Source organism: Dendronephthya gigantea, unplaced genomic scaffold (genome assembly GCF_004324835.1).
Source record: "Dendronephthya gigantea isolate DGI-Jeju-01 unplaced genomic scaffold, DenGig_1.0 000112F, whole genome shotgun sequence".
Taxonomy (NCBI): domain Eukaryota; kingdom Metazoa; phylum Cnidaria; class Anthozoa; order Malacalcyonacea; family Nephtheidae; genus Dendronephthya; species Dendronephthya gigantea.
This window is the reverse complement of record NW_021163122.1, coordinates 669,477-741,565: the sequence shown is the minus strand read 5'-3', so window position 1 is coordinate 741,565 and position 72,089 is coordinate 669,477. Positions and strand designations below refer to the sequence as shown.

Genomic DNA, 72,089 nt, shown 5'->3' with positions numbered 1-72,089 from the left:
TTGAAAAGCTCTTTTGAACTATACGTATAAAGATGTTAACTTACCGCATTTGTAATCATTTTCAACGAGGAACTGGCCCTTTGGACAAAACAAAGACATTCCTATTATCCCCAGAGAATTTTTCGGGGAGAAAAAACTGGAATTATCCAATGAGAATGAAATATCGCCAGCATTGGTATAATTTCCTAGTTTACCGATCTGTCCTTTAAGCCTGGAAGTTGAGCTGACGATTTTTTTAATCTGTTGTGGTGGTGCAATGTGTTCTGCGCTTGAGGTAACGTTATCACCAATTATGCTAAATGTCCAATCACACGTATCTGTGCGACCAAATTCGTCTTCACGGTGCAAAATATGTCTACAACTTGTTGGAATTAGGTCTTTAATAATTTTTTCAGGCAGCAGAGTTTTATTAGGGGTTGCCAAACGAAAAGCGAGTGCCTTAGCCAGTGCATCTTTATATAAAATTGAAAAATTGTTCGAAGACTCAGATATGATTGTCAATGAGAGCTTAGCAATTGGTACTGGAAGACTGTACTTCAACACTTTGACAAAACTCTTCTGCGTAATGGCGTTGCCGAATGGATTTGAGACGTTGCAAAAGTACCATCCTTCATGAAAGGATTTTACTGGAGCAAAACTTAAATGAGAAAATGTTTCATTTGGTAATGGCACGAAAGAACCGGACTTCGACTGACTAAACCACCATTGATAAGAGATGTTGCGGGAATCCATTTTCGCCTCACAAATGAGTGTGCCATATCCGGATAGAATAACGTTGAGACGACGGACAGGATAACGAACAATCAACGGCGGAGCACCAATAACAACCACCGTGGGGATTGAAGATGCCTTCGCTACGTGATTCGAAACATCACAAGAATAATTCCCAGAATTTAATGGACTCACATTCTTTATTCGCAATATATTTGCAGTTTGATGTTTTAAATTTTCACCGTTAAGCTGCCATTGGTAAGCGAGAGAATCTCCAGTAGCATTGCACGTTAAAACAAGTGTCTTATTCATACTTAGCTGGATAAATGGCGTTGGATGTTTTGTTATATTTGGCGATCGTGCGCAAACGTCTTCTTCACCAGTCATGTTTTTCAAGGTCTGCAAAATATCCCATGACATTAGCACTGCATCACTGACACTCACATTCGATTGTCGCGTCAAGTTGTTATACATTTCCTCGACATTTCTTATTTCTCGTCGTAGTTTTTCCGATTCAGGCCTATTTGTGTCCGAAACAAGTTCCAATAAACTGTCTATGGTATATTTCAGACAATCATTAAAACCACTGCACTCGTCAGATAATTCTTTAAAAATGTTTTCCATCGTTACCAGCCAATTCTTAAAGAGCAAAGTAGAGCTGAGATGGACAACATCAAACTCGTTCTTGAGAGCTTCCTGTTGAAAATGTTTTGCCACAGATAGTTCTGGATCATTTGCAAGCACGTTCGAGTAGGAATTGTAGTTTACTACGAGGCCTAGTTCCGACGCTTTCGTATGGTTTACTTTAAAATTTTCAAAAATAGCAGTGTCGTTTATAAAAAAATCCCTTTCTCTTTGCCTTTCCTCTTCAAGAAGTTGCTGATTCTCATAGGACAAATTATAAAGAGACATCGCAGCTTGATACAAGGTTTGCTTGTGGTTTCGAAACTCTGAACATAATCGGTGAAAAGTTTGCAATGTGAAGAATTTCGAGTCATTTGTCGAATTTGCAGTATCCGTTGAGCGTTTCATCCTCGACACACGAGTCACATCTCCAAAATACACACCTAGAATCTCCTTCGCAATGCTCCGCAAAGATCGGTTGAAGTTTGTAAAATCCAGCACAGTGGACACTTGTTTCTCTTGGTTTCCATCAAGAGTCACCATAATATTTAGTGGAAGCAAGGTAGTATTGCGTTCAGGAATTACTTTCACTGAAAATTTGATTTCCTCTATCCTAATACGCAGTTCCCCAAATTTGTTGACGAGATTTCTCAACATCATTGGCTTTTCCAAAATTCTCAATGTCTTTTTTCGATTTTCCACTGTGACATTGAAAGCTTTCTCGAGGCTACGCACCTGGCACGGCATCCTGGTATGCTTTCATAACACGTGACCCTGAACGAACTTTATTAAACAATATTTCTCTCTTCATTTTCCAGTAAGATAGATTTTTTCTTGCATCGTCCAAGTTTCCTAGAATTTTCGCGACATTTGTTTCGACCTTCGAAATCTTTTCAAGTGCTTTATTTCTTGCCGTTTCACAAAACTTATTTTCAGTTATGCAAGTGCGATTGGCCTCAAATGATGCACACGAAACGGTGGAGCAGCATGATTTTTTTACGCTACTTTTAACTTGCCGTTTTTCACAAGACGATTCGCAATCGTAAGGCGAAAGAACGAACTTGAACTCGTAAACTTCCTTATAGCAGAGTTCATATACGATTTTACATTTCCAGTAACCACGTCTTCTGCCCCCAAATAACACAGTGTGACTGTACGAACCTAAAGTTAAACCTGTTCTGCATGGTAGTTCGGGTAAATCGTGCGGTACTTCCATGAGCCACAAAGGAAACTGAAGGAGGCAGTCTTAGAGACGTGCCAAAGATAGCTCCGATTAAATAACCTAAGTACATAAATGGGGAATAAACCCACTTGCAATATTGTTTTGGGCAGATTGCGATCCTCAAAGATACAAATTCCAGTCTCAGCTGCCTATAATTACACGTTGCAGGACACTTTCCCATCTTTTTAACAAATACATATTTCCAACAAATTTCACAACTCTCTCCTTTCCGACATATTTTAGGACACTGTTTTAACTCGCATAGCTCGTCTAACTCCTGCTTTAACCGCTCGATTTCTTCAGAGTAGTCCTCGGTTAGCTGGAGGAGCTCGTCTAAACGCTTTTTAGCCAAATCCAAGCTTTCATTTACTCTTCTATACTCCTTCGTCATTTCCACCATCTTCATAACTGAGTCTTCTCGAAGGCTCTGAACATCATTAAGTCGAAATTTCGCTTGTTGCTCAGTTCGCAAAGAAAGATCAAGTCTGGCTTCTAGTTTTGTTAAAAGTTCTGTGCTATATATTTTGAGTTCTTTCTCTAAAATAACGTCAATGTTATCATCCGTTTCCCTTAATTCAAAAACTCCTGCAGCTGTGAACCGTTGGTCTTTCCATTCCGTCAACTGTGACTTAAATACGGCAGACGCATCGAACCATCCATGTATTTTGCCTCTAGTACGAAAACGTAGCCCATCTTGCGAGATATTCACATTTACACGTCTTTTAAAACCAAGAACGTCAACTCTGGCCGAAAATGAACCCCCAGAAGCAGAAGCTCTTTTCTGTCCAATGTGTAGGTTAACAACTGGATCAGAATCAATTTCAAACATCCCAAGTCTCTTCTGCATTCCCTCTGCATGCCAATAACTTCCACTCAATTCAGCGACAACATCCGATCGAGTACCTTTCGCTGTGTTGATTGAGCAGCGTTTGTTTTTTATCCACAAGTTTGTATCCAAATTGTCGAATCGAAGAGCGCCAAACTTGAGATTGCCATAAAACCTTAAAAAGACGCCATCACTTTTCTCACGATAGCTGGAGTCATTGCCTTGTTTTTCGGTGTACAATAATGTGCTCAGGAAACATGACATGTCTTTATTCTGATCAAGTTCAACAAATCTCTTTAGTTCTGTGTTAACAAACGGATCTTCTTTCAGAATTCTTGTTAGGAATAGTCCGTTAGGATTATTTTTCGTTTCACGCAAGCAACTTACTTCATCACCCCCTGGAAGGACAATTAAATAACAGTTACCTTTTTGCAGATTAGATAAAAGGGCGTATTTGCTGCCCGTGGACCGTAAAATTTAGCGATAAAGCGTAGTATGGGTTAGGTTCTGCCTTCAAATGTTAAGAAATAAATTATATTAACTTTGGCAGGGCATTGCAGCGTATTTTGCAGGCTGAAATGATAAATTTGCCGGGCTGAAATATATTTTTGCCCACTGATCTAAACCAATCCGAAGAATGACTAAGTGTTTAGCTATATTGCATAATTTTTTGTACAAAAATTGCCGTTTAAAGTTAATAGTAATACAGTTGATATTCCTGGGCATGAGTTCGGAGTCGGGACAAAAACACATTTTACACACGCGAACATAAACTCTATCATCATATTAACTACATTATGTAACCTGTATATTTCATATTTTACAATTTGTGATACTAGAAACACCTGAATCGTAAAGCTATAGTCACCCACATACAACCAAATAAAATCCTGCATAACTAGCTAATTAATATCCCCAAAATATCTCTCGTTTGATGTGGCTAAAGATAAGACCAAGATGGTATATATAGAAACCGAATAATTAATAAAAACATACAGAATAATGGTACCTACATTATTGTACAAAACCTTACCTCCAAATGTTGCATTACTCCTTGTTTGCGGCATATTCAGAGATAACTTTGTAAACTTGCCATGTACTTCCAATTCCAAGGTCAATATAATATTGCCATTAAGCTCGACCACCCACTTTTCGTCTAATGGGGATTCTAGAATCTATAAAAGAATCGCATCATAATATAATCCTGTTTCTTTGAAATTTTGAAACTAAGGCCGCTTAATACATTATCGGTAATAGTAATACGTGTTAGGATTGTGGCATTTCACAATTCACACCAAGTCGACAAAACTGTCATTTTGGGTTACTTTGATTAAAGAATTCGGGGATCGGCGATTTGAGACTATAATATAGACACATTTTCTCGCACACAATGCTTTGTATGATATATTAACTCCATGAACTCCGAGACTGAATATGAAAGCCTGAACTCTTCATATCGCTCAAAAACTATGTTCATTATGCGATATGCTGGTTCTAGCTCCTCACACGTAGTTTGAAGGTTGGTTTTTTGTTATGCTATTTTACATTAGCGAACATCTGGTTCAATGTTGAAGCTTATCATGCATGGTTACTGATTGAGCAGACACAATGGATTCAGTATAGCTTTAAAATATAATTTTAATCTATCAGATGATAGTGTAAACAAATTACATTCCAGTCGAATGCAGTCGAAAATTGCTGCTGCATCATGAAAATGTCTCAATAGCTCAGAGGGTTTTCGAGAACATTTTTTATATGTCCTTTTTAAGGAAAAGCAAGCTGTTACTTACCCTTTCCAAGTTGTCAACGTTAGCTACAACTGTGCCCTGAAAATCCACACGAGATGTTACGGACCTGGATATGGTCAAGTTCTTAGTCAATTTTGCAACCATAGTCAAGCCTTTTTTGCCAGAGGACATTCCAATCTGTAGAGAGAAAATTTTGAAATTCCAACCAGTATCACGTAGTTTTTTCATTACTGAGAGTTGGTTAATCACATCCAAATTGCTTGGCGACGGTTGCAATAGAACGTTGTTAGGTGGTGGACTACAAAGCTCTATGGCTAGAGGGAAACGTGCGTTTCGATCATTTAATCCAAACGAAATACGATCGCCATTAACAACCAGGTCAATGTCAGGTGAAAGTAGCAAAGAGAAGAAAGTATCATCAGACAACGGTTGTCCCTCGATGAATTCTTCACGGAGACGTCTTCCAGTTAGGTAGAACGCGTGAAGATCGGTCTCGACTAATGATGTTGACGAATGATTTCCACGTAATTTGATATCAAGCCACTTGGGAAGACTTCGACGAAAGACTTTCAAAAAGGACTTGGTTAAAATACGGTGCTGCACTAGTTCTTTCAAGGAGTGCTCTACTGAGGGATTAGCAGCACAATCCTTATCCAAACTCGAAGGACTCTTCGGAATAAAACTATAACCCGTCACTGAATAAGGGATTTCCAAATTGCCATTACTCAAACTTACTTGGCCCTCTGTTGTTGCTGGAAAGCCCACAAGCAAGGTAAGCCAAGATGACGTTGAATATGCACTAATTGTTACATTTGAGCGAGGACACTTGTCAATTTCTAGTTTGTAGCAACCAGATGGAAATTCCATGTTATCGTATGCTGTGAAAACTTCGGGATCCGTTTTCTTGACAGTTTCGACAAATAACGCGTTCGGCTGCGGAATCTCATACCCGGCTGCACTAGGACCTGATAAATAATAACGCACGTAGTGGAGACCAGGATATCGAACTGTCATTGTTAGTGACTGTGTTGTGTTAGAATTTTGCTGGAAACGTAAATAATTAGGATTGAACTCAACCCCAAACCCCTGAGGTGTGAGGATGACGTAATTGTCTGGTGGTGAAGATCGAAATTCGAGCGACTCAACTGGTACACCTGCGACTAATGTTGGATAATCAGGTATATCTATGACACCAATTTCGCAATTTGCTCCTTCGTATCCTGTTTTCGAGCAATTACAAGAGAACTGACGGGGATTTAAGGTAGTACATTTTCCTCCATGTTTACAAGGATTGGGTTCACACACCTTAATTTCTAGAAAATCACAATCACAGAATCAAAACTAGTTCCAAAGATGCACAGCTTTGATTTTAGCAATTATATCGTCGGAGAAGTGTATATTCACAAACGATTTCCAGAAGGTGGTTTCCGTTCAAATGAAAAAATATCCTTACTTCTTACCTTCACATGTTATTTGTGAGGGCTCCCATTTACCTTCCACTGTACAAACTAGTTTAGAAGTATCGTTAATATAGAAACCATTGTTGCAGCCCCCGCGACATTCCGAATTAAATCGAGTGTTGCACGGAGAATAAATGAATCCGTCCTTCGGTTCTCTGGGTGCCGGGCAGTGGATAGCTGGAATAGAAAGTGCAATATTTGTTTTATTAAAATATTCTGTAAAAATTATGTACCGAATTTATAACATTCCTTGCGGAATATGTGAATGAATGTTTTTGTGCAAACAAAAAGATGTACCATCTTCCTTGACAGGTACAAGATATTTCGCCTTTTCTATGCATGGCGCCAACTTAAGAGATGCATATTTTTCCTTTAAACAGTTGTCAGAAGCTAAATTGAACCCTTATTATTCCACACATTTCAACGCAATGTTAATTAGGTAGTACATATGTATATCTGGTGTCAGGAACATGGGCGATAGTATCTTGCTGGCAAGTTATGTAAAACGTCCTAATTAAATAGCTCAACTAATATAAAGCAAAATTTAAAGATTATAGTTGCGAAGATTATTTAGCCTTATAGCATTGTGGAAGATTGGTTACGGGTAAGTGGGTTGTGATTGTATTTTTTCATGCATTAATCTACGGTAACTTACACCAGCCCGTTTTGCTACACTATATTTATAAAGCGCGTAGCAAAATATATAGAAGAAATATATCAATCATGCAATTACCTTTGCATTTCATCTCTTTTCCACTCCAAAGTTTTGAGGCAGTACATCTTCGTGTATGTGAACCAACTTCTTTATAGCCAATAGAGCACGAAAATGAGCATGTATGATCCGTTGTATAACCTGAGCAGTTCTTCTTACCATTCACTGGCGTGTAAATAGGTAGACATGGTTTACCTGGTATGCAAATAAAGATTTAAATCGTCTTGTGGATACACTTAGTGATACAATAAAATTATGATAAATATTCACGCCTGAAATGTGTTTTGATCAGTGAACTAAAATAAGACTAGGACGTTAGCTCTGTGAAAAGTTTGAAGTCAAAAAGTTTGAAGTCAAGATGATTCAGGCCTTGACGCGGAAATTTCGTAGGTAAAATGGCGGTAATTATGATTTTATCTTTGATATTTCCGCGCCGGGGGCCTGGATCAAACCTACAAGAATGGCTTCATGATCCGCCATCTTGGCTTCACTCATCAAAAGCTAGCGTTCCAGTCTTATTTTACCTCACTGGTTTTGATTTGCAACATTACCGGTACAGTTTTTACCATCGCTGAACAACTCAAAACCTGTTCTGCATCTGCATTTGTATGATCCCAAAGAATTCTCACAAGAATGTTGACACCCATGTTCATTGCCCTTGCATTCATCAATATCTTAATTTAAGGATATCAAAAAGAACAAAAAGAGCGATGTGAAGATAAATACGTTAATGCAAGTAAAAAATACAGTGCATTGAACATCACTGAATGATCATGAATTTGAGCGTGATATGGAGAATTATCAATAAAGGCCCGCGACGTTTGTATTATCCACCGAAGACTAGGGATGATTTCAAATTCAAGTTTTGCGGGGTTTTCTTAGTATTAACAGTATAAATGTTTTCGAGCATTTTTGCTATCAAAATTTTAGTAATGCTTGGGCAATTTCGAGATAAACCAAATTGTAGAAAGATGCTTATAACTCTATTTCGCACACTGTTGCCATGGTGACATAATTTAAGTGTGAAGTAATTGTTCCAAAAACTTCAGATTAATATGTGATGTTTTTTGGTGAACATTTCTCCCCTTTTCTTTGGGAATCTTGTTTATGCATCAGTATTGACTTTGGCAAAAACCCTAGAGAGCCATATTAAAAAGTGGGGAAATTTTCAGACAGTGGAAAGCTTTTTATCATTCTGCATCTACGAAGGCTTCGAATACTGACACTTTGAATGGCTTGGTACTGAACAAAGGCGAAAGAAAATACTTGTCATTGTATTATTGAATAACACAGTAAGTATTAATAAGTATTATTGAATAAAATTACCATTACAAATTTTTTGGTCCCAGCCAAGATAATATCCCGGATTACAACTGCATCTAAAACCACCAATAGTGTTGGTGCATATTTGAGTACATCCTGCCAATTTTTCAGAACATTCGTCAATATCTAAAACAATAAAGCAGAGAATATTATTAGAAGTTATTTTTACAAATCGTAAGCGGGCGGGATCATGGCTTTTCCGTGATATATATCTGAGGCTCACTGGCTAGCAGTACAAGTTATATAGGCCACCCACCAATGCAGCGTTTGTTGTCATTTGTGTTAGCTCGATACCCATTATTGCAAGAGCAGGTATATCCACCAGGGTAATTTATACAGTTGTGATGACAGTCACTGTTGTCACATTCATTGATGTCTGTACAAGGGAAATAATGTAGTGTTTATGAATATAAATACCTAAAGCGCGCCTGATTATGAAAATTGTACAATTTTGAAAACAAAAACATGCCTATTAGTTGATAAGTAACGAACAAGCGCCAAAATATACCACACGGGTAGACAATAGCTGCTAAACAATAGGCCGAAGCGGCCTAGCTAACTTTCGAAGTGTAGAGTAAATAGAAATTCGTTTGAAAATACTCCTTTTAGCACGGGTGACTTCAGAAAATTTAGAAATCGTTTAGAACAAAGTCAAGTTCAAACTCAAATAGTTAAGAGGCTGTTTAAAGTATTCCCTTTAAGGTGACTTCCGTTTTTGATGATTTGGTTTAAATTGGCAAGGGGGTACTGAATGCATGTATTTTTAGCAACCCCTATAGCAATAATTATCATTTTGAAAATCTTTTTCCTAATTATACGTTTTGTCTCCAGGAGACTGTGATTTAGGTAGCCTTGTGAAAGTTTTGGTTCAGCGAATATGATATAGTTTTACTTCCCATGCATATGGCATATGCACAATTTTTGTGTTACCTCGACATGTTCTTCTGTCACCATCAAGATAATATCCATGTGGACATGTACATAAATAACTTCCAACTGTATTCTGACAGCCAGCTTTGTAACTACAGCCGTTTTGATATGTAGTGCATTCATTGATATCTGAATATAACAGAATCATCAAGGAACTCGTATTCACTTTGAAAATAGATTTAAATCGTAATAAATTCAGATATATTAATATCAAACTTTCTTTGGTTACCTTTACAAGTTCGTTGATCACTACCCAGTAAATATCCACTCCCACAAGTACATCTGTAACTGCCTCGAGTATTTTGGCAACTTGCAGGGTGTCTGCAGCCGTGCGTGTGTTGGCGGCACTCGTTAATATCTATATTATATCAAAATTCCACATCAAATTAAATTTTCCATGGAAATACGAAAGAAAACCTTTTTAAGCAGGTTATACATATATACATTGTCATCGCTACAGGGTGTTGACAATATTTTATATACCATATATTTTTTTTAGCGATGAGAATATTTTTCGATTAAACATTTATTTATTTAATCATTTTGCTCTATTTATTGATATTGAGCACTCTTTGTTCAAGTACGGACAGTATCATGGCAAGCGGAAAATTCTACTTGACCACAGCAGGATTTGAACCCGCGGCCTTTGGTATACTAGTCCGATGCTCTGCCAACTGAGCTACATGGCCAACACGGGTTTTTGATATTTCAAAACAATACTAGTTTCTTCGATATCAAGAGCTTATCAGCTCAATAGGTGGTTATTGGAGGCTCAACAGGTTGCCACTCGGTGTCATATCCTACTACAAATCATTCCCTTACCCGAGTACCATCGGCAAGATGTGCAAAGATATGGTTTAAAGTTTTTATATTTACCATTGCATCTTCTCCTGTCAGAACCCAAGCGAAAACCGTTTGCACATGTGCATCTGTAACTTCCATCAGTGTTAATGCAGCCAGGTTTATAACTACAACTGTTTTTCCAGGTTTGAGAACATTCGTTAATATCTATAGATATAATACATGGTTACACAATTTGAAAGTCTACACTGATACAATCCTAGGCAATTAATATATGTATATATATATATATATATATAATAATATATATATATATATATACATATATATATTAATATATATATATATAATTATATATATATGTATATATATGTGTTGATATATTTGATATATTCCGAATTCCATGTCATAGAATTTTTAATGCCATTTTAGTCGAGACAGAATTGGATACAAAAAATACAAATGCAACTTTACATCTTTGAAAATAACTAGTTCATGGCCAGTGGCGTAGACAGCATCGATAATTGGGGGCTCATACTGATGTATTTGTGGTAAAAAAAACTATAAAAACAAGTTTAAAAGGAATTGATCGTACAAAATACAAATATGTTTGAATATACACCTCCCCCCCCTATTATCGATGCTGGCCACACCATTGTCCATAACAGTTTCGTATCAAAGAGAATCAGCTTTTGTCTTCAAAGCAAGGTTTTAATGCTCGACATTACCACTTCGACATCGTGAACCTGTCCATCCCGAGTTGCAAGAACACGTCCAAGGACGATTACAATGCCCATGACCATAACAGCCGTAGAATAAAAACATGTTTTCGACGATGAGACTTTTTTCAGGTGAATTTACCTACCCGGATTTTTTCTATTGAGGGTAATTTTGTTTGTGGCATTAAAGGCTCTTTTAGAGGTATCAGTATAATTATTTCAATTTATGATATAATATGCAGTGCTTTATTGGCAAATCAGCCATTGTAAAAAGCGATAATAACACATGTGCGATTATTCATGATAACTGTTATATAACACATGTGGCAAGCATGTGCATGCGATTATCGTGTCTGATACACCAATCAGGAATCAGGTATACGCTCTACGGGGGATAAAAAAAACTTTTCAAAAACCCAGTTTCTTATAATATAATAAAAACAACACTCGAAATAAATTAATCCATTATTTCCGCACATCCATGTATCATTCACTATTTAAATTATTTTGGGTGTTAACTTAACACTTGGAAGGATGTTTGAGCATATTTATTTCTATACTTACGTATTGTGCAACTAGATCCACTTTGCTTCCAGCCGTAGCTGCATCTGTAAATTTTCCTGGTTCTTCTCACATATGTGTAAACAGTTTTCCATTTGCTTTTCTGCCGATTACTACAGAATTAGTTAGTTAAGTACATGGCTCAAATTCGTTGCACAAAACACATAGTTATTCCATAGTTAACTAAGTTAAGGCCATGTTACACGGTGCAACTTTTCTTGCATCTTGCAATGCAATTCTACTATTAAGCGGTCTAAAATTTCAGGACATTTTTCTTTTGAAAATTAGTCAAACATGGCTTTGAAACGCTAATTATCACTGAAAGCAGAAATGCAAATTTATCGGAACTTCTTCTTGTGCAAAACAAGCGCTTTGTTCATTGAATTAATTTTCCATTACACACAACCACTGAAAAACTAATTTTGTTCTTCCATTGGGTTAGGTTTAGGTTTTCACTTACAAAAAGACATTTGAAATATTTCTAGGTTCCTATACTGCTATAGTGTTTATGCATAACTTACCTACATACCCGTCTTCTCCCCCAACAAAAAAAAGTGCATGTCGTAGTGCACGTTCTGACATAATAATATATTTTATAAGATCTTCCTTCAGGCACATAATATGCTGTATATAATGTCCGAACATTTCGCCTAAAATTGAAGAAATATTTTTTAGAGAATAGACCTTATGCATAATGACGTAACAAGCCGTGACACCTTCATGGAATTCTGGTCTTATTAGTCATGGCGGGAAATTTTGAAGTTTTAATTTTTCGCCGTGACTACTAAAACCAGAATTCCCTTCCGGCGTCAAGTCTTGATACGTGATTATGCATAAGGTCTATGTTGGTTTCGAAACGGAAGAGACTAACCAACGGATGTTTTCTATAATATTGTATTGGCAAAAACAACCTTGTTATTTTCCGCAGCCACAACCGCTAAACCAAAATGCGTAAGTTTAGTCAGCAAATGCGCAATGCGGTTTCCCAGCCTAACCTAGCAATGTCCGTTGCGCAAAACAACATTTCTAGATCCATTGCACGTTCCGGTATCGCTCTGCATAAATATAGGAGACTCAAGCAAACTTAAGTCAGTTTTTAACGTGGACCTGCTTGTGAGTAAGCAACTGTCGTTGGTGCCTTTATAAAATAATTGGCGCGTCAATATCTATTCACGTTGGTACTCTAGAAATCTACATACTCTACGCTATTTTTCTATAAAGGTTTGGTGCGTGCGCAAACCAAAGTAAGTAAATTTGTTCAATATAATTGTTATTCTATGCGCTATGTTCACATTTTGCGCCATTTGTTTATTTAGTAATCTGCGCATAATTCTTTGCTATAATGTGTTAGTTTGCATGCCGCACGTTCTAGTTAAGTATCGCTATTCCAAAACGCTAAATTCGCTGATTATTTCGCATGCCTAATTCAGTGTGTTTTGTTATATCATTGATAGCCACATATATATCGGCAATAGTAATTGTAGTGTTAAGGCATGTTATTCTCAGTATAAGTACTCGTTAATTGTCATATCATATGTATATCCTAATTAGCTTTCTGTGTTATATAGTCGTTTATAGTTAGTTTGTTTAATTGTTATATTCTAGTTCGAACCGATATCCAGTCGATTCTCAATCGATTTCCAGTCGATTCTCAATCGATCTTCAGTCCGTTTCCAGTCGTATTATCTACGGACAATCGTTTCTAGCTCGACTGTGTTATCCCAACGACGAGTTCGTGTTTGTCAGTCTATACCTGTAGTATCGTTGATTTATATTAAATCCTCAGAACATTGTTATCAGAATCGTCTGTCGAGTTCGTTTTGTTATCCACGCACCCGTCTATTTAGTAGTTTCGTTTGGATTATCGTTGCTATTCAAATTCTGTTCAGACGAAAGCTACAGTCTATTCGGACAAAATGAACATTCTACTTCAATTCCGCCGAAATTTGCATACGGTGTCAAACTATGGCTGCGTGAGTTCATAGAAAACTGTATAACACAAAGTAATAAAACGTAATAAAATATAACTTTCCATACAAAACGTGTGCAGAAATTTTTGGATTCTTGGCGTGGCACAACGTTTGAAGTAATATAGAGATGACAATTATTTCTCAGAATTTTTAATGTATTTGTGTAAGTGTATATTATTTTTTGAATGCTCAAAATTTTGAGTACATGGTATGGGAATTGCATGACAAAGCTAGATAAGGGAGCGTTTAATTATGGCGTCTGGTAAAAGATGGAACACAGAACACCAAAAATAGATAAAACACAGAACACAAAGATTGAAAACAAGTGTTGAAGCGCAAGATTAGTTATTCATATATTGAGACTTTCTTTTCTTTTTTAATTACTAAGTCCAGACAACACAAAAAATACAAGAAAACTACATAGTATAATTAATAGTTTGAGCTAATTATGTGACGCACATCGAAAGTTTGGTTTAAAGTTTTTTCCATATTGTTCGTGTGAATCCACGAATCGGATGATAAATATAGAATTATGCGTTTGGATCAGTGGTTTGAATCTATGTGATATGTTCAGGAACTGGATACTACCATTTGCGCGAAGCTTGCGACGAGCAGTTTTAAAACGTACGTTTACGTTTTAAAAATTATATACGTTTGATCTTTTAAAACGTGCGTTTGACCCATCAAAACGTACGTTTTACCACACCCACATTTTAATTATGTTTTCGCTAATACATAAATTCACACGCTTTGGAGCTTTTCAACCTCATGTTTCACTTTACATGCGCTAGAAAGTTTTTTACATATTAGTACTGCGACTCTATATGCTTACTTTTCCCATAGAATGAAAATAATTTTCTTGAAAGCTAAAAATCGTTTCCGTACGTGACATAACATGGCATTCAATTTCATTGCCGAAATATGAAAAGAGGATTGGCCAAACTTACGCTTCAAAACAACACGCCGCAAGCTTGACCACGCCCATGTATAGGCTACGCCCATTTGACCTTAAAAATAAGCGTTCCTCCACTTCCAAAATTTGCAAAACATCACTGCATATATCATTTGGATTTACACGCAATTCTATAATAATTTTATTATTGGATTCGGGGATTCGAACACAATATGGAAAAAACTTTATACCAAACTTTCGATGTGTGTTACATAATTAGCTCAAACTATTAAATACTATGTAGTTTTCTTGAAATTTTGGTGTTCCTCCTTTAGTTATATATTTACCGATAATTAAGGCGTGCATGCCGTATTCTCTGATTAATTGAAGGTATTTGGGGACTTGAACTTAATATCTTAAGGTGCTACACCGTACTCTATATATATCATACATTTTTTCCAATGAGTCCTCAATTTTAAGTTGATAAAAAATTTGTTAGATGAACTACTGTAAAATTTTTTTAAAAAATTGTTTAACGTGAGCAAACTCTTTTAAATCAGGCACAAACTTTTACTTTTTTATATAAATGAGCTCTCGCATATGCTGCCCAGTTTATTAATTTAATTACAAATGAAAATTAGCTGAATTATCTAATAAAGTTTTAAAGGAATGAACATTTTTGCCACGTTCTGGAAAGCTTAAAATAAGTAAGTTTTCTGAATCTTTTAACACAAATACTGTATCAAAGATTTTATACATGATACAGCCGGTCTTGATTAACCGCGTGATGTAAGAATAAAGAATTGTCGGTCGCGACCATTGTCTTTCACACAGCACGTCTTTCACTTCTGCTGAGTTTCGTGCGACAGTGTGTCTAATATAAGGTGCCAGTTGTTAGAGGGTACCTTTACAGGTTCCAAAAATATTAGTGTTAGTCATGAGCGAGGCAGTAGCGTAGCCAGCATCGATAATTGGGTGGGCCAATATTCATATATTCAGGTTAAGAGAGTGTAAAAGCAATTAATTTGAAAGGAAATTAATCATGCGTGTCACGAATATATGAATGTACCCCCCACCCAAGTTGTCGTGCTGGCTACGCCACTGGGGCGAAGACAAGCACGAAGGATATTCACATCACGTTCCCTTCGATCGCCGACTACGTCTCTATCTCTACCGATTCGCGGGAGGGATCAATGAATAGTAGGTTATTATAGTACTAATCCCTAAACTGATGCATGTTGTGCATCTTGTGAAATTAATTAGCTTTTTAATCTGATTGTCTAGTGACCTAAAGGTCATTAATTCCAGGTGTATCTAATTTGGATACATCATAACATCATTATTACCACAGGGTGTATAAAAAAACCTGCAAATAACATAATTTGTATGCACGAGATGATAATTAGAATTTCAATAGCTGTGCAGCTAATTACGCTTCTGGGATTTGAAAATACGTTTGCACGTGCAGTACTATAAAAAAAGCACACAAAGTGAATTAAAATTGGTTCGATGGCGAATGGCTTACATAACTCAGTAACAACAGATTTAACAACGATTTAGTCGGAGGCTGAGTTTGCTCGTATATACGTTTAAAACAAGAAATTAATTCTCTCAGTTCTGTCAGTCTTAACTGAGCCATTCGTAATCGAACTCACAAGTTTAATTGGCTATGTGTGCTTGTTTTGTATTCACTTGAAATCCCAGAAACGTAATTAGTTGCACAGCCATTGGAATTCTAATGTCAGGGTGTCCCCAAAAAATCCGCTCTATTGAAATCAAGCCTTTGTTAGAATCTGATTGCCTTAATATTATGATAAACCCAATCGAAGGCAAGACGCTTCATTTGAATTCCTCAACCTAATAACTATGCTATTTACACACTACTTCGTTGATCATGCATTCAAATTGAAACAAAAGCTTCATTTCATTAGGGGGGGGGGGACTTTTTTGGGGGGCACCTGTGCATATGATCTCGTGCATACAATTTATGGTATACAGGGTGTCTCAAAAAAACGAAAGCCTTTGAAATCACGCATAACAATGTAATTGTTACAGTTTGAATGCCTAAGCACTCTGTTGGGACCCACAGGTGTGTAAATGTTTGCCATAAGCATTTTTATGCATGAATATGATGCAGTAAAATTTGCTCGTACGCGAAAATGATATTTATTAACAATATTTAAATGTGCATCTCAATCACCATGACCTTCGACATGTCCCCTTTCTCTAGCAACACAAAGCATTTAGCATTTTACTGAGTTGCATTAAATCCGGCTAAAATTCGTGCACACGGCATTCAAATTTTAACAATGAGTGATTTCAATAGTTTTCGTTTTTTCTGAGACACCCTGTAGTGCAGTTTTTTGATGCATCCTGTAGTATTAACTTTGTTTGTAAAGTAACATCTATAAAACCTTTGACCTTTGGGATATACAACAATAAAAATTAGTGAAATCTGGAATTAATAATGTTAAAGTCGCCAGAAAAACAAATTTAAAAGGTTGAAACGCAAAAATTAACTTAATCACTCGCCTAATCACTTAATGCATACCTTATTTTTTTAACCTGCACCGTAGAACGAGCACGAACGAATATGCAAGTATGGTAATGTGTTCATTGAAATTATGAAAAGCTGATTGGTTTGCATGCATATTTAAACATGTACGAATCGCTCGCCAGTACTAAACAACCGTAATGCTTGTTGTATATTGATGTGTGTCGTTGCGCTGATAGAAGAATACATTTCAGCTCATTCAGTCAGGGATGGCAGCAGATAGTCTTAAGGCCGTATAATAAAGAAGATATGCACAGATAATTATTAGCATTGAACTGGGTATTAGACGTGTATATGCGCGGAATATCAATATGCAATACACATAAAATCTCACTTCTTGTGAAAAAGTTGTGATCGCAACAAGCTTGTAGCAAGTTTGCCAACAAGTTGTAGCAATGCATTTGTTTTGTCAAGTTTTAGCAAGCTTGTTACTAATAAATTGTTGTCAAGTACTATTTCATGATCTGCAGCTTGATAGCAAGTTGTTGGAACAACCGTTGAAGCAGAACTAACATAGCCGTAGAAGTCATCAAGCTTGTAGCACATCTGCTGCAGGTTTATAGCAACTTGACAACAAGTCAACAAGATGGGACAAGCCGTGCGAACAAATCTTGCAACAAGCTTGTTCCAACAACCTGGCTACAAATCTGTTGCAGATTGTTACAAGTTGTGCGTTTTTGCGTGTGTACATGATAGCGCTAAGTGAGTTCTCATTGCTATATTTGCATCAGTTGCGTAGCCAGCCCGGCAAAAAGACATTTAATATATTATTAATTAGCATTAAATTTAACTCGACTTCGTGTGGTTATTCGAAATTTCCATAATATGCGGGGTAAAACGTAGTTTTAAATTCCAGGAGCATAGTAAGTTCCACGGCCACAATAATTGAAATGCAAATCAGCAGTAACTGCTATGCAAATTACGGTTATTTCAGAAACTACCATTACAGTTCAGCAATCATCGTCACCCTGTTACATGCATGGTAATATTTATAACCTTATACACGATATCATGCACAGCACAAAATTACATAACAAAAATATTCATGTTATGGCTTAAATTTACAAACGAATATGATAATTAAACTTGTTTTAGCCAATAGAAACCGTGAACCGTACTCTCGTTCAGTTAATGAGGCTACTCGTTCGTTCTCGTTCTACGGTGCAGGTTAACTAATAGCAGAATACATGCAATTGCCTTTGCAGACGGTAAGGAATCTTCCCTTTCGTAAAGGGTCTTTTCTATGCCATTTCCAACAAGTTCTTCGCTTTGCAAAAGCAAATAGATTTTAACCTATCATAATATTCTTGTAGATTACTTATTGCCATGATACATTTTAACTCCTCTGACGTCTATAGATTACAAATTTTGCTTCCAAAATATAATTCATTTGCTTCTAAAAACTTAAAATTCGAGTCGCGTTGCCACTTCGTGTCCCTTTTGTGTCGACCTTTAAGCTCATTTTCCATGCACTAGACGAATCTATTCGCGGGAACTGATGAAAAGTAGAAAAACGGTTTTTCCTTCTCCCGGCGGATTTTTCGCAACACAATCACCTGTATTATATGAGTTCGTGAAAAGCGCATCATTCCATTTATGCTACAGGCCAAATTATTATTTATTGAATCATATTTGTTTGTTGAGAGCGGGTTGGCGGTATTATCAAGATACCTAATATTAAATTTATATAATTTTCATATCTTAAACATAGCTATAGCTCGGCTAACATACCCATATGGACTTAAAGAACCTCCTCGCGACTGATGTATATTCACCAGGATTACCACAGAAGCCAACAATAACAAACCAGTGCTGACCATTGTCTGATAAGGTAAAAGTGGAATAGGAGACAAAGTTTTTTAATAAACTGTGATAGTGAAAAATATCCTCGGTTCACCAAATCTCGCGAATGCCAACTAAAACATATAATAGTATGGATCCCGTTTTTAAGTAGCTAATATCGTATTGGATGGATTTATATCCGCATAACATGTTAAAAGACGTGCATGTTTGAAAACAAAGTCATCAATGTTTCTTGGAAGAACTGCAGTAATCTGAAACATTTGTGTGTACATACATAATAATTTATATGTCTTTCAATACAGCCTTAATTGCTTGTGTTCTCTGTCAGTGGCGTAGCCAGCCTGACGATTTAGTCATGCTATGCAAATTTTATGATATTATCATGATTATTCATTTCTTTAGAAATTCATTGTTTTCACAGTCAATGATCACCAAAATATTAGCATAGCATGACTAAACTTCAAAGTTTAAGGGCTTTTATTACTGAGTAGAGATAACAGCCGTAACACTATGATGCCTCTTATGGACTATTGTGGTGCGCTATATGGAGGTACTTTCGAGTCCTTAAATTCGTATAAACAAGGTAGCTAATAACTACAGTATTGCACAATCTCTGCTGAAGTCACATCAAGATCGCTCAATCACAATTAGCGTTTATGTCGCAAATGTTATACGAAAAGTATGTAAAATAGTTATTGCCATTAAAATAGTTGTTGTATCGAAGACGTTTACAATATAGCTAGATTAAAGCCCGTTTTCCAATAAGTGAATTTGAGATCGCACACGCATGCAGGATTTGGTCGACCGACTAAAATCGTACGACAAAAATTGCGTCTTGTGCGTCCGGCTTTACTCTGTCTTTATACTTGTTTTATAATATTGAATATATCATATGTCTATATATATATAAATATGTCTATCTTCGGAATTTGTTTTATATTGTATTTTTGGAAATTGTCTGCTTGCCGCGATTAAAGCGGCTGGTTACTTCTTGAAAATTGAAGCATTTAAGATGCCACAGGCTATTTTCAAAGCCGAACTAACTTTGTTAGTTCACATATTGTTATGTCACACCCCCGAACCCCAATTTAGGAATTTTGTTTATATTTATCATAATACATTCATGTTGCAGCACGCCTGTTATGCACTGATAGATTTAATCAACAAGCATAAGTGGCTACCAATACCAATATACCAATACCAAAATATAGCATACTCAATTAAACGGCCGACTTTGAAGAGATTATTTAGATGACCTTATGTGATCTCATTACTGTATAGCATACAGTGTATCGACGGGGTATATTGTCCGTGTCTGTCACCGATAGCTGTATATACGCAGTGAATATAATAGAAAGTCCCACCAAAGCATGAAAGTCAATGCTTACGTACATCAACATATGGTGACCTTAAGCGAATAAGACCTGTTCTTTATATAGCATGCTGGATTTCTCCAACAAAAGCAGCAATAATTCAGCCATAATAAAGAAATTACAATTGATGTGACAATATTTCCTCGCGCTTGAAAAAACGTAGAGCAAAGTTAACGTTAAATCAGTAGTTCGTAAGTATAGTTTAGAATAGGCTCATAAGATTTTACTGTGAATTAACGAAGAATGATTGATTGATAGTTCATTAGCATTCGTGAAAACGTGTACCGGATGCCATGAATCAAGACGTTGACAGTTTTTATTACTACTTATCTACTTCAAGGCCAAAGGCCGCAATTTGAGCAATAATCGTGGTGTTGACATTCATATCATTCATGTTCTCTTGCATGTCTTGCAGTGTTGAATCTAAAAGTATAATTGAGGGGAATGGGATCCGAGTGTTTATTCATATATGGAAAAATTCATCATCCATATAATTATGGATTCACCGTTTAGTATATATATATTCACACTATATAAAACTATATAGTAGGGTTCCGCCATATAATAGGGTTCCGCCAGGCGCCAGCGCATGAATGGTGGCGCTGACAGTGACACAACAACAATTTATTGAAACTAAGGATAAACTAATTGAATCAGTAATTGAAGCGAAGTTAGCGAACCATGGTGGAAACTTTTAAAAATCATCTCCAAATTATCGGTGCACTTAAAAGAATAAAACCTGCGTGCATGTATATAGTAATAGAGCTAGATATCGCCAACAAAATTTAGAAAGCAACAATCAGTCTTATGCACATTGGCTATTTGCTTTATATTATTGCCGGACATTTTTATGAGAATTGCAGGCCTCTGATTTACCTCTGATTTACCTATCATACATTTGTTTACGTATTATTTACATTGATTGATGTGCATTCCGTAAGTAACTGAACCCTTTTAATTTTTGTTTGTCAAACAACCTGATGGCATATTTTGCTTTTTTCCGCGTGCATATCAGTAAGATTTATCATACTTCATGAAACGCGCTGAGACAAATTACTAATCGGTGTCAGGAGAACTTTTAACGTTTTTGACATCTCTAAGCCCATGATATAATGTGTCGATCAAAATATAAATGACAACAAGAATGAGACATATGTAGAATTATAGCGATATCGTCTGTGTACATGAACTTTTTTAGGATCTAGCTTTCCTGCTGCATATATACAGACTACTACAGTAAAGATTCAACAAGTTTGGGTAGGAAAATTTAAGGTTGTTTTATACCTCTTAACGGCTCAGACAAGCACTGTGAATATAACCTGTTGTTCGCGCAAACTGCTTAATTAAGATTGCGAATTTTTGTGGCTTAATCCCATAGCACAGGCAGCCGGTGATTGCTATAACACACCAAGAAGCTATAATAACCGGACTGCTAATCGTGCACAAATTATACATTTCTAAAAGAAGTCAAGTTCGTTCGGCGCATCGGTTCTGCTCATAACAACGTGCGAGCTTCTGATGCGAAAATTGCCGAAAATTCAACATATTTTAAATTTTTCTGAACTCTATAATCCATTATATTCATTTAGTGAAATTTAAGCAATGTTTGAACTTTGACAGCACATCGCGCGTAGTTTAAAAAGTAGTGCCAGTATATATATATATATATATATATATATATATATATATATATATATATATATATATATATATATATATATATATATATATACACCCATTTGCTAAAACGTTGGCCGCACTCCGCAGATAGATAGATAGATAGATACTCGAAGTCTAATTAGAATTGCATATGATTACATTTGCATGGGATTTCAATCACATTACACAACATATGTCATATGCAATTCTAATTAGATTTCGAGTATCTATCTATCTATCTATCTGCGGCCAACGTTTTTGCAAATGGTTATATATATATATATATATATATATATATATATATATATTATATATATATATATAAATTATATATATATTATATATATATATAATATTTATCACATACTTGTGCCTTTATCAGGGCGATAACAGGGTGACATAAAAACGATATCGTCACTGATATCGCTTTTTGTCACTGATATCGCTTTTTGTCCCGCTGCATTTGCCGCTGTCAAAACAAAGATGGCTGACTCGAGCAGTTCGAGGTTTGTTTCAGTCGATGTCGATTGCTTTATAGAAGAAAAAGAAGTATGTGATAAACAGGTTATCACAATCGGGACGAGGTGATATGAGTTTTATCGCTTTCAGGACGATATCATAAATGTCCCTCGTTCGCTGCGCTCACTCGTGAAATTTATGATATCGTCCCTCAAGCGATAAAACTGATATCACCTCGCCCCTCATGTGATAACCTATACATATATATATATATATATATATATATATATATATATATATATATATATATATATATATATATATATATATATATACAAATGCAAATACAGTCAATCTAGTGTTGAAATAAAATTGGTTCACGGGATTTCATGTCAATGTTTGGTTGGTGGGTTATGAAATGTCCGTTTGACGAGACGCGCTGAAACAAACTTCATGGGTTAAATTACATATCTGAACTAGGTTATGGGTAGAAATGCTGCCTGAAAGCATAATATAAGTGTTGGGTTGCAAATCTCGTTCCTAGCTGCTAGTTGAATGTTTAAATATTTAATTTAACCCTGATCCTAGTGTTTCCTGTTTTGGTTGCTATTTATACTTATGGAGTATAGTTTGTTGGCTGATCGATATTGTTGATAACATGCATACTTCCTAATGGGAAAGGGGTATTCACAGTCAATAGCGCGGAAGATTTACATATGGAAGATTTCACAGTGCGATTAAGATCTCGGACTGCTTTTAAGACGTTTCATCCCTCCCGCGTTATAATGAATTAAACACAAAGCTGGACAAAATAGACCCTTCCCGAATTTCTTCTCGGGCACTGATGAAAACCATCCCATAAACAATCGATTTCATTTCACGCCTTGTTTCGATACTATTGTTTTGTGTGCACTCAAGCCAATTCGGGAAGTGGCTATTTTGGGTGATCGGCATCAGAATGAAATATTATGCAATGAATAATTTGCAATTTTGGTTTGAAACCTTGAAATTTGAATACTATAACAATTTTTTGTGTTATAACGCGAAATAGCTGCGCGGAAATATCTCTTTTCATTTGGCCCACGCTTTTCGTAAGAGTACGCGTGAATTAAGAATCATCCGACACTTCGTTCTGACGAACATTTCGATACTACATTTGCGAGGTTTGATAGAAAACGTATGGCAGAATTCGATTAGTTGCTATATGTCCGTCAACCAACGTGTAGAAATTGTTGGCGCATTCACAAACGCGCGCGTTTTCGAAGGATCAATAGATCATAAACGTTATTATAACCAATTCGTTATCTTGAAGTGCATTTCTCTAGGTGGCAGTCTGGCAGACTATAGTGTGAGGTGTCGCCGGATGTCTGGAATTTGTTGTGATGAAAAGTGTTATGCTTCGTATATATTCAACATCAACTGGCACCCTAATACAATGCGCTAAATTAAACGAAATTTGGCCTTTTACTTAATATAAATAAGACACAAGATATTCATCTGACTGAGGACAAATATATCTAGGTGTTGTGGAATCCATCTGAGAATAGGAGCAGCGGGGTCAGAATTTTGGACAATCAGTTGCGTACCCCTTGGGGGCAGGGGGCACATATTCATATATTCATATTGTGTAATAAATATGTCAGGATATAGTTTAGTTTTTGAAGTACAGAAGCGGGTTGTAAATGAATTGACTAAACCAGTTCAGCAGTGCAGTTCAGATATCGGGGGCCTTTTTAAGATTGAAGCACTCTCAAATCTTCGGGACATGTCACCTTATTGACAGTTGCATTAAATTTTTTTAAGGGGGACCGGATATTGATTATGGATTAGACCAAAATGGTTTAATCGCCCTAAGTGCCTGGGTATTAGGTTTTTTAGCAAACATCTAGATAGCTTAAATTTTTATTTTTTACATCAGCTGCCACAGCGCTCCCACGCTCTCAAAAATGCACCGTCGACTTTTAAAAGCCAGATTGCAGCCTTCATGTATATATGACCTGTTTTGCATCGTAAGGTGCTTAATCGTCATTTCCAGAGGTGTGGGAAATTGCATAGAGCGGTGTGGAGTTGTGCATTATCGCCTACTCCTAAAGTAGACCAAACTTTGTGTAAGGCGGACTATAGACCTGTCTCAATTTGGCCGGCAATGTCGGCAACGGCTTGTCCTAAATCAGATGACTGCGTATATTGAAGAATATACTGGATTTCGTAAACGGCAGAGTGCACGACAACTGTATTGTTGGGTATTCGGAAAGCCTTCGTCAATTTTTCGTCTTGCCATCGCAAAAGAGGCTGCATCAGTATTAATGTGTTCTGCTATTAAAGAATTAGATTAAGCTATGCCTTCGGTCTTCTCTGCAAGTTTTGATTTGCTTGCACTATAACGTGAATGATGAGCAAAACCATAATGATTTGAATGTAAATTGTTAAATATACGCATACATGCATGGTAAACATGAATGCGCAGTCGAGGGTCAGTCAACATTAATCCAGGGTCAGTTTTCATCGTAACTTTTAGCGCGGCGTAATATAATAGTTAAAATCTCTGGTGAATTGGCCATTAATATCAAAGATTATAGAGTTATTAAATCACAAACAAGAATCATGCCTTGCAATTCTGCTCTGTGAAATATACGATGAAATGTATAGCACCATTACAAAGCTGGGACTTCCACATGTATAGTTTAATATACGCTGCACCAAGCTTAGCGGAAAGGCCAGTCTCTTCTGCCTTGAACTGCCGCGGTAGAAATGCTTTGATTGTGTTTTTTCGAAATGAAATTTTTGTACTTAGGCGTGTTCGATTGTTTTTAAATATATGTTCTTGACTTCAGTTACCCCCACAAGCATGCAGGTGTACCTATGCATAAATGACTCTTACTGCGCTCTTCCAAGACACATGATACTTGACTCAAACCCGTCTTTTAACAAGTTGTTTCGATAAGTCCACCCAATTACTACTATATAAGCAGGGTGATCCATACTATTATGTTTTAATTGGCTTGCGAGAGATTTGGTGAACAGAGCTTTATGTCACCAAAAAAATTTTATAAAATATATTTGTTTCATATTTCACTTCAAGTTACCTAATGGCTAGCACAGGTTTGCCGTTGTTGGCTTCTGTTGTAATGCTGGTGAATATACATCAGTCGCATGGAGCATTGAGTCCATATGGGTATGTTTACAGTGGCGTAGCGAGCCTGACGATTTGCCCCGCTATGTAAATTTCGAGTTATTATAATTATTCATGTCTTTAGAAATTCACTGTTTTCACGGTCAATAAACACTAATATATTAGTAAGCGGGACAAATCGTCAGGCTGGCTACGCTACTGTATGTTTAGCTGAGCTATTTGGACCTGTTTACTTTTCGTTGTCATGCAGTGTATTATATAGGGAATATCATTTGAACTTGACACGTTTCTTCTCTGGAACTAAAAATTCCCTATTATCACGTCCTAATTTTAATATTTGAATTTGAATCGTAGGCGCGAAGTATATGCATTGTGTTATTTGATGTCTATAGTTGACGTTTCAATATTTTTTTTATCAAATTATATACTTGCCTTTTTCGTATATGTACAAAGCGTGGAAAGGTATAGGAGGAAAAGGTATGGAAAATTATAGTAGTTATAATTTTCTCCTTTTTGATGTCAGATGGTTTCAGATGCAGAATTTGAAAATTATTATGTGATATCTACAGTGTGACGTGTACCTGCAATTTGCATATCTATGACTATGTTCTACTTATTTTCTTCGTGTTCTTCATGTGAATCTAGCATGTTGTTTTTCCCCAAAATTAAATAAATGAATATTTAAAACACGCGAAGGTCTGCTTCATCATATTTAAAAAGCGAGGCGCAGCTGGGCGTTTTAGTTATGATAAAATGCGAGTATATAAATTACTTCGAACACGCCATAAGCTTATGAATATGCAATAAACTTTCTCCATGTGAACAAATGGTGATTAGAAGGAAACATTACATAAAGAATACTATAATGTTCCATCCTTCGTGGTACTTTATCACGTCTAAAGCCTCCACATTTGACTTCTTACGTTTCCTTTTATAGCCTATAAAATGCTTATGAATTATTAACGAATGAATGAATGTTTGAATTATATTTAATAATTATTATAGGAAATATTGATTAAATAATTTCCGAATAAAAATCACTCGATTGTAACTCGTATACTTGAATACGAAAGAGAGCAAATTTATAAAGAGCTTAATGCGTATTGGGGAAAACGAGAATCCCAAGGAATCGACCAGATTTTCAAATTACATAAATTTATCAAAAATTATCAAATTCTTTTTAATTCTAGACGAAATGTTCAGACAGTATACAATTCATATTATGTGCGTGAAGGAAGATCAAGAAAAACATATTATTACGTGAGAACGTGCTCTAAGACATGCGAGGCTCATTTTCTTTTTTGTTGGAAGAAAAAATGGGTATGTCGGTAAGTAACTTAACTATCATATAGCAAGAGATTTAAAATTTATGCATGCAACTATTTTAGATGCAACGAAACAAACAGCTTCAAAGAAAAAGTGAGAAAAAAAACAAATTACTTTAAATTCAGCAGAGAAAATCTGACTAGTCTCATTTTCGCGTAACTCGAAACAGGCCTCTTGTTCTTTTTCGAATAGGTCTATGAATTGAATAAATAATAAAGTAAAACGCTTGAAAATGATGTGGATGATTGGAAACAGACTTTACTAATTACTATTCAATCACTTTTAACAAAGTAATCACGACAATGGCCAAAAAGGAAAAGTTTTCACGTGTATTAATGATTACGGTTGAAGAACCTTCTTGTTATTTGGTTTAAGAAAAATAAGAAACAAACTTATTCAGGAAATGTGCAAATAGCAGTAGAGTAAAAGCCCGCAGGTGAAAAGTGGAAGTATATAGCCAGCAGGTATTGAACTGTAAACAAACTGGTACGATAACTCAGGGGGGGGGGGGAAAGTGAACCCAGTGCTTTTTACTTTTTCTGAGTTTTAAGCTGAAATACTTGTGTTGAGCCGTATATGAAATTAAAGCTATTAAAAAGTTATATTTCGTGTAGAAATTTCGATACTTTATCTTAAAGGGATATATCTAAAAAATATTTGAAAATTTCCCGGTTTTTTGCTGGTTGGTAATTGTTGTTTTTTTAAATTTCCACAATCAATAGCTTCAATTTGACACACAGCCCACCGTCTGGCGTGAAGTATTTCGTCTCAAAAATCAGAAAAACTATTTTGGTTTCAAGCTGAATAGGGATGTTTGTCAGGAGTTACGGTTTCAGTTATATCACAGTTATTAGAATATACATGGTTTGGAGACTAGATGGAAGTACAATACAACTCATTATCTATGTTATTGTCCAGGTTTATGCAAAAAATGGTTCCTTATCCGTCACATGTCTATTGTATTTTAGTCCAACTAACCAATAGCAATGGCTTGGCTTAGCTCCTCAACCGTGACTTGAAGAACATGTTAATTCAGACCTTACTATTGGTTTATTTGTTCAAAGTACAATAGACACGTGACGAATAAGGGACAACTTTTTGCATAAATGTTCCCCGACATAGATAATGAGTTCTATTGTACTTTTATGTGGTCTCCAAACCATGTAGCTATATTCTATTAACTGTGGTTATATAGAGTTTATTGGCCAGCAGGTTAAAAGTGAATAATCTGTAAAGTTACTTGAAGAAGTGCTAGTTTTTTCAAATATTATATGATTACCTTCTTTACTGTTATCAAAGTGAAACATTTATCTGCTGAAGAAAATTGAGATTTTGGCCCATTCCGGGGTTTCTAAAGTTTCTGACATCTTTGCCCTTCTCTGAACTTCTTCAACTTCCCTCATATGGCTCCCTCAACTGTGCAATGTAGGATGAAAAAGCTTTAATTTGAAAAATGGACCCACCTTTATTGCTCAGGATGCTCATAGGACAATACTGACTAGTTAGAGTAACCTGGTGATGGCCTTCAAAACACATAATTCTCATTGGCCAATTCTGCCACTAACTTGTTGATGTGTATTCATGTATTGTTTTATAAGTCATATCACTTATGCGATACGCGGTGTATAGAAACCCCCTAAAAATTCATATAACAGCTGACAGCAAGCGGTTTAAGAAAATACATTAATACAAAAGAAAAATAATTTCCCAAAGTATGTTTCAATTCATATCTGGAATTTCAAGATGACCTTCTTTCAGAGTTTTTTTTCATATTTCCTTCAAATAAGACACAAATAATTCACTCTCATTTGTACTTTTAAGCATTCCACAAAAAAGGAATTTTGAAATTTGTAGGTATTTCAGATCTCAAAAATCATAATTTGTTGAAGTAGCGAGTAGCGATTTTACAAATGTTAATGATTCAATCGCTCTTGATATGACACCGCAGAAATTGGTGTTTAAGACGTTTCAACCCGAAAATCTAATCGCTGGTTCACAATTGTGCATTTCTGTATCGCCCTATCAAAGAGAAACCTTTTGAATATCTTAAAAAAGTTCAATTTTTCTTCTGAATACGCATTCTGCAATCTTTTGACAGCTCATCATACACATCTGACCGCTGTGAAATGGCCATTTTGAGGCTTAAAGTATACACAAGGTTATTAATTCAGACGATTCGTTTTTACCGTGAGCAAGCTTCAAATCTTTTGTGCAAGACATATTTTCTTGAATATTTATAAATCTTTTTCCTCACCAAGTTTGAAGTCTAAGTATCGAGAATTGCGGCTAAGCCTATACCAATTTCCGCGGTGTCTCTTGATATACATACTATGAGCTAAAATCAGACACAACTGATGCAAATTCTTTGTGTGGGAGAATGGGTCATGGGGGTGAAGTACTCTGGATTAGCATACTGTACTGTTGTACATCCCAAAAGACTCATTAGGGCCTTATGCTTTCCTCCTGTGGAGGATCTATAAGTCCCACTAGGAGAGACTGAATGCCCTATAGGGGTGATAATCCCCAATAGCGCCCTGCTAGAAAGGTCGCGACCCCATCTAACATCAACCTGAACCACGAGGTCATAATCCTCTTGGCCAGTTTCTACGATTCGACTGAATATATATACATTACAGTAATTTGAGTCTATGGGCCTGAAGGTGATCATTGGGAGATTGGGAGCACTTAAACCCCACAAATACACAAAGTGCATGTATTCCCCATAGACGAAAAAGGCCGACACAAAATGCGAATTGTACAAAACATATAAATAGGCATGTATGAAGATATATGCGCACACCGCATGCATACACAATTTTTTTAGTATAATATTATTCTCTCTTTTTGCAATATATTTAAGGCGGGGTTGATCCCAACTATAATTTATAATTTATAATACTATAATTTATTGCCTTCACATGTTGGTTTGCTTAAGTTTTCGCTAAAGGAATTAACAGGAGGACCTCTAAGATGGAGAGAGTGTGAGCCAGAGCTCTCTGCATGTTGTTTAATGATGATCTAGGGACCACCATTATTTATACGGAGAGAGTAAGGGCACACAAAACCGATAAGGGCATGCAAAAACTCTAATAGGTTTTTCTACAGAAACAAGTGAACCTCTAGAGATAGCACGGGAACAGGCGGACCCCTGTTCAGTCATCCATCACCTGTCTCTAGGTCAGGTCATAATCAGAATAACCAGTAGAAGTGCACTTCACGTGGTGAGGTGCCACGAGGAAAAGGCTCGGTTTTGGAGCGCTTGATCAAGACATCATAATATTCCACGTGGAGGATATTCGAGTAGAAAATAATTTAATTGCGGGAGAGGTGGCACTCGGGATCAAATGGAGAATTACACGTGCATTCTCTACAGCGCAGGAAACCTAAAAAGGCCCGAGTGAAGGCGGCCTAAAGCATCACTTTGTCTAAAGAGTCTGTGGGATTTGAAAAATTACGTGGAAGTAAGACACACTAAGTATATGTTTTAAAGTTGAATATGAAACAGATTTGGATAGATGGCCGACGAAGTAGAGCAGGTTAAGTTCAGTCGCGGGCAGTAAAGGTGAACAGAGTGTCACGATACCTTTTGCAAGGCAAAATGAAATGAATTGTTTTACGCCGGCGGTGTATGTTTGTTTAGTTGACGGTGCCCATGAATGCTGAATAAGTTCATAAACACGGTCCTTTAAGTTTGAATCATGGATACTGGGATGACGCAGGGCAGAGGAGAGGCCAGTGGCGCTAATTGTTTGAAGCGGTCCATCTGAAAACGAGAGAGTGAGTCATCAATGCCATCGTCAAATCCGCGTACATGCCTATGGCCGTAAATGTAAAGTTGTTTTTCAAAGTACAAAGAACAATCGGTCGGAGTAAATTCATTATGTTCGGACATTTGACTTCTTCTGATTGAGAATTTGGACAACGGACTCGTTGTCACAGAAAAACACATTATGTTTCGTTGCCTACTGGGCACCCCAGAGACAACATGCAAGATAAATTGGGTAAAGCTCTTGCCATCCAATCGAAATATCAGTTTTCTTAGCGATATTTTGGCTAGGTAGCCACCGGCACTGAAACTATATTCCTGCTAAGTAGCCACCAAAACCGATGAAACCTGCTCCATGTGTAAACAATTCAAGTGAGGGCGAGGGGGTCTGCCCGAGCTCAAAAAAGAGACAAATGCCGTCCCAGTGTTTAAGAGAGACTTCCCCACATGGTTAAATCCTTATAAAAACCCGTGTTCAACTTCGGATTGAACTTCGGATCGGGTTTCGCTATAAAACAGCTCGGGCCTAGTTCAAGATAGTAAAGGCCAACTGTGTGTTTTTAATACTTTTTATCCACTATTCTCCGCGAAATAAGGGTCGTTTTAAGATTAGATGAAACGAAGGGGTGACGGGGCTCCGTATACCCAATTTTAAAACCCGCCCTTAACCCGAGCAAATTCGCAATTAGTTAGCATTCGCGGTTAGTTAGCATTGTCCCCAGTAGATTAACGTTAATTGTAACTGGTTTTAATCTATCAACAAACTCTCTACTTGTGTTTTCTGCGACGCGGAGTGTCATCAGTTCTCGCAGAGCTGGTGTCAGCGTGTTCATGTGCCGCATGTCGTCCGCTACAGCCGAATCGATTACACTGATGTTCGAAAGACAAGGGGTTTGTTGAGCACGGGAGGCCCCTGTTAAAATTTCGGCAGAATCCTCGGTTGGATAAATTGCTTGACCGGCCGGCTTCCGACCTTGTTCGCTATATACTCGTTATTCGCGAGTGAATCGCACACTCGCTACTCGTTACTTCCAAGTGATTCACGAGTGACTCGCACACTCGTCATTCACGAGTGATTCGAACAGTTATAATCACGAGTGACTCGAAGACTCGCTACTCGTTACTAACGAGTGGCGTGAAGTACTCGCGGGCGGTACTATATGCACAGGAAGCGATCCGCAGTGACGAATCGCTTATGTTTCACATGCACAGTATGTATTTTTTCCAAGTCAGATGTGCGAAAATAGAAGCTCAATGATACTTATTTCAACATTGACTGTCACAGACCTTTACGAAAAAAGCCCAGGAGGCTGTTTTGAGTAACGCGAAAACGGGTTACTATACGCATTGATGATTGTTCTCTTTAATAAATTTCTTTAGTAATCTGAGAAAAGAGCAATGGAAAACAGTTTACACAAACGTAAGAAGAATCAGGAAAACTTACAGATGCAGTTATGGCTGGAGGCAAAGTGGGTCTAGTTGCACAATACGTAAGTATAGAAATATAGATGCTGAAGTTAATTATTCTTGCAACGTAGAGTAAAGTTAACACCTACATGTAAAGGTGCAATTTTTAGATATTTGCTGATACCTGCAAGGAAAAATTTCATGCTAAGAATACAATTACTTGTTTTTGGAAATGTTTGCCATTTCCCTGATAAAAATCTTATTTCAAGACATTTTTGTACTCCAGCCAGTTGCTACGGCTGTTATGGTCATGGGTATTGTTATCGTCCATGGACGTGTTCTTGCTATTCGGGATGGACAGGCTCACGATGTCGAAGTGGTAATATCCAGCATTAAAACCTTGCTTAAACATAAAATCTTAATCTTTTTTATAAGAAACTGTCATAAACCACTTATTTTCAAAGTTGTAATGTAGCATTTGTATGTCTTTCGATTCGATTCTGTCTCTACGAAAAAGCTATTCGAAGAGTCTATTATAAGCCGGTTTTCCACTAGGCGGAATTTTTGAGAATTCGACCGTAGCGGATTGCCTTCACCGGTCACAATTGAAAAGAAAATCGAGCGAAAATTCTCGTTTGGTCGAAAAATTCCGCTAGTGGAAAACCGCCTTAACATCGACGAACTTGACATGTTCGTGACATTCTTGTTGCAATGGAACTTTGAAATAATTGGCAAGATAATAGATGTAATAAATAGGCAGGGGCACGTAGGATACGGGAGCATGTGCCCCGCCTAATTTTTCAAGGGACCAAAAGTGCCTTTTTTGCAATGAAAAATGAATTCTTGGAGAGGCTTATGGAGCTATGAATACTATTTTAAAATCGAAGGTGCCCTTGTTTCCTACGTATGCCCACTTGCACGTGCCTGTTAAACAGTGACGACATTTTGTGGGGCATAAATATAAATCAGACTAGCAGCGTCCTTGCCGCTTTGGCAATCCTGTCCCTATATACATATTTTTAGCATTCCTGCCCCTGGAAGCTGTTGTCCTCTACAATCTCTGGATGCTTACTACGCCCGTGTAAACAGGGATAAGATTTCCCTTGTGAAATATTGAACTCCGTTGTTATATATATATATATATATATATATATATATATATATATATAATAAATATATATATATATATATATAATATAATATAATATAATATATATTATATACTATATATATATATATGTATATATATATATATATATATATATATATATATATATATATATATATATATATATATATATATATATATATATATATATATGGCAAATCACTTTACCTATAAACATTTTTTTCGTTTATAATAATTATATTTTTTAACTTTAACGAATGCAAATTATACAGTGTGTTAGGACGAGTTCTAAAATCTATTTACATAATTTGGGAAAAACCTGAGTGGTCAACTGGCTGCATTGGCCTATCAGAAACAGTCATTGTAAGCAATTACATTAAAAGGTAGACTTTTACTAGTACTAACGATGAACTCATAATGCCTATATGGTTGCAGGCATATAGACGTATTGTCTCCAATATATATATATATAATTTGAGTGATCATGTATTACAACAACAACTTTATAGATATAAACGAATGTTCTCAAACTTGGAAAAACAGTTGTAGATATAAACCTGGCTGTGTCAACACTGATGGGAGTTACAGATGCACATGTGCAAACGGTTTTCGCTTGGGCTCTGACAGCAGAACATGCAATGGTATATGTAGAGACTTTACATCATATCTTTACGCCTTTCTGAATAATTAGGAACGTAAATGCTCTTAAACATGCGTGCATGGTCGAAAAGGAGCAGGAGTACGAAATTTTCGATGCGCGTCGTCTATAATTAATTAACAAATAATTAGAAATACATGCATGCAAAATCCGCTCGCCTGAAGCAATAAACCTATGTTTTCAACCGTGAAATTCCATAATACTCGTTTCTGCTGAATGATTGAAGTCGTAAAGTAAAATCCTTTATCAAGTACAATTATAAAGCCGACTCTCGAACAACAAATTCAACTATAATCATAATTCTGCTACGAATAGTTTTAAATACTACAATTTTTACCAAAATTTCAATTCCTTTTTAAACAGATTAACCTTTAAAAATATATGCCAATCAAAATAATTTTAACGAAATTGACGAATAAATTCAATAATTTCAATAATTTCAAATAACTTCGATATTTTAAATAAAAAATTCTACTAAAGTGAGTTTTTCGGTATTTATACATACGATGTGTGGAAACTTGATGAAATGATTATGTACATAATGACGTGGTACACATGCAGCTTTTGCATGGCTGAAAAAATCTTAACCATTGATATCATAGATATTAACGAGTGCCGGTCAAGCAACACCAATGGATGCAGACATCCTGCAAGCTGCCAGAATACTCAAGGCAGTTACAGATGTACCTGTAGGAGTGGTTATTATCTGGCTAGTGATCAAAGAACTTGTAAAGGTAAATATACACGAACTTATCGCTTCCTTTAATTAACATTATATCTGAGCATTATCTTGTCACGATGAGCTCTAGCTGTTTCCTGGGCATGAGTTTTAGGCAATAAACGAGTCATGCAGACACCACTTGGAATAATTATGGCAATGTGCGTATTGCATAACGCACGCGCCGGTTTATTAATTTTGCAATGAATGACATAATAAAAAACTTTACTTCAAAACAGAGCCGACTTTGCGCTATGAAGCGAAGAGCAGAATGAGGCATATGCGCATTCTGCTACATATATGTATCGCCGCTCCCATCCGTTTTGCTGCACGCGGGCTATCTTTAAAAGGGGGAACGGGGAATGGGGGAATATCGGGGAATATCGGGGAATATTGGGGAATATCGGGGAATGGGGGAATAACGGGGAATATCGGGGAATATCGGGGAATATCGGGGAATATCGGGGAATATCGGGTAATATCGGGGAACAACGGGGAATATCGGGGAATGGGGGAATAACGGGGAATAACGGGGAATATCGGGGAATGGGGGAATATTATATTCACCCAGCAAATTTTTAACAATTAATCATCCCAATGTAAAAGTAGCATGGCCGTTTAAAAAGAATAATGTTAGACTTTTTCGACCGCAATCCAATAACACAACATATCAAAGCATCACAACCTACTAATAAATAATGCATTATCTGGTCATAAAATTAGGAAAATGAGAAGAATCGGTCATAAAAAGTTTCAAAAGGATAATTTTCGATTGAAACTTTTAAAGTTTCTGCGTTTGACACTAACTATGGTGGAACTTCATTAAATACCAGTACCTAAAACTTTTTGCATATGACGTTGAAAGAACATAACGTAACATAACATAACAATTGCTTTTTTTCATGCATTAACACAACCGAAGTTATGAAACCTAATAATCAATGTCAATAGTCGATACAAATACTTATATTCATTTTCAAAAGATATATAGTTCTTAAGGTTTCACGGTTCAGGTATTAACGTCTAAACCAAATTCATTAGTAAGTCTCTCAATATGCTCCGATCGAAAATAACGTGCGAAATAAAAATAAAGTAATAAAGTTTTTCGTCTCAGACGGAAATCCGTCTACTAGTACTAAAATAAATTCTGCTGAGTATGTGGATATATGAAAACAAGGCTTTTCCGTACCATTAACGAAAAGGACCGAAGTTGTAAGTGGGAATTTGAATTCCCGTCTGCGTCGAGTTTTTCCCGATATTTAGGTCCTCCGTCCTAAATATTTCCTAATTTTATGACCAGATAATGCATTATTTATTAGTAGGTTGTGATACTTTGATATGTTGTGTTATTGGACTGCGGTCGAAAAAGTCTAACATTATTCTTTTTAAACACGCCATGCTACTTTTACATTGGGATGATTAATTGTTAAAAATTTGCTGTGTGAATCTAATATTCCCCGATATTCCCCGTTATTCCCCGTTATTCCCCGTTATTCCCCGATATTCCCCGATATTCCCCGATATTCCCCGTTATTCCCCCATTCCCCGATATTCCCCGATATTCCCCGTTATTCCCCCATTCCCCGATATTCCCCGATATTCCCCAATATTCCCCGATATTCCCCGATTCCCCGTTCCCCCCATTCCCCCATTCCCCGTTCCCCCTTTTAAAGATAGCCCTGCACGCGTTACATTCATGTGATCAGAAAATTACGGGGAAATTACCCAAGTGCCCCATATTAATTCGCCTATGTTATATGATAAGCTCAGGAAGCAATAAATCTTTATTGGTATGCCAATAATTCCTTTTCACAGTAAATACGACTCACTCGATGATTCTGTTTTTATATATTCAGATATTAATGAATGCATTGCATATCGAAACGACTGTGGTTACAAAGCTGGTTGTCAGAATACAATTGGAACTTATTTATGTACATGTCCACATGGATATTATCTTGATGGTGACAGAAGAACATGTCGAGGTAATACAAATATTATTGTGAATATAAGGAAGAAAAACGTTATAATCATCCGTTGAACAAAAGCTCACAGCCACGCAGGGGACATGAATCACAGTCACCGGCAAAACGCATGACTAATACTCAAACTAAATAATTATCCAATACTTTTGTAGACTTCGCTTATTCAGGTAACTGTTTGTCATTCGGAAAGAGAGGTTTCGTCAATACTGCTTGTAAGAGTAATAATTTTCTTATGCAGACATCAATGAATGTGAAGGCAGTGACTGCGAACAGAACTGTATTAACTACCCTGGTGGATATAACTGCTCTTGTTATACTGGGTATCGAGTTAACAGGAATGACTACAAACTCTGCAATGGTAAGTAGCCTAACTGTTACTGGAACCCAGTGATATACCAGTTTAATTTGGGTAAATAAATACATTTCCCTCTCTCTCTTCCTCTCTAATTACTTAACGATCAAAACTTTCCACTTATTTGACTGAAATGTACTCTCATCTTGGTAAATATTGGTCCAGGTGATACTTTTTACGATAGAAATAAAAAGTTTGCAAAACTGTTTTTTTATAAAAACAAAACAAACTTCTATATATATTCGGTCTTATATACAAGAATCTGTGTTCAGGTGTCTTGAAATTCCGCTCGCTGCTACAGCTAATCAGATTGCATGCAGGGAAGGCGAGGATTCCAACTGCTGTGGATTTGTAACATAAAATATTAATACTGTACTCACTGCTTTTTGCTTTAGATATTGACGAATGTTCTGAGAAATTGGCAGGATGCGCTCAAATATGCACCAACACTATTGGTGGTTTTCGTTGCAGTTGTACGGCAGGATATCTCCTTAATTTGGATAAAAAATTCTGTGATGGTAAAAAATTATGATAAAAGATTTTATTATAATAAAGTAATAAATAAAATAAGTACGTACAACACAGAAAATAAATTCTTGCTTATGATTTGTGAATATGCTATAAAACTATGACATTCTCGTACTCCCAGCTCCACCCTCCTACATCAGCTGCGAGATAACAGTTTCATTGGCCCGAAGTTTTGCTAAAGAATATTTTTTACGATGTAGTCACGAAGCCAGAGCGCTTGTTATTGAAAGAATTGCCCAATGTAACTTCAAAAAGTTATGAAAAGTTTCCCGTCCATTAATTTTGATTAACAAATCTTCGCCGAAGGCGAGGTAGATATCGCTGGAAATAAACCGAGAGGAAAGCGAGCTTAGGGCGAATAATTGTTTTAACCTCCCTCAACAGTGGTTCAATAATTACTGATTTGCTCTGCATTGTCTTCCTTTTAAACTAGTTAATTTTTCTCTTCTTTTGACATGTTCAAAATTAAGATATTGATGAATGCAAGGGCAATGAACATGGTTGTCAACATTCTTGTGAGAATTCATTGGGATCGTACAAGTGCCGATGCAGAGCTGGTTTTCAATCGTCCAGCGATGGAAAAAGCTGTACCGGTAATGTAACAAAATCAGTAAACATTTCGGGCATCAATATTTATCATAATTTAGTTAAGCGCATCCACGAGACAAGTTAAAACTTGCTTTGCTTACCAGGTAAGCCCTGTCTACCTATTTACACGCCAGTGAATGGTAAGAAGACCTGCTCAGGTTATACAACTGATGACACTTGTTCATTTTCGTGCTTTATTGGCTATAAAGAAATTGGTTCACATACACGGAGATGTACTGCCTCAAAACTTTGGAGTGGAAAAGAGATGAAATGCAAAGGTTAATATTTATATTTTTCGATTCTATATAAAAAATTTATAAACGATAATTATTTTCTTTGTTTGCAAAATTATGCCTAGCTTGGGATTAACTATATCGAACTCAACCATTGAGATTAAAATAAAACTGAAAAATGAGGGATTCCCAAACTTTGCTGTTACAAATGTTAAGATATTTAACTACATTCGCTATTCCTATATGCATTCGATCACGGTAGTTTTTTACTAGAAGTACACTAATGCAGATTCCGAACTTTGTTCGAGCTGGAAAAATAAGAAACGGCCGTAGATTTCGATTTCTTTGAAGTTGGGCTGAAGTTAATGAAACGAGTATTCGACCAGAATTGCTTCGTTGTTACTAGCTTTTCTTTGACCACTTTATTCTACCTGTTTATTCTTTGATGTGGGGCTGTAAATTAAGGAAACGGAGGCCAGCTGCCTCCCTTCTGTTACTAAACCCCTCCTTTCTGACTTGTGCGAATGCGAGCTCTGAAGTTTAGATGAGCGCTTTAATGAGACGTAACCATATTTTTTGTCCTAGCGATCCACTGCCCCGTGCCTCCAGTACCAAAAAATGGATTCATTTATTCACCGTGCAACACTCGATTCAACTCGGAATGTGTAGCAGGCTGCAACGAAGGATTTTATACAAACGAAACCGTCAAATTAAAATGTTCCGTGATTGGTACTTGGGAGCATAAACCAGTAGTATGTAACGGTAAGTGATACGAAGTGGTTTCTGGATACGTCATTCAAATGTTTCCTGAAAGTTATCCCTAAAAATGTTGCCCTTACTTTCTCCAATTAATAGTTGAGAATTTAGTGAATGACATTCTTATAACTTGGGCGACAATGTACGTTCTGTAATTATCTAGAAATTAAAGTTTGTGAGCCCAATCCTTGCCGTCATGGAGGAGTATGTACTACTTCAACACCCCACCAGTTCTCTTGTGATTGCTCCAATACGGGATACGATGGCATGAAATGCGAAGTTGGTGTCGTAGATATACCTGATTATCCAACATTAGTCGCAGGTGTACCAGTTGAGTCTGTCGAGTTTCAAGCTTCACCGCCGGAGGATTACGTTATCCTCACACCTCAAAGTGTCGGGGTCGTGTTCAAGCCTCAGTTTTTAATTTTTCAGCGAAATGCTACCACGAAACTGTTACTAACAGTGACAGCCCGACATTCTGGTCTTCACTACGTTCGATACTATTTATCAGGCCCGAGTGCTGCTGGGTACCAGACTCCGCAGCCAAGCGCGTTTTTTGTGGAAACTGTCGAGGAAACTGGTCCGAACAATTTCACAGCATATGATAACATGGAATTTCCATCTGGATGCCACAAATTAGAGCTTGCCAAGTGTCCGCTTTCGAATGTAACAATTACCGCGTATTCCACCTCAAACTGGCTTATGTTTGGTCCTACAGCAACAACTGAGGGTAAAGTGAGTCTGGGCAATGGAAACGACCTCATACCTCATTCAATGGCAGGTTACAGTTTCATTCCAACGAGTCCATCAAGTCTGGCTAACGACTGCGTAGTTAAAACACCACATTCTTCAAAAGAACTTATTAAACACCGTATTCTAACTAAGTCCTTCTTGAAAGTCTTTCGCCGCAGTCTTCCGAAGTGGCTTGATGTCAGTTTGCGTGGAAATTATTCTTCAACGTCATTGGTGGAGACCGATCTCAAAGCCTTCTACCTGACTGGAAAAGGTCTTCGTGAAGAAGCATTTATCGGGGGACAACCGTTGTCTGATGACACTTTGTTTTCATTACTATTGTCGCCGGACATTGACCTCATTGTTAACGGTGATCGTGTTTCCTTTGGATTGAATAACCGCAATGCTCCTTTTTCTTTGGCCATAGAACTCTGTGGCACACCTCCAAACAATGTCATATTGCAACCGTCGCCAGACAATTTCGATGTGATCAACCAACTCTCAGTAATGAAGCGATTACGTGATGTTGGTTGGAGTTTTAAGATATTCTCTCTGCAGGTTGAGAAATCCACGTCAAAAAATAGCTTGACTATGGTTGCGAAGTTTAGTAAGAATGTAGCCGTATCAAGTTTCGTAAATTCTCGTGTGGATTTTCGAGGAACTGTAGTACTTTACGTTGACAACTTGAACAAGGTGAGAGAAATATTTTTTTTTGTGCATGTACACTTGAAAATTTTATAGGTCAAACTATTATTTCAGGTGGTTGAAACGAATATTTATGGGTTATTTTTACCGTGAAAACTAATAAAAAAAGGTCAACCTATTTCACTGGATTTAAATATAGGCGAGTTCTCTTTTACCCGATGGACGTAAACTTATTGCAACAAAATTACATGGGAGAAATCATGGCGAGAAATACGATGAGATGTGTGATCTTCTGCGGTTAATGATCAGTTTCAGTTTATCATGCAGATCAGTGTTGCTCAATTCGGGACCAGTGAGCTCCACATATATCTGGAGTAAGAACTTTTAAGACTTCCTTGAGGCCAAAAAGTGAAGCCAAGGATGGCGGATATTGAGGCGCTATAGTACGTCAGTTTCAGCCCTCCTATGTGCGCGGTCAACTAAATTCGTATTTTTTAACTTTATATTTTCCTATTTTTGAGTAAAAAATGAGGGGAATTTCAATAAAAGGTGTAATACAAATGCTTTGTATTGAAATATTTTTATATTTCAATTAAAGTAACAAGGAAATAAGCGATATCTTACACGGAAAGCTAAGGAGTGACGGATTGTTGATGTTTTCGGCTTTTTGCAAATTACAACATTTACTCACAGAATATGCTTCCCAAAAAAACATAAATAAAACTTTTCTCAGTTTAATTTATCTATATAAGGCTTTCATTCATGTAAAAATTAATAGGAAAGAAAATTATGCTGAAAAACGTACGAGTTTGAAATAATATAAATATATGACTTTAAAAAGAGCCCTATACCAGGATAGCTGCCCAAAAAATAAAGGAAAACTAGTGTTAAAGCGTTTCAAAACCAAAAACGAAACAAGAAACACAAAACATAAGGTGAAAATATATGAAAATAGCTCAAAATTAAACAAATCTAAAATGCGTAATTGAATTTATGGCGAAAAATGCATATTCACTCACACGTACAGTCGGAAAATGCGGCACCCACATCGGATAGTTGCAGAGAAATAGATTCTCAGTAAAATGAATAAATTTTTTCCATTCTTGTGCTCTCAAAATGTTGAAAAACACGAAGATCTGAGGGTTTCGAGAACCGTCACTCCCGGTCAAAAACAATGAGAAATATTTGGCCGCGCGAGTTAGGAGACTGAAACTGACGTACTATAGCGCTTCAATTTCCGTCATCTTTGGCTTCACTTTTTGCACCCAAAGTTCTTACTCCAGATATATGTGGAGCTCACTGTTCGGGACGCACTACATGGCGGTTTGTTTACAGATGCAAACTCATACAGTCCGCGATTATAAACAAACACAAAAATTATAGTTGGCAATAATATTAAAAATGACCCACGTATCCATGCTGGTGACGCGAATTATTTCGAATACCTATAAAATATCGTTAAATATTTAATTAATGTTGAAGTTTTGCATTGTATCATAGCAACAGTGTTGTATCACGGCAACAGCTAAAACAAAATAATGGCCTTCTTTCAAAAATCACTCTGCTAAATTGATAAACTTTATATCGCGTTTTGGAACACATTTACATGTCCTTTTTAAGCTTCTAAAATGCGTTGTAAATAAAGCTAGAGCCTTACGAGCTCGTCTACAACGAGCAGAGACGTACGTATTACGAAATATTCTTTTTCGGAAACATACTTGGGCATTTAGAGCAATTATATATCATTTTGGGCAATTATATTTTATTCATTTAATATAATAAATTACTTTCGCAGATCATGGATCTCCCGTTAGAAGAAAAATGGGTCGTTGAGCTGTATGGTGACATAAAACTGACCACGGAATACAAAGTGCAAGGAAAGATTACAAGATTATCAATTAATATGCCGCAAGCCAGGAGCTATGCAACCTTCGGAGGTAGATATTTTTGACAACACATCTTATTTTTTATGCTTTGTTTTGATTTATCACTTGTACGTATACGTAGCGTAGGTATGTCATTTTATCGTATGATCAACCTCAGCTACACAGCCTATACACTCTGAAAATACGTACCGAGTACCGTATAAGATGAAAAAAACCCCGCATTCTCTAAGAGCATTTGTTCAAAGATTGTACAGCTCTTAGCAATGTCATGTATTTCTGCGAGGCTTAGTACATTATTCACACATACTGCAGATTAACGAAACCGAGTTATCAGACTGTTTGGTGTAAACCAACAAGTCCCGAAGAATATCTAAATTGAAGGAACTCACGCGAGATTTATTTATAGATACATTCTGTCTATATGCAGGTGTCCCAAATTTTATTATTATATACCACCTGTCAAAGTTTCGTGTTCGTAACTGTTCATTAGTCGAGAGCGAATCACGCGATAGTGACAAAATTTTCACCCGTGCGACCCCTGCAAAGGGAGATAATGCAATATTCGCATGGGAAATTCGAAACTTTTATTTTATTTCAATTTGAAATCAATGGTGTTTCCTGCAATCTGATTGGATAAGAATAGTGTGATTAATTCCGAAATCGCACTATTTTTGAGCATTAATCACATCATTAAGCCAATAAGATTAAAGGTCAATAAGCTTAAGCCAATAAGATTAAAGGTCTTCACCACAATAACCAATCAGATTTAGCATGTCAGTGACAGTGTAACCATCCAATCAAATTACAGGGGAAAATGCTATACAATCCTTTGCTGTTAAGTTCGTAGCAATATTGTTGTATCATATTTGATAGGACTTGTCAGAAAAATCTTGTAACAAGTCTGATAATGCCATCGCCCTCATTGGCCTTGCTACAAGTTGTTAACAGCTTGTTTCAAACTTGTTACAACAAATTGGAGCAAGCAGTGCGAATAAATCTTGTTGCAAACATGTGAACAGACTTGTAACAACTCTACCGGAGACTTGTTACAACTTGTGCGTTTTTACGCGTGTATTATTATTAATCACGTGCGGCGCACCTGAACATGCGACCTTTAGACTGTTTCTCCATTTGTCATTTCGTTTCATTTGTCCCCGAGCCGGCGCGAAGCGCCGTGCGAGGGTACTAATCCCACCCGGAGATTAGGAATTACACCCGGGTATTCTGACAGAACATAGGCGAATCCAAAGTTGCCCAAATGTCATGGACGTTCAATGGTCATGGTAGTTGTGCGCATGCGCGAAATTTGAACGAAGAAAGAACGGTCGTCTACGACTTGCTGATTGGCTAAGACAAAAAGAGAGCATGCATGAGAGCGTCAGCATTTTAACCGTCATTTTGCAAACTATTTTTTAAAAATATAAAATGAAATCATGGAGTCAAATATTATAACAATAATAAAAGATTTAAAGATCTTCACAGCACAGAAACAGTTGGTGAAATAGGAACGACTCGTAGTTTATAATCTTTGAAGTGGTAGGTGTCTAGTGGTAGGTTGTCATTTTGACAAGTACGAGCTTGGTATGTCGTTTTACAAGGGGCTAACCGACCGTTTAAGGCTTTACATCATCGCTTAAACTTTAAAAAGAGTTCTCAAAAGTGTACTTCAGAGTTTTGATAAAACACTGATGATAAAAACTGAGTTGATAAATCACTTTGCAGCTTATATAGTTGCTAAAATCATTGAACAAAATTAGTAATCGAAAAACAACATTCGACGTTTAGTGCTTGTATGGTTGTTATAATTATTTGTGCTGTTTTGATATTTTGAAGGTTTAGCTATAGAAAAGTTTAACACTCACTTAAACTGCAACGTAATGCAGCAGGCAAACAGGTGATTTCTGTTCACCTTTACGACTGTCTTTGTTTCCGAAAAATTTGCACGAGTTATTTCATAATATTAGCGTAGAAAGTTAGGTCTGGGTAGCGCACGAAATATTTTGCTTCGTTTAAAATGGCGAGGGGTTGCTGCATGCATGTATTTCTAGTTATAAGACTGTTCCAATGCGGATATGGCTATATATTTATGTAATCATATTCAATGATCATTCCAGGACGGAGTCAAGATAATTGTTCCCGGAAAATAAAGAAAAATCGTGACGGAATACTTTTTTCACAGGCCATAGAAGAAAATCCTTTCGCTCAAACAGAACTAAGCAATTTTGTTGAACTTGATCACACTAAGGACGTGTCGTGTTTCCTTAGTACAATCTTATATACGGAAAAGGAAAGTAACGGCTCGCGCTATCGAGAAACAAGTGATGGCATATTTATTAATTTTCATGGAAATCTTAAGTTCGCTGCCCTGCGGTTTGACAATTTGGATATAAAGTTGTCGATTAAAAATCCACGATGTTCCCCTGACAACGAAAAAAGTCACCGATTGGCTACTGCAGCTGAATTAAGTGGGAGTTATTTGGAAATGGATGGCAATCAAAGAGAACTTGGCATATTTGCAATTCAACCTGACTCAGTCGTGAGATTACAAATCGCGCAAGAGAAAACTACGGCTTCTCGGGGATCTTTTACGGCCATGGTTAATATCCTTGGTTTTCAAAACCATGTAAACGTTAATATCACTCAAGATGGACTTATATTTTATGCCAGTGGCAAGATTCACGGGCTGTTTGATGCGTCTGCCACATTTCAGTCGGACTTGACGGACTGGAAAGATCAACGGTATACAGCAGCGGGAGAGTTTGAAACAACCGGAAGAAGTGATGACATCAACAGTCTTTTAGAAAAAGAGTTTAAAAGATATAGTACAGATGTTTTGAGAAAACTACAAACCAGACTTGATCTTTCTTTGAAAACTAGAGAACGAGCAAAATCTCGTCTTAGAGATGTTAAGATCCTGCGGGAAAAGTCCGTAACGAAGATGAAAAAAATATTAAGAGAGCATGGAAGAGCAGATGACAATTTGGGGCTGGCCAAGAAACATTTAGATAACCTTCTACGATTAGCCGAGGACTATTCCAACGAAATTCAAGATTTAGACGAGCTGTGCAAGTTAAAACAGTGTCCCAAAATATGTCAGGAAGGAAGAATGTGTGAAACCTGTTGGGAATATGTAACCGCAAAAAAGACGGGGATGTGTCCTGCAACGTGTCATCAGACAGATCAGAAACGAATACCTCCATTAAGTCAGGTCTCAATTTGCGTGAACGAGCATTGCAAAAGGATTCATACAGTACATAGTCTTGTTGGAGATCTTTTAGGTCTTGGAATTGGAATTGGAGGATTGTTTGCAGGAATTCCCCCTTCAGTCTCTTTCGCTATCGGAAGAAAAGTTCAACAATTTGCAATTAGTGTCAAAAAAGGGGAACCGGACTTTATGAAAATCTTAGAAGCAGGCACCAAATTTTTACCTGTCTTTGGTGCATCAGAACTTGTAACTGATTTAGTTAAAGCGGGTACGAAAGTTCTGAAAGGCGATCGAAATATATTATCAATATTGGGAGACTCCGCTTTACTGAAAAACTATATATCAAATTCCATGCAGAAAATAAAATTTCTCAAAACAAGTGTAATATTTTCGGTTCAAAAGGATATAGTTTCTTTTAAAAACGGAGTAAGAGCACTTGTTGACAATCAGATGTCTGTTTTTCGCGATGATATCATAACACCTGTTTTAAATGAAGTAGAGCAACTAAGGAAACGAACCAAAGCAAGAGGACGGCTACTACCGCGAAGAAAAAGGGGAATACCGTTGCCTGGTCCAGTAAAAAACCTTTTGTCATCTTTTGAAAACCAAGTATTATCACTTTTGCGACAAACCATCTCACCTTTCAAAAAAATCATGCTTGGACTTGTCAACAAACAAGTATTCTCATTAAAAAAGGATATTTTAAATTTAAAACGACAGTTACTGTCCTTATCACACCTGAAAGGTGGTATTGTACGACAGGATATTTTAAATTTAAAAAAGCATATTTTAGATTTAAAACGACAGTTACCGTCCTTACCACAACTGAAAGGTGGTATCGAACGACAGGATATTTTAGATCTAAAAAAGCAAATTTTAAATTTAAAACGACAGTTACCGTCCTTGTCACACCTGAAAGGTGATTTCGAACGACACGATATTTTAGGTTTTAAAAAGGATATTTTAAATTTAAAACGACAGTTACCGTCCTTATCACACCTGAAAAGTTGCATCGAGCGACGGGATCTTTTAGATTTAAAGCGACAGTTACCGTCCCTCTCACATCTGAAAGGTGGCATCGAACAACAGGATATTGTTGATTTAAAAAAGGATATTTTAGATTTAAAACGACAGTTAACGTCCTTATCACACCTGAAAGGTTGTATTGAACGACAGGATATTTTAGATTTAAAAAAGGATATTTTAGATTTAAAACGACAGCTACCGTCCTTATCACACCTGAAAGATGGTATTGAACGACAGGATATTTTAGAGTTAAAAAGGGATATTTTAGATTTAAAACGACAGTTACCGTCCTTCTCACAACTGAGAAGTGGTATCAACCGACCGGATATTTTACAATTTAAAAAGGATATTTTAGGTTTAAAACGACTGTTACCGTCCTTATCACACGTTAGAGGTGATATCGAACGACGGATATCGTCCTTTAGAGCTCTCGAACGTCGGGTCCTAGGTCTGAGACAGGAGGCATACGATATTGTTAACGATCGTATATCCTCATTTGAAAATAACATACGTTCACAATTGGAAACGCAGCTATCGTCCTTGAAAGAAGATGCGATTTCATCATTTAAGGATATGCTCAAGGGCTTACCAGCAGGATTTGGTAAAGTAGCAAATGTTGCGGGAAAAGTGATCGGCGCCGTTACAGGTGCCATGTCATTAATAGGCAAAAGTCAGGGTCACTGGAAATGTGGATTCAGAAAAGAAAAGTGCACCAAGGAAAGGTTCGAGTACCAGTATATTGACCATCCATACACTTGCGATTTGCCTTGCGAGGAACGTGACGTCAAGGAAACCATACAAAAATTATGTTGCTCCACTGTTTCTTGTGCGTCGTTTGTTGTCAATGTGAGTTGCCTGACTGAAAAGACTCTTTGTAAAACGGCAAGAAGAAAAGCTCTGGAACAGATTTCAAAGTTCAAAGCAAATGCCGCCAAATTACTTGAAAATTTAGACAATGCAAGCCAAAATGTATCTTATTGGAAAATGAAGAGAGAAATTATGGACAACAAAGTCCGTTCATCTTCACAGTCTTTAAATGCATACCAGGATGCCGAGCGTAGCCTAGAGAAAGCCTTCAATGTCACGGTGGAAAATCAAAAACGAAAATGGAAAATTTTAGCTAAGCCTATGTTTTTAGGACATATTTTGAACGGAGAAGGCAAACCGCGATTTGAGATTAAAGGTATCAAGTTCAAAGTTAAAGTGTCCTCAAAGCACAATGCTACATTAATTCCGATAAATATCACAACAGCGTTAAATGGCACTCAACACAAACAAGTCTCGACTGTGCTGGATTTCACCAATCTAAACCGTTCTTTACGAAGCATTGCGAAAGAGATTCTTGTTGAGTATGTGGGAGATGTATCTCGTATTTCGCGATGGAAACGCTCAGCAGAAAGCAAAAATGTATCAACGGATGACTCAAAATTCTACACCTTACAAACTTTCCATCGATTATGTTCGGAGTTTCGTAAACACAAGCAAACTTTGTACGAAGCCGCGATGTCCCTTTATAATTTGTCTTCTGAGAATCAAGATCTTCTTAAAGAGGAGACACAAAGAAAAAAATCTTTAACTTCAAACAAAAGCACAATTTTTGAACAGTTCAGGATCAATAAAACTAAGGCGTTGGATATAGGCATCGTTGTTAATTACGATGCCTATTTAAATTTGCTTGCAAATGACCAAGAACTTTTGGAGGCAAAGCATTTTGAAGTCCAAGCTCTCAAGAACGAGTTTGATGTTGTCCATTTAAGTTCGAAATTGCTCTACAGAAACTGGCTAGCGACCATGGAAAGTATTTTTTTGAAATTCTCTGACGAGTGCAGTGGTTTTGACGACTGTCTGAAGTATACCATTGATAGCTTATTGGAAATTGTTTTCGAGGCAAACGTACTTAGGTCAGACAGTCTAACGGAAAAAATAAAATATATCGAGGAAATGTTCGTCAATTTAACAAGACAATCGGACGTATCAGTCAGTGATGCGGTAACTACATCATGGAACATTTTGCAATCCTTGGAAAACATAACTGGTGTAGAAAACGTGTGTGCACAAGCTCCAAATATCACAGAACATCCTAGGCCATTCATTGAGCTGGGTATTAATAACACACTTCTTTTAACGTGCAATGCAACTGGAGATTCCCTCGTTTACCAATGGAAGTTCAACGGTAAAATTTTGAACAATCAATCAAAAAGTATTTTACGAATAAACGATGTGAGTCCATTGCATTCTGGGAACTATTCTTGTGATGTTTCGAATCACGTGGCGATCGCATCTTCAATTCCTGCGGTAGTTGTTATTGGTACTCCACCGTTAATTGTTCGTCATCCTCCTCGTCGTCTCAATGCTATTCTATCCGAATATGCCACACTTTTTTGTGAAGTAAAAAAGGATACGAGCAACATCTCTTATCAATGGTGGTTCAATTCATTCGATTCTGGTCCTTTCGTGCCACTGACAAATGAAATATTTTCTCATCTTAGTCTTGCTCCAGTAAAATCTTATCAGGAAGGATGGTACTTTTGCAACGTTTCAAATCGATTTGGCAACTCTATTTCAAGAAAGAGTTTTGTCAAGGTGTTAAAGTACAGTCTTCCGGTGCCAGTTGCCAAGCTAACGTTGACAGTTATATCTCAGTCTCATGAAAAGAAACCAGTTTTTTATAAAAATGTACTGGCTAAAATCCTAGCTTCTCGTTTAGTAACCGCAGATAACGACACGCAATCGTCGGAGAAACTAATTAAGGAGCTCAATCCAGCTATTTGCAAACAAATTCCGCAAGATGTCACACAGAGGTTTGGCCGCACAGAGACATGTGATTGGACATTCAGCGTAATTGGGGAGAATGTGACCTCGAGCATATTCAATAGTCCACCATCGCAACAGATCAATGAAATGATCAGGTCAACTTCCAGGCTTAAAGAGGTTATTGGAGGGTTGGGAAACGACACCAATGGCGACAAAATTAAATTCTCGTCAGATAACTATAATTTTTCCGCACCAAAAAATTCTTTAGGGATTACAAAGATATCTTTTATGTGTCCTCAAGGCCAGGTTTTCATTGAAGATGTCTATAAATGCGGTATGGTATAGTAACAGCACATTATTTTCACTCGCATATAGAAATGACTTTCTGCTGCATGTTGGTTAAGGAAAAATTTTGTTCAAAGTTCAAAGTAATTGTGTGTTATTTCAATAATAAATATTTGTTCATAATTATTTATTAATTTTTAGCCCATTGTCCACCAGGATCTTATGGCACAATGGAAAATGGCATTGCAATATGCATTACCTGCCCGCGAGGGTTTTATCAATCAATTCCTGGTCAAATATCTTGCAGCAAGTGCCCTGGAGGTTTTCAAACTGCCAACAATGGTGCTTACGATCAAAAACAGTGTGAAGGTAGATTAAAAATCTAATTTTTACCAAAGCATTTTTGGACCAATTTGAACCACGTCTGAGGTCAGTGGTTATGTCTTGCACGGATCACATATGCGGAATTCTAAAGATCCTCAAAATCTATTTTTTGCCCTAAATAAACAGCCATAGGACCGATAATAACTTCCTAAACCACTGCAAAAGATCACATTTTCTTTTCCGCAATTATAGACGAAAATAAATTCTTCCTCGTATTTATACTGGTGAATAACTATCATGGTGATGTACTTGTCACGGCAAACGTATCGGGCAAGTTTGCAAAGTTTAATTTAAAACCAACGAATAGAGTTGTGAAAAGTAAGAAATGGAAAACAGAAAGGTCGTTGATTTTAAGTGCAGTCGATGCTAGTACAAACCAAACGGTCGACATCAATGGGCAATCAATTATTTGTCTGCAATCTACATCTAAGGAACGCGTATCACTGAGAGTTCTGACTATCCAAGGTGAGCAGTGCAGTGCTGCTTTGAGTGTGTGATGTTTTGTGATATGTTATGAGAAATTTTATATACAGCCCCGAGCTAATGCAGCTTGCACTAATCCTCTTTCAGCGAAAACAAGTCCTGTTGTGCCGTCGACAAATGAACTTGAAAATTTCAATGACCCTCTCAACGTAATGGAAGGTAAGAAAACAAGATGATCAATTAAATATTTTCACTTTCACCGGCTACATACTATACGTGATATCAACTTACCGATGAGCGCGTTAATAATGATACATAAATGCAGCTTAAGAGCTTTGAATCAAGTTTGAGTTGAGTTGAAGGATGTTGTCGTTTAATTTTTATAACATTCGTAGTGGACGGGTATTTAAAAAAAAGGCTTTATTTTGATGGGATTGTTTTTATGTTTGCTTTACCATAAATATACGAATATTCGCCATTCATGCAATTGTAAGCTTCTAGCTATGACCCTGCTTTGAACGTTCGTTTATTCAATCAAACATATCAATGACAATTCGAAGTCACCGCAAATTACTTTCCCACCTTTGCAGACGAAGGTAAATTTCATTTTCTATTCCTGGTGGTAAATAATTATCATGGTACTGTACTTGTTACGACAAATATGTCCAGTGGGCTGGAAAATTTTTATCTCAACGCAACAAATACAGTGGTAATAAGTAGGAAAAGCAAGGAAGAAGTACCAATGATCGTAAGTGCGGTCGATGCTAGAACAAGTCTAACTGTCGAGATTAATGGACGATCAATTGTTCGACTTCAACCAATGACGAAACATTCTTCATTGAATGTTCTCATTATTAAAGGTAAGCATGTAGTAAAAGGCAAATAAATTTAAAAACATTAATAATCTGAAAAAAATCCAGGAAGTTGCCGAAGCCAAATTAATATTCAAAAGTATAAGTTTAAATTATTCAAGCTATATATGTCACGATATTCCACATGTAACATTATAATTTCAGAATCACTTTAAACGGTTACAGAAGAACAGTTTTGCCAGTTTTTTTCCAAATTCTAACAAAATTTGGGTAACTTTTTCTAAAATCAGTCATAAGTTGGGCAATTTTTAGTTCCGTTAGCAATTTCTTTGCAATTTTATTTTTTCTATTAAACTATAACTGTTTATGTCGTTTTATCGAAACAACTTTCTGAAAAAAAAAATCGTTTTAGCCCAAGTGACTCCTGCTCTACCTTTGACAACCGAAGACGAAAATTTTGATGACCCTATCATTGTAAATGAAGAAATAGCACGAGATGGTAAATGAAATATTTCTTATAAGCATACTAACCCCTTTCGTTATCCAAAAGCAAAATTTTATATAAATTATTATTTATATATATGTTTGATTTTCAACACTGTGTCTGTATTTTTTGTTGTATTGTTTTATACCGGTGTTTTCGCATGTCCTATCTATATCGTACATGTGACAACAAAAAATGTCTGACCGTCTGGCCAACAATAACCCTTTTTCTCAGAGAAAGTTATACCAATTATTATTAATTTGATTAAGGCTTAAATTACTAAAAAATAGAAGAAAAGAAAAAGGTCAATGCTTCAAACACTCTGTCAAATTTCGTGTTTTGTTGGAGAATATGATGTCATGATGCACATGTAGGTACATAGCTACGATTAAAATGTTCCAACCTAAAATGAACTTTTTCTCCTTAATTTCCATTTGTAGGTCAGGGTACCAAGACCAGCAGTGAATGAATATACAGGCCAACAAAACTACATTTATCTCAACTGTATGGCTTTTTTCTATGTGTTTAATCAAGAGAGATCATTCTATATATCCAAATAATGATTCGTTAATTTCGTTTGTTTTTCTAGTTAAATATGATAAACATGTGAATGATTGGGGTGTTTGTGCGGGACAATCTCTTTTATGTGTCTAAGTAGCTATATTTTATGGTGCATGGTGATTTAAAAATTTGCATAAAATTTGCATTTCGTCATGGAATTAATGTATTGAAAATCTTTAATTAATTTTTCATAAAGTGCTGTTTTTATTTGGTGGTTATACATAATATTGAGTATATATATAGAAACTCGGAACGTTCTTCGTTATAAGCTACGTAGCTAAGACGGATGATGATTTGAAAAATTAGCGAGAAGCCTCTGTTTCAATTTCTAAAAAGTTTAGTATTTGCACCCCTTTGGCGGTATATTTTTATTTTGTGCAGTAGATGCTATATGCATGCCCTCGCCTAAAACAATTAACATATATATTTCCAACAGTTAATGGTTATAGTACTCGTTCCTGCTGGATGGTCGACTTCCTAGTGTGTCCTTGTTAATAGAAATCCTATTCATTTTATTTTTAAATGGTTTAAGGTTATCAAAGTTTTCACCTTGATTATAGTATGTGCATGATCTACTCCTCGCCCCGATTTGCTGCATGTTAGCGAATGAATAAAATTGAATTAAATTTAGTCATGCATACAATTTTGTTGCAACGGAAGATTATGGAGGGGAAGCAAGGTAGGAATTTGAATTAAACCAATCAGCCAATTGGTTTACATTTTTAGTAACCCAATCAGAATGGCCAAATTTTGGCTACTTCCGGTAAAATTCTACATCTGTACCATTTTACATGAAGTATTAAATATTTCGGCATTCTGATTGGCTTTACCTGAAAATTAAACAAATTATTGTGTCCATTAGTTCACGAAATTCCCACTTGTTGGAGGGGCAAATATAATATATATTGAGTCAAATTTCACGTATTATGCTGTTATATTATATACTTACAAACTAATTTACTTATTGATGTCACCATGCATGCACGCAAACTTACAAGAATATTATGATAAACATTTAACTTAGCTACAGCCTTCATTCGAACTGGGATTTTTTATTTGAAAACATTCGCGCATTCTCACACTCGCCTATAGCTCCAAAATTCATGGTCAATTATTCATTTATTTAGAAATTTATTGTTTTATTATTAGCATAGCGGGGCAAGTCGTCGGCTGGATATGCTACTTTTCACCGTCCTATCATAGCTATATATATATTTCTTGCAGTATAACTAGTGTTTTTAAACAAAGGAAACAAGCATATGAAAATAATGAAATGTGCACGTAGCAAGATTGAGGGGTATGTAATTATATGTAATGAAACATTGGTTTAACAGTGTATAAGCAGAAGCAGTAACAAAATAATCACCTGTATGACTACTCTTTGAAGTGCAAGTGCTACATGATGGTACTAGTACTACCGTTGGAGATTCACTTGACGCTAGCATTGAAAATTATATTGTAATAATTTGGTAAACTTTCTTTAATTCAGTATAGCAATCCAGGTTTCTTTTAACATATTGTCCGTATGGAGGGCAAGGCCCCTATCTCCTATGTTGCCCCTTCCTCCCGGTAAGAACTTTGGCCCGCCAGGAAAAAAACCCTGTTTAAAAAAACATTGGTATGTATGTATGTATGTATGTAACCTTTATTTAAAAAAAACAACTTGATCGACGCTAGCCTCATCAACATTTGCTGGTTTCCATGAGGGGCGTCGATATACATGCAAAAGGAAAGTAAAAAATAACTATTTACAGACGAAACATGAAAGAAGAGAGAAGGTACAAAGTTAGTAGAAAATATGTACATTAAATTTTTACTTATTATATTGGTGTGACCCTATTTAATTGATAATTCGTTTGAAAACGTATTCTGATTCTGCTAATTTTGCTTCCAGAGAAAGGCTATTCCAAAGTTTCGCGCCACTATATTTGAAACTTTTTTTAAGGAAATCCCTTTTCGGAAGAGGAAGAGCTAGATCAGTTAATGTATTTCTTAGATTATAATTACCTTGCAATGTGCTAATCCTTGTGAATGAATTTTTCAGGTTCGGCGGGCTCAAATTATTTAATATTCTGTACATTAATATAGATTGATTACGTATACGTCTTTCCTCTAAAGTTAACCACCCAAGAGATGCGAGAACGTCAGCCGAATTGACTTCATAGTTTGCCCCGGCAATTATCCTAGCCGCGCGATTTTGACACTTTTGAAGCTTGTCTTTTAAAGCTCCACAGCAGTTTCCCCATAAGGGAGAGCAGTAATCAAAATATGGCTGTATCAGAGCGTTATAAACCAGTTGAATAGTATGAGAGGGAATAAAGGGCTTGATTCTTTTCATAACCGCTATACCAGCCCCTACTTTTTTACAAATTTTTTCAATGTGCTTATCCCAACTCATCTTTTCGTCAAGGAATACCCCCAGGCATTCCAAAGAGCTTGTCTGGGAAATCCGTTTGTCATTTAACATTACTGGATAGTTACAGACCTTATTAAGGTTGTGCGTCGATCCAATAATCATTAATTTTGTCTTTGTTGGATGGTGTTGTAATTTGTTACTAACGAGCCATTCGCTGATTTTATTGAGATCGTAATTTAATTTGTCAATAAGTTCCCTGTAATCATGAGAGGAAGCAAATATCTGGGTATCATCAGCATAAAGACTGGGAGTTGTCTTGCAAAGACTCTCAGGTAAGTCATTTATATAGAGTAAGAAGAGCAGTGGCCCGAGGATAGATCCCTGCGGGACACCGGTTATAATTTTTTTAGGAGTAAAAAAGTTCAATATTTGTAAACCCAAATTGTGTTCTCATTTTTTGTAATAATATCTTATGATCTAGGGAATCAAATGCTTTACGAATATCTAAGAAAACAACTCCAGTCAGTTTGCCATTGTCCATGTTTTGATACCATTCATCACACATTTGTAACAAGGCAGTTAAAGTTGAGTGCATCGGGCGGAAACCAGACTGATATTTTGATAACAATGAGTTGTCATTGAGAAAGATTGCTTTAGTTCACGATAAAGAAATAAAGATTGCTTTAGTTCACAATAATGTATTAGGAAGTTTGTATTCTGTAAGCAAACTAGCTGAATGTAATTTCACTAATATCATCCGTCGAGCGCAAAACATATTATTTTTAACGACGACGGACCTTTTTTTTCCGCATGCAGTCGTCTGCCGTTTCTGTCGGTGGACCGCATACGAACCGCGACCGAACCTCACCGCGCTGTTAGGTCGTTTCTTGACAGCATTGTATTTTGAAATTTGACCTTTGTTTGCCCAAAGCCGTTTTTGCGGTGAGAGTCATCATACAGTGATTAGACTATTATTGATGCATTGTTTCTAAAATTTTATCACATGCCTACTCCACCTATCATATAGTGTCATCCTGCGCAAATATTCCTTGCATGAAAACCTTGCATGGTCATTAGTTAGCCGTTTTGAAACTACAGACGAAAGTCTGGATGGTACTGCGTCGTGGTACTGCGTCGGCAACTGAGAAATTCAAGGCAAGCATCGCGCTTACCCTACGAAAAAGTTGAGATTAGGCTCGGTATTGTGTTAACACCACCATAAAAATAGCCCCAGTATATTAACGCTGGTTCTGAAATTGTCCTGCATTTCGAAGTTATGTTATCGTTTATAGTTTACAATTCCAATCAAATTAAGGTGACGCATAGATACAAACATGACAACATTAAATTAGGTTTTTTGTTGCGTGGAAAAAAGTAACGAGTAGATTGTTCAAATTATTATAATGATAATTATAAAATATAACTAACATATATATTTTCATGTAAGTGTGATTGATATTTTAAAATATATATCGCATATATATATATATATATATATATATATATATATATATATATATATATATATATATATATATATATATATATATACCCGTTTGCAAAAACGTTGGCCGCAGATTGATACATAGATAGATACCCGAAATCTAATTAGAATTGCATATGTTGTGTAATATGATTGAAATCCCATGCAAATATATTTATATGCAATTCTAATCTATGTAATAATCTATCTATCTATCTATCTGCGGTCAACGTTTTTGCAAATGGGTGTATATATATATATATATATATATATATATATATATAAATATATATATATATATATATATATAAATATATATATAATATATATATATATATATATATATATATATATATATATATATATATATGTAAGGTTAAGAATTAAGGTTAAGGTTAAGGTTAAGATTCGCCTGATCATCGTTTCAGAAGAAACGTGAAACACAGAGTGTAGCGAACAATATATTCAAAATTTTGTAATATTTCATTGATTTTATTTTTATTTTTATATATATAATATATATTATATATAATTTATATATATATATATAATATATATATATAATTATATATAATATATATATATATATATATATACACCCGTTTGCAAAAACGTTGGCCGCAGATAGATATATAGATAGATACCCGAAATCTAATTAGAATTGCATATGTTGTGTAATATAATTGAAATCCCATGCAAATGTAATCATATGCAATTCTAATTAGACTTCGAGTATCTATCTATCTATCTATTTGCGGCCAACGTTTTTGCAAATGGGTGTATATATATATATATATATATATATATATATATATATATATATATATATATATATATATATATATATATAAATCAACAAAATATAATCATAAAATTGTATTTCATCGCTACACTGTGTTTCACGTACTAGTTTTAGTACGATCCTCAGGCGATAACTATTTACAACGGTTTACGCACACGCGTTTTTGATTGATTACGCGAGAGTTTTAACGTGCATGTTTGCGTGCGCTTAACATTACAAACCTTAAAACCATATCTATGCCGGCATTTACTAAACAGTTCTGTCCTTTTGTTCAACGATTTGTTTTTGTCTGATAGCATGATTAATCTTTTTTCCTCGGTGCATAAATTGCAAACTTTCATTTCTGGACATGCGGCGGGAACTTGCTTCCCAAATCGATCAACAAACGTATATCCTCACTTTCGTCGAACAAAACCAGTTTTGATTTAGCTGCCCCGCTTTACGAAGATGCTCTAAAACACAGTCATTTCAACACCACCTTAAGTTACCAACAAGATGAAAACAACTACAACCCCAAGCGAAGAACGCGATCAAGAAACATAATCTGGTATAATCCGCCTTATAGTAAGAATGTGAAAACGAATGTAGCACAAAGGTTCCTTCGCTTAATTGATAAGCATTTCCCAAAGTCATCGCCTCTCCATAAAATTTTCAACCGGAACACGGTCAAAGTGAGTTACTCTTGTATGAACAATGTTAAAACCTCAATTTCCAACCACAATCATAGAGTCCTTAAACATCAAAACAACTCCCAATGTTCTTTGAAATCATGCAACTGCAGAGTTAAGGAGGAATGCCCAATGAACGGTAATTGTCTCGTGAAAAGTATTGTGTACAAAGCGGAAGTTAGCTCGGATAATGGAGAAGTTGTCAAGCATTATATTGGTATGACATCAGGTAGCTTCAAACTCAGATACAGCAACCACTTAAAGTCTTTTAACCACGAACGCTACTCTGGAGAAACGGAGCTCTCAAAGTATGTTTGGGGGCTCAAGTCGCAAGATAAACCATTTGGGATAAAATGGTCAGTGATGAAGCAAGTTCCCGCCGCATGTCCAGAAATGAAAGTTTGCAATTTATGCACCGAGGAAAAAAGATTAATCATGCTATCAGACAAAAACAAATCGTTGAACAAAAGGACAGAACTGTTTAGTAAATGCCGGCATAGATATGGTTTTAAGGTTTGTAATGTTAAGCGCACGCAAACATGCACGTTAAAACTCTCGCGTAATCAATCAAAAACGCGTGTGCGTAAACCGTTGTAAATAGTTATCGCCTGAGGATCGTACTAAAACTAGTACGTGAAACACAGTGTAGCGATGAAATACAATTTTATGATTATATTTTGTTGATTTGTTTTTGCTCTACTATTTACTTGTATTGAGCACTCTGGTTTACTACGCACAAATCCAAGATTATTATATTATATATATATATATATATATATATATATATATATATATATATATATATATATATATATATATATATATATACACACATTATTTTCAAACATTTGTTTGCGGTATCTTAGACATATATATATATATATATATATATATATATATATATATATATATATATATATATATATATATATATACACACAAATTATTTTCAAACATTTGTTTGCGGTATCTTAGACAAAGACAATAAGTTCCTGTTAATATCTCCTTTCTCTTGAACAGGATGTGCGACATTTTTTAAGCTCACCTTGCCGGTGCATGGGGAGTAGATAATACACGGGCGCGAACTTGCGGGTGGGGACTGGCGGATGGAGAACGGCGGACGCAGATAGATAAACAACCCAAACGAAAAACTAATTAATTAAGTAATCATTAATATGGTAATATTATTACTTATCAAATTTGATTATTATATTATTAATTATTACATTCTAATTTATTAAAACTTATGATCTAACTTATCTTTTTTTTCAATAATTAAATCCACTATTTCCTAATTATCTTATGTGCTCTGCATGTTATAGGCAAGTTGCTGTGGTATTTGCACATGAGAGGGTAAAAAATTTGGCTTTTATTCAGGCACCCATTGCGTAAGTGATAGTGAACATTCCCGCGGGATCGCGTTTCCTTTAACTGTTGGGTTCCATCATAATTAGGGCCTATTCGCATAAGACACAATCACTAAATCCCAAGGTGCCGTAATGCTCCCTCTAGCCATTGATCACATCCAAGGAATTTCCGCCGGTTTGCATCCGCCAGTCCGCGCCCGCCTTTTATCTATACTCAGAACACAAGCCAGGGTGGAGATTAATTTCCATGTGAAGTATATGAAACCAAAAACAACAAAGCTGTGGAATATCGATATTGCGCTATTGCGTGTTATTTGTTCACACGATGACATGATTCAGCCTAATGAACTAGTGTAGTGGTTTTTTGTCTTCTTTTTGAGGCCTACACAATGAATGGTAAGTCCTCCTCTGCAAATATTTTGAATGTTCACATTGCCTCATAAAGCATGCGTATTAATAATTCTATTTATAGTAATATTAACTATATAAACGAGCGTGAATTGTTATCAATAAGCATGCAGTTACTGTTTGTAGATTGTTAAAATTAAGTCAGGCTACGAGCTAGGTGCGGCTTGATTTCCGAAGTCATATATAGGTCATTTCCGTTTAAACTATACATTCTTCAAGCGGAACCACCAAACTCCCTAAATATTTGTCAGGCGAAGCCGCGAAGGCATACAAAGATTTAGTTTCAATCTTCTTTTCTTAAAATTTTAGCATTTTTATCTTTGAGAAATATTTGGTTCACAAAACTTTTGTACATTTTCATTTGTTTTTTTGTAATATTTTTTATGGAATAATGTTGTTCGAGAATCGAAAATTTATTTGTGATAATTTATTTGGGGATTCTCGTTGTTAGAATATGAAATTTTGCTAGTGAATTTCGTATATATGTTTATATTATTACAAGAGTTTCCATTCTTCTCAATAACTATATGTTATGCTTCGCAATCACTGACGTCACTGAATACACCACGTAACTGGACTAACTTTTACTATTTCAAAAATATTTATTGTGATTCCTATATGCATGTTTATGTCGCTGCTTTCAGAGAACCTGCATTACCAAACAAGTTTGAAAGTGCAAAGCTTTCAAGCAAAACCGTTTCGTACCACAAAACGTAATTTGGTTATGGTGCGATGCACCGGAAGCCTACAATATTACCGTGTGTAGCCTATTTCCTAAAACTTTCATTATTTCTACAGGAAGATTGATAGGTAGATATAAAATATGAATATAAGCTTGGTCTCTTATTGCACAATCTTTGCTGAAGTCACAACGCTCAATCACAATTATAATATAATAATTATAATAAACGTAATCTGACACCAACTCCAACAACATTCATGTTTCAGCTCGCATGTTATACACTGATAGATTTAAAGTGCTTATAAACCCAAAATGGGTTTTTGGTGATTCAGATAGAGCATAAAAAGTTGGTTAGTAACTTCTAGATTAGTTTTTGCGTTAAAATTTTAATTTCGGAGATATTGGGCGGCAAAGTCAATTTTTTTAAAAAAAAGTAGCGCGCAATGGGGGACTGGGAACCAGGAACACGTCCATTTACTTTACTATGAAACATAATACAGTTCTAGTAAACAAATTGGAAATATCTGGCCATTTTTAAATAAAAGTTCTTGAAATGTCGAGCTCTAGTTCATTTTCGAGTGTGAATAGCAATACTGCTACCATTATGCCATATGAAATGGAAGACGAGCGTAAAGAAAGCGAGAAATGCGACGCAGAATTCGATCCTGATATTCCGGAGGACAGCCAAATGGATGACAACACAGACCCCGAGGCCTACTTTGACGAACCTATCGCGGATAATGTTTGGCTAGAAAATTATAACAGAGCGCGGGAAGAAAATAACCAAACAATGGCAGAACTAGAACTCCGCTGGAATGGAAGAAAAACTTTAACTTCCTGGTAATTTGCGTATTATGTCATTGTGATTTATCGCAATATTCCAGTAGCACGTGGTATAAAAATTGTATTAAAATTTGCTTTGTCTTTGTTCAACTGAAGTTGTATATTTTTTCGTTAGGTGCAGTTGTGGTAACTGTAGCATTGAAATGCTGCAAAATGCTAAAGAGTGTCGTTGTTGCCACGAAATCGAGGGTTGCGCAAAATTTATTGATGACTTTTCTGAGGAGTCAAGTGAGGAACAGAAATTGACTTGTATAGTTAATCATCCTGGTTTTCCAGCTGTTTGCTTAAACAGATGGTCGTTGGAGCTTGCTGCTGACAATTTCAAAACCCGTCAGGGTCATAGATATAAGCAAAGTGGCTCAAAACAAAGGTATGTTTATTCAATAATAACAGACACAACGTGGCCTTTGTCATCATTGTCGTGTTTATAATATTATTATCATCTTAATGCAGCCTGTGAAGGGGCATCTGAAACTGAAAGAATTGAGTTATACCAAACACACCCTGGGGTAGTTGCATAAACTTGGATGCCCCTGGGAAGAATTGAAAAAGCTGGTTTATGATAATTGCAGTAAAACTGTATTATTACATAGATTGTTAAATTCTGACAGGCTTACTCTTAGTTGCCCTGTTGTGACTGCCATTTGCTATTGCACAATGCATTACTGTTCATCAGGCTCAAATAAAAGGAATGATCGAATTTGGTTTGTAATCCCTTAGATTTCTGAGAGTTGTTGCCTATCGACAATTTACTCGCATGGTGCATGGCCGATTAAGGGACAAAAGAATTCCATTGCCTTCTTGTGCATACAATGCTATACGTTTAACACATAAACCCATGGATGGTGCATTCACTGGCTATGAAGAACTGGAGACAGATGAAGAAAGCGAATAATATTGCTTTGGTTCAAATGTAAATTGTGTAAAAATGTATGAACAAATGCAAATAAAAATATTGTTAATCTTTTTATTTTTTGGACAGTCAACAACATTTTTGTGACCTTTCATTGGCTGCTTGCACAGCCTACATTTTGGTGCATTTCTTTGTTTTAAAGCATGACTTTGGGTTCCAACTTCAACAGTGGGAACTAAAAAGAGGAGTGGGATAAAATTTAGAATGCATGGTAAACCATCATTGTACCTATATTGTTATCTGATCTTAAGTGTAAATGCATCAACAACTTCTAAAATACCTGGGTTTGTTGGAGGAACATCAGAAAGTTGCATTGCATCCCTTGTTTTCTTTTTTTGTATTGCTTCTTCTCTTGACTGCTTACTTAGCATGGTATTCATGGGTGGTGGTGTTTTTTCGTTTAGGTCATCTATTGCATCTTCCAGTTTTTTATTCGCAATAGCCTCTAACATGGTTTGATATATTTTATCCACATAATCTATAATATATATATATATATATATTAAAGTGCCTTCTACATGAATCCTTGGTTTGTAATTATCCAATCAACCTACCAAAGTTTTGCTTTACTGGAACTTTTCTGACAACTGCTTCCCCATTCATGAACTTGGGATAAACAACATTGTATTGTTCAACACCATTTTTCAATCTTGCTTCCCGAGACAGATTCTGATTAAAGTGCATGACTGCTAATGCATGTCTGCAAAAAATGACACTGCTTTATAAGTGATACTTTTAGCACTCATGTGGCAAAGGGTGGCCTCCTGGAAATTTATTTTCCCATCATTTAGGTAAATGTCACATCTTGTTTCAAACTCTTATTTTGGTGATATCAATAAATTGCTAGAACAAAAAGTAAGCATTTAAACTGTACATCATTACACTATCTTTTGAATGCATACAGTAATTACCTGCAAAACATTCCTCTGTAGGTATAGCCTATCATCTTGGGAGAGAATTGGTTCAGCACAGAATGGAATCCTTCTAGGCAACTTGTTTGGTCCATTGGAGATGCATGCTTTATTCCTTTTATCAGCCTTTTGTTAGTAAGAGATGACTGCATTTTCTCATAGGCAACTGAATCTAAGAATATGTCACAACATAAACAGATTGTACATAAATACTACCATAATATTGACACACATGCATATCACCATATTATGATGATAAAAATAGTATTGCATGCACTTCAACAAACCTTTATCTAACCATTTCCGTGGCTCAATTGTCTCTTTATGCCCACATTTGTTGAACAACGGATTCTCAAGATTTTTGTGCTCATTAACCACATGACTTAAAAATGATGAGAACTTAGCCCAAATAACTTCACCATTCCCATCATGTGTAGTTCTTGCACTCCAGTATAAATGGTTAGTACAAGGCTTTATCCATTCAGCAACTGCTTCACACCCACTCACTTTTGCAACTTTTGTGAGTACTTTTGTGACCTCTGATAAATAAAGAAACACAAAAAAAATCACTTTAAAAGGGTTTAGTGAGTGACTCACTTGGTTGTCTTAGGTTCTCACAGTTTGTGATAGCAAAAAATGTGTACAGCAGATTGTAGTCAATATAAACATCATACTTTTCTTAAGATGCCAAATGTCAAAGTAATGAGTGATGTTTGACAACTTCTCTCTCATATGCTTGGCTATTGTTGAGTGTCTATCAGATATGAATGTCTTCACCACAAGACTTAAACCAAGTATATATTCCATGCAACGACAAAACCCAGCATATTCCATTGCTGGACTACTGCCAACTTCATTTCTCTAGGAGAATAAAAATACACAGGTCATAAAGGTAGACACAATCTAATGTTATCCCAGTTGATTAAAAGTGGAGGTGTAAACATACCTGTACAATCGCAAAATGGATTATAAAAGGTACAGTGCAGCAGAATACAGTGTATGCACAGTACTTTGCACTGTGACCCATACTGTCATGTCGGCCATCACCAGCGATTACTATTTCCCCATATCCTTTTACTTTATCCACCAATGCAGCCTGGTACTTTTTCCAGTGAAGATATATTGATGGAAACAATATTTCCTACAAAATATAAGACATATACTGTATTATGTAACATACAAACTAAACCTGGCAGTACAATATGCATGCATGTTCTATGTTTTATAACATTGCAACATACTTTAAATACTTACACGTTGATGTTTGAAGAAAGTTGTTACAGAAAAACAGGTCATGCCCATGTGCTTCAGCACCCTAAAAACTTTAGTTGCTGATGTTCCTGCGACAAGGATTCCAAAACTAAGCAACAAATTGCCAGCTGCAATTCTTGTCCCAGGAAAATAAGGTTGACTTAGCCATGTTGTTTGTTTTCCACAATCAGGGTTGACACATGTTGTTTTAACCTCAGCCATTGTCCCATGAGAGTTAACCTCAACCAATGTCTTGTCACTTTTGCACACACGGCAGATTTGAAAGAGCGTCAATAATTGGGTAAGGAATACAATGAACTTTGGCTCCCTTTGTAAACCGTATTCCTTCACAGGAACCCTAAAAAAGTTGATTAATTAACATTACTGCTGATGGACAAGCAACTATTACTAAAATGAGTCATTGGGTCAATAATAAATACAAAGCAAGGAGGCCCATCACAAAATGTTGTTAATGAAAATGAATGGTTCAATCTGGCACAGCAAATAATAAGCAAACTAAGGAAACTCTTGGAACTAGTGTAAATTAGTTTGGAGAAAAGTGTGTATGTATTGGGGCCAGATTGTCAAAACTAAAATGGTGGCAGTAAAAAAGTTCGGATTACAACAAGACTTGTTAATTTACACATGAGTGCAGATTTCCTGTCAAATAATGATTTGCAAAAATTAGAGAACAGTTGACCTGCATTTTCTTACCTATGTGAAGGCACATTAATGTCTTCATCAGTATCAGTATCTGCTGTATCTGTCTCTGTCTCAATTTCTGCATCTTCATACATATCATCAGAAGGCCCCTCTGTCTCATCTTCAGATTTGTGATCTTCCTCATCATTGCTCTCAACTTCCTCATCATCATCACTACTTACACCTATTGTAAATTATTACAGAAACATATAAGTGTGGTATACTTACAAAAGGCATTATTGTATCACCGACACTCTATGCCATTTACAGTACATTATATATGCTTTACGTTATTCTTGTTTCCTTGTGACACAACTATAAGGATGTATATTGCAACAACACCTTATGTAATATAAATGTTTACCTGTTGCACCCCTAAGAATATCCAATTCTTTTCTCACACCTGCCAGCTTTTGTTTTGATGTTTCCCAACAGTTACGGATTCGCTTGTTTTCCTTCTTTAACAAATCACAATTTCTGCACTTGTGTGGTGACTGTGGTGATGCCCCAATCTAGTACAGCAAAGGTTAATTAACACACTCTTGTGTTTGCTTTATACATGTGTGCCTGAACACCACCATAACCTATATATATATATATATATAGCTAGAAGCCTTACCATTGATTCGTGTTCCATAACATCCGTCGGGAAGACAACACTTTCCGTCGTAGCTTTCAATTCATCAGTTACGCCAGAAATTTTTGACGAAGTTGTTGGCGATTCTGTTATAGTCTCGAATTTGTCGAATGCAAAACATTTTTAAGTGTTTAAAAATATTCAAATTGTGCGCATTTATTAAATATATGCACGAATATAAAGAGCGCATTGGCACAGTTATGATTTAATATCCCTTAGCTTACCTCTCTTCGCTTCATGCGTTTTGTGCGTTCACTTTCTGTGCTGCCCAAAATTTGATTTGCTTGCAATGTAGGGTACACAGAAACTCCCAACTCATCCCTTTTTAGTCTAGGGGTCTTATACTTTGAAACTGTAGCAGAACCGTACTCGAAACAGTCGTTCGTGAAGTGCTTTGAGCAAACAACTGATGAGGGTGTTGGCGTCCATTTGTCTCTTCTGCGTCGAATGAAGTTCACCCATATTCGCCTTCGTTTCGCTGCTACGGTCGCGTTTTCGTTCCAAAAAGGTATCTGGTATAGAAAAATACCATTCTCCGCGTCTGCCGTGTTAGAACACCCAAAAACAACGCAACGTTCGGGCATTTTAAGCAGAAAACTCTCAAGATATACAGTCTCGCAATACAAAAGTGTGATTGCTGTAGAAGATGAGTTCCTGGGATCCAGGCTCTTTGGTGATATTTGCGTCGCGCTACTTTTTTTTGAAAAATGGTCAAATTTTGCTGTTTGAGCCATCGTAACTCCGAAATTAAAATTTTAACGCAAAAACTAATCTAGAAGTTACTAACCAACTTTTTATGCTCTATCTGAATCACCAAAAACCCATTTTGGGTTTATAAGCACTTTAATCAACAACATAAGTAGCTACCAATACCAATACAAAAACACAGGATACTTAATTAAAAACGGCCGACTTTGAAGATATTATTCAAATGAACCTATATGTGATCACCATCACCTCTCACCAGGGGTATATTGTCTGTCAGCGACAGCTATATTGCGCACTGAATATATAGAAATTTGATCCCACAAAAGCATGAATGTTGATGCTTTCATATAAACATCTCAATATGGTGCCCTTAATCGAATGAAACCTGTTATATATATATTTACCACTGGATTTTTCCAACAAAATTTACAAAGAAAATTCTCAGCTACGTTTAAACTACCATGAATATTATATACATCGTCATCGGACTAGAAATACATGCATGCAGCAACCAGTGGCAGCAACCCCTCGCTGTTTCAAACCAAGTACAAAATTCTCTAAGCTAACCTGACCTAAATGACCTATAGGTAAACTTATAATATTATTATGAAATGACTCAAAAGTCTTATTATATTTTATCGAGTATATTAGAGCTAATGTTTCCATCATTCGGTACAAAAATAATAAAGCTAGTGTATAAACATTGTCATTTGCCGTTCAATTTTTGCTGCATTACGTCATGGCAGCAATTAAGTAATGGCTTAAAATTGAAGCTTCGAAACTGTAGAAAGACAGTACACATCTTTCAGAGACAAAGAAAAGCCTCAAATGTTATTTTATTCTGTGATTGTAGTCGACCCTAAACGTTTTATAGTGTATAGTGATTTTTGTCATATCAAAATTCAGGATCAAAGTATACTTTTAAAAACACTTTTTGAATTAAAGCAAAGGTGTAATAGCCTTTCACAGTTGGTTTATGCCTTTGCAGAACGGCATATACAAAGCTGAAAATTATAGAAATAAACTGCATCCTTACTGCGAAGCAAATTCAGAATAAAAAGAGTAAACAGTACCGTTTTAAAACACTTATAAGCTTGCAGATTGTGAATTATTTTTCGTAAACGCTTTGCCTCCACTGTATCTATGTTCGTCTTCGTTATCTGCATGCCATCCTTTATCTTGTTTCTTCTCGTTTTATTTTGTTTAAAGTTTAAATTACAAAAGAGTTTGCCAAAATCACCAAATGACAATTTTATTTGTTGACGTTCTTACTTTGAAATACAAACTTTATGCCTTAGCCAATCAGAACGTTGTTGATTACCAGGCGTTAGTCGGGCATGCGCATAACTGACAAAACCGTCGACCGTCCACCGTTCACGGTCCATGGCAGACAACTTTGGATTTCGCTATGTTCCCTAATCTCCGAGCGGAATTATTACCGTCGCAGCCGCTGCGTGCCCGCCCGGGGACCGAGGGCACATATTGATAAGAGTGTCTTGTACACTGAAATGTTTACCTTTTGTAATAATGATAAAAATAATGAATCGCTTAAACTTTAAAAAGAGTTCTCAAAAGTGTACTTCAGAGTTTTGATAAAACAAATATCACTTTGCAGCTTATATAATCGCTAAAATCATTGAATAAAATAAATAATCGAAAAACAACATTCGACGTTTAGTGCTTGTATTGTTATTATAATTATTTGTGCTGTTTTGATGTTTTGAAGGTTTAGCTATAGTAAACTTTAACACTCACTTTAACTGCAACGTGATGCAGCAGGCAAACAGGTGATTTCTGCATGTTCACCTTTACGAGTGTTTTTGTTTTCGAAAAATTTGCACGAGTTATTTCATAATATTAGCGTAGAAAGTTAGGTCTGGGTAGCGCACGAAATATTTTGCTTCGTTTAAAATCACGAGGGGTTGCTGCGTGCATGCAAGTAATAATAATAATCATACATGTATGAGTATTATTACGATTTATTTACATTAATAATTTATGTGTGTTCCTCAGAGTTGCAAAAAGAGTTCAACCTTCCTCCGGTAGGATTTCAAGTTCTGAAAACCTTCCTCAAAATGACCTTACGTAACTGAGTCAAGTGGCAACCAGCATAAAAAAATATTTGGTTTCTTGGTACATATACATGTGATCAATTATAGTGTTCAACTTTGAACCTTCCTCACAAACCTAATTTAAAGCAAACCTTCCTCCAGGTGGTACCCGCGGCTTTTTTGCAACTCTGGTGTTCCTTAAGTAACTTGTTTGTCAAGCAACCTGATGACATATTTTGTTTTTTCCGCGTGCATGGTAAGATTATCATGCTTCATGAAACGCGCTGAGACAAATTACTAATCGGTATCAGACGAACTGTTTTTGACATTTCTAACCCCATGAAAATAATATAAATTATGTCAATCAAAATATGAATAACCACAAGAATGAGACATATGTAGAATTATATAGCTAGATCAAGCGATATCGTATTTGTACATGAACGTTTTGAAGAATAGCTTCCCTGCTGCATATGCTGTAGTTAGTGTAGTAAAGATTGAACAAGTTTGGGTAGGACAATTTAAGGGTTGTTTTATACCCCTTAACAGCTCGGATAAACTCTGCAAACATAAGGTGTTGTTCGCTCAAACTGCTTAAGATTGCGAGCTTTTGTGGCTTAATCCCAAAGGCTGTACATAATAACCAGTCAGCTAATCATGCACGAATTATACATTTTTATAGCCAAGTCCGTTCTGGGCATCGGTTCTGCTCGATCATAACAACGTGAGAGTGATGCGAAAATTGCCGAAAATTCCGCATTTTTAAAATTTTTACCTCTATAATCCATTTAGCGAAACTTAAACAATGTTTGATACTTTCACAGCACATCGTATTGTTTAAAAATATTGCCAGTTTGTTTTAACCGTATAATTTATATAGTTGATAACCATATAGTTTTATTATGTTGCACACTATCGCAAATGGATTTTGTTAGCATCTTCAGTGACTAATCTCAAAGGCATTTTGCAAAAGGAAGTATGTAGTCACATCACTCGCATGCGTTTATATAAATGTTGATAAACATGGAAGGCCTTCAAATCGATGACCCATGAAAAAAATATGCAATCACAACCAAAAACATACGGTGCTAGTATATGTATTTCTCGATCACCCTTACTTTCTATTCTAACTTTGCTTTGTGAGATCTTGCTTTAATGACTGAAAACTACATATCCACTAATATGCATGTGAATGACCTTTACAAACACGGTCGACCTAGTGTTGAAACAAAATTGGCCCGCGGGATATTTTCATGTTAATGTTTGGTGCATTAAATGTCTTTGATGGTACGCGCTGGAACAAACTTCATGGGTTAAATCACCTACTGTATAAACAATAGTTTGTTTTTGACACGCAGTATAATCCCCTACAATACAGACCAAATTACCCATCGTAATAAAATAAGACAGGAGATTATCATCTGACTGACGACAAATATATTTACGTGTTCTGGTGTCGATCTGAGAATAGGAGCAGAATGTCGGGGGGTCATAACTTTGGACAATCATTTATTTTTTTATTAGCAACACCATGCATATATAACACGAATGGGAAGTTTAGAAGTTAACACAGATTTGGAGAATCAACAGAAGAACATATTCTGGTAGTACTATGGGTCGGTTTCATTCCGAACAGCATGCATCATAATTATAACATATAAAGCATTAAAAAATTTTATGGTGGTGTAGTTGACATTTGCTGACAAGCTATAGTTAATGTAGGACAAGGTTTAGGCATGTTGTAAAACGTGCACTGGACTATGGATTGGACTGGAGTTGTGAATTATGGATATTGATATTAACAAGATTTCAGACCAACAAATTCTAAGATTGGTGTCCATTCATGTTTTACCCATGGAAAACAATATCCAATCTCAATTAAAAACATACGGTGCAAGCATATCTAGTAAGTAAGTAAGTAAGTAAGTAAAAACTTTATTTGACTACGCTAACCCCTACAGCATACGCTGGTTTCCAAGGGGGACGTAGGTTAAAAAATGTTACAAATAATTAACTTACAACAGAGATTACAGATATAAACGAAAAGTTACAATTACACATTACACTTACATCTACTAATTACAAATTATTAATTAACACATATATTACTAAATTAGTTTAGTCTACTGGCCAGGTGTCGCACACTTGAGTTAAATAGATTAAATGATTGTATATTTCTTACTTCATCTGGAAGGCTATTCCACAACTTTGCTCCTCTATAACTAAGACTTTTCTTAAGATATTCTGTCTTGGGTTTAGGCAATTGGAGCTGCGTGGTAGAACCTCGTAGATTATAATGCTGAGAGGAAGGCGTCTTATGAAAAAGATCGGTTAATTGCTTAGGCGCTATTTCATGAGTTATTTTATACATGAGACTTGCTGAAAATTGAATTCTACGTTCTTTCAAAGTAGTCCATTTTAGTTCATTTAACGCAAGTTCAGATTGGCCGTGTTCATTTTTACGACCTGTAATCACTCTAGCAGCCCTATTTTGTAATTTTTGGAGACGATCAGCAAGGGTGGTACCAATAGTATCCGAAACTTCGCAGCAATAGTCAAAGTGTGGTAATATGAGTGCATTATAGGCACTAATTAATGTATTTCGATCCACACAAGACTTAAGCTTTCTGATTGCTCCAATTCCGGATATCTATATATTTCCCAAATATCCTTACTTTCTAACTTTGCTTTGTGAGATCTAGCTTTAATGAGTGAAAATTACATATCTATACTAACATGTGAATGGCATTTACAAACACAGTCGACCTAGTGTTGAAGCAAAATTGGTCCACGAGATATTTTCATGTTAATGTTTGGTGCATTAAATGTCTTTGATGGTACGCGCTGGAACAAACTTCATGGGTTAAATTACCTATCTGTATAAACAATGGTTTGTTTTTGACACACGTATATAATCCCCTACAATTCAGACCAAATTACCCATCGTATTGAAATAAGACACAAGATAATCATCTGACTGACGACAAATATATTTACGTGTTCTGGAATCGATCTGAGAATAGGAGCAGCGGGGGTCATAATTTTGGACAAACATTTATTTTACATTAGTCATTAGCCACACCATGCATATATAACACGAAGGGAAAGTTTAGAAGTTAATACAGATTTGGAGAAACAAAGAAGAACATATTTCTGGTAGTATTATCAGTCGGTTTCATTCCGAAAATCATGCATCACATGCAATCATAACATATAAAGCATTAAAAAATTAAGACAGGATGGTGGTGTAGTTGACATTTGCTGATAAGCTATAGTTAATGTAAGACAAAGTTTAGGCATGTTGTAAAACATTGACTGGACTATGGATTGGACTGGAGTTGTAAATTATGGATATATTGATTAATGAGATTTCAAACCAACAAATTCTAAGATTGGTGTCCATTCATGTTTTACAAATCCATGTTTTACAAGTCCAGTCCAGACCATAGTTTACAACTCCAGTCCAATCCATAGTCCAATCAACTTTTTACAGCATGTCCAAAATTTATTCTATTTTGTATTAACCGCAAATGCCGCTTTTATATCTATACGAAAATACTGCATGTCTTTCATAATTATGGATTTAGGATGAAGCCTGCCTGCAGGCAGAATTGACTGACCTACAGGGCTTAATTATATATTACGCATTCTATCGTTAATTTATATACACAATTTAGATAGCTAAGTTTTTGAAATACAGTAGCGGGTTGTAAATGAATTGACTAAACTGTGCAGTTCAGATATCGGGGGCCTTTTTAAGATTGAAGCACTCTCGAATCTTTGGGACATGTCACCTTTGACCGATTGCATTGAAATTTTTTTAAAGGGGAATCGGATATTGATTATGGAGTAGCCCAAAATAGTTTAATCGCCCTAATGCGCTGAGCATTAGGGCATTTTAACAAAAATTTAGATAGCTTAAATTTTTATTTTTTACATCATGTCGCGAAGTCAATCAGAATTTAATCCAGCAATGCAGCAGCCACGGGGCCCTGACGCTCTCGAAAATCACCTTCGACTTTGCGCCAGGTTGGCGCCCATAGGCGTACTAGCTTTGAACCGGGGGGGGGCTACAGACCCCTAGATTCAGCCTAACGCCCATTTTTCGGGGAAAATGTTTCAGGTTTTTGGGCACAAACATCAGACATTAAAGAGAATAACATCAATTTTAATTGAAATTTAAA

General features: G+C 36.1%; 4 protein-coding genes and 1 long non-coding RNA gene across 5 annotated transcripts; 2 read left to right on the top strand and 3 right to left on the bottom strand.

Annotated features, from left to right (window-relative positions):
- Nucleotides 1-2,438: 2,438 nt before the first annotated feature.
- LOC114535196 lies at nt 2,439-11,182 on the bottom strand. Its single transcript, XM_028556577.1, has 12 exons — nt 11,086-11,182; nt 10,433-10,564; nt 9,786-9,914; nt 9,557-9,685; nt 8,883-9,002; nt 8,630-8,752; nt 7,855-7,977; nt 7,325-7,498; nt 6,592-6,768; nt 5,174-6,444; nt 4,417-4,558; nt 2,439-3,781 (listed from the first exon to the last, which is right to left on the bottom strand). Exons 1-12 carry the CDS (start codon nt 11,180-11,182, stop codon nt 2,439-2,441), a joined length of 3,960 nt encoding a protein of 1,319 aa, XP_028412378.1.
- A 464-nt stretch (nt 11,183-11,646) lies between these two features.
- On the bottom strand, nt 11,647-18,871 carry LOC114535198. The gene is made up of 3 exons (XR_003688210.1): nt 18,785-18,871; nt 12,159-12,287; nt 11,647-11,750 (listed from the first exon to the last, which is right to left on the bottom strand). It is a non-coding gene; the product is annotated as an uncharacterized LOC114535198 (long non-coding RNA).
- A 15,436-nt stretch (nt 18,872-34,307) lies between these two features.
- Nucleotides 34,308-52,271, top strand: LOC114535195. The gene is made up of 16 exons (XM_028556576.1): nt 34,308-34,500; nt 36,341-36,469; nt 36,708-36,827; nt 37,217-37,339; nt 37,820-37,942; nt 38,042-38,215; nt 38,756-38,932; nt 39,090-40,351; nt 42,099-42,240; nt 44,304-49,508; nt 49,661-49,828; nt 50,036-50,308; nt 50,414-50,485; nt 50,857-51,126; nt 51,491-51,577; nt 52,003-52,271. The coding sequence occupies exons 1-16, from the start codon at nt 34,308-34,310 to the stop codon at nt 52,029-52,031; spliced, it is 8,547 nt and encodes a 2,848-aa protein (XP_028412377.1). The 3' UTR covers nt 52,032-52,271.
- A 7,918-nt stretch (nt 52,272-60,189) lies between these two features.
- Nucleotides 60,190-61,674, top strand: LOC114535175. The gene is made up of 3 exons (XM_028556554.1): nt 60,190-60,729; nt 60,848-61,102; nt 61,453-61,674. The coding sequence occupies exons 1-3, from the start codon at nt 60,443-60,445 to the stop codon at nt 61,625-61,627; spliced, it is 717 nt and encodes a 238-aa protein (XP_028412355.1). The 5' UTR covers nt 60,190-60,442; the 3' UTR covers nt 61,628-61,674.
- On the bottom strand, nt 61,568-65,985 carry LOC114535174. Its single transcript, XM_028556553.1, has 12 exons — nt 65,371-65,985; nt 65,129-65,242; nt 64,874-65,021; nt 64,522-64,693; nt 63,811-64,165; nt 63,503-63,697; nt 63,231-63,417; nt 62,844-63,095; nt 62,557-62,728; nt 62,200-62,345; nt 61,926-62,123; nt 61,568-61,820 (listed from the first exon to the last, which is right to left on the bottom strand). Exons 1-12 carry the CDS (start codon nt 65,878-65,880, stop codon nt 61,591-61,593), a joined length of 2,679 nt encoding a protein of 892 aa, XP_028412354.1. The 5' UTR covers nt 65,881-65,985; the 3' UTR covers nt 61,568-61,590.
- Between the last annotated feature and the right edge of the window lie 6,104 nt (nt 65,986-72,089).

What these genes read in the sequence shown, in the direction of transcription:
- LOC114535196 (XM_028556577.1), bottom strand. Translation starts at nt 11,182, where the DNA reads ATGTTTTTATTCTACGGCTGTTATGGTCATGGGCATTGTAATCGTCCT. An exon ending in CGATGGTAAAAACTGTACCG is followed by an intron (nt 7,499 to 7,854) that starts GTAATGTTGCAA and finishes TTTGCATACCAG; the next exon opens with GTAAACCATGTCTACCTATT. An exon ending in GAGTAATGCAACATTTGGAG is followed by an intron (nt 3,782 to 4,416) that starts GTAAGGTTTTGT and finishes TTGTCCTTCCAG; the next exon opens with GGGGTGATGAAGTAAGTTGC.
- LOC114535195 (XM_028556576.1), top strand. Translation starts at nt 34,308, where the DNA reads ATGACGTGGTACACATGCAGCTTTTGCATGGCTGAAAAAATCTTAACC. An exon ending in AAAAGAGATGAAATGCAAAG is followed by an intron (nt 38,216 to 38,755) that starts GTTAATATTTAT and finishes TTTTTGTCCTAG; the next exon opens with CGATCCACTGCCCCGTGCCT. An exon ending in CCCTCTCAACGTAATGGAAG is followed by an intron (nt 50,486 to 50,856) that starts GTAAGAAAACAA and finishes CCACCTTTGCAG; the next exon opens with ACGAAGGTAAATTTCATTTT.
- LOC114535174 (XM_028556553.1), bottom strand. Translation starts at nt 65,880, where the DNA reads ATGGCTCAAACAGCAAAATTTGACCATTTTTCAAAAAAAAGTAGCGCG. An exon ending in TTATGGAACACGAATCAATG is followed by an intron (nt 65,022 to 65,128) that starts GTAAGGCTTCTA and finishes TTGCTGTACTAG; the next exon opens with ATTGGGGCATCACCACAGTC. An exon ending in ATTAATGTGCCTTCACATAG is followed by an intron (nt 64,166 to 64,521) that starts GTAAGAAAATGC and finishes CAACTTTTTTAG; the next exon opens with GGTTCCTGTGAAGGAATACG.
- LOC114535175 (XM_028556554.1), top strand. Translation starts at nt 60,443, where the DNA reads ATGTCGAGCTCTAGTTCATTTTCGAGTGTGAATAGCAATACTGCTACC. An exon ending in AGAAAAACTTTAACTTCCTG is followed by an intron (nt 60,730 to 60,847) that starts GTAATTTGCGTA and finishes TTTTTTCGTTAG; the next exon opens with GTGCAGTTGTGGTAACTGTA. An exon ending in CAAAGTGGCTCAAAACAAAG is followed by an intron (nt 61,103 to 61,452) that starts GTATGTTTATTC and finishes GTAATCCCTTAG; the next exon opens with ATTTCTGAGAGTTGTTGCCT.